A 72,089-nucleotide genomic window follows, 5' to 3' on the forward strand; every position below is an offset into this window, starting at 1 on the left:
AAATGAGTAGTTACATTACAATAGCTATGGCCAGATTCTCCCAAGTCCTTGACCTGCACCAGTTGGTCATTCTTTAGGGATGGGATCCTAAGTGGGCTAAAGACCAGAAGGGATGAGCAGATAAAGAAGGAGATAGGAAACTTTGGGGGTGAGAAGGTCTTCTATAAGATAATGATTCATAAAGTAAGTTTATTAAAAATGCAGTATCTTACATACATTTTGCAGGGGGGAAATGGAAATGTCAGCAGAAAGCTATCACACAGTGGGATGAAGTCTGTAGGAAAATAAGCTAGGAATGTTGCACAAAGGGGAAGTGGGGTATTTCAAAGAACTTCACAGACAGAGTGATAACCACGGCCCCTGAGGTTCTCAGCCTCCAATGTCACATCTTCCCTAAGGTCCTGGCTCCAGGTTAATGTAGAGTTCAACAAGGCCTGAAGCCATTCTGTTCCTAATTTTCATAGGGTTGCTATTAATTCAGTTTCGTCAGGTTCTTTTCATACCTGAAACACTGTGATGACAACAGGTAGCCTTTTGCCCTCTAGTCCCCATCCCCTCCTCCACGCTCATCATTTGCTGTTTGTCTGTTTACTCATGAGAGTCACACAGGATTTTTCTCTGAAACTGTCTTTATGCTCTTTCTTTCCGAGAGAACATAATATTCAATACTTCTGTCTCGAGAAGTGGTTCTCAACCTTCCTAATGCTCTGACCCTTTGATACAGTTCTTCTTGTTGTGATGACCCCACCCACAAAATCATTTCACTACTACTTCATAACTATAACATTGCCACTGTCACAAATCATTATGTAAATATCTGTTATGTGACCCCAAAGAAGTTGAGACCCACAGTTGAGAATCTTCTTGTCAGAATATTCTTTTCTGTTCTAACAGTTAGATGATAGACTCTCTTCTTGGCTGTCTATCACATCTTCCCCAAGTAATCCTTCCTGGGTCACCTGAATATATGCTATGTCTCTCATCTTCTATTGTCTGAGAAATTACTACAGTTATTAAAATGTTCACCTTCCCCCCAACCCCTGCCCCCGACACAAGGAAGGTCAGAGGTCTTTCATAGTACAGGTGTGTCTTATGCCAGTTATCTTATTGGCTCCTTATAAATTTCTGAGTACAAAACCAATGGGTGTGCAAGGCTACAAAACTTACCTTCAAGTGAAGACCGGAGTCCATGCTTGGGAATGATATACCTCACCCCCAGGAGAGACTGAAAAGGTGTGATGGGAAGTGACAAGAAGTGACCTCAGACCCATTTTTTAAATTAGATATTTTCTTTATTTACATTTCAAATGTTATCCCCTTTCCTGGTTTCCCCTTTGAAACCCCCTAAACCATTCCCCTCCACCTGCTCACCAACCCACCCACTTCTGCTTCACTGCCCTGGCATTCCCCTACACTGGGGCATTGAGCCTTTTCAGGACCAAGGGATTCTCCTCCCTTTGATGTCCTACCAGGCCATCCTCTGCTACATATGCAGCTGGAGCCATGGGTCCCTCTATGTGTACTCTTTGGTTGGTAGTTTAGTCCCTGGGAGCCATGGGGGTACTGGTTGGATTTAAAAAGATAAAGGTGAGGATTTCACCAGGGAGTTGAGGCAAGAAAAAATGAAATCAAGCAAAGAGCTACATGACTAAATTCAAAAGTATGCAATAGATGAACAACTCCTGCTGGGCTTTTGTCTCTCCCAGCAGACACTGCTTCCGTGGCGCTTTCCTGGAAATCCCCCTTAGAGAGAATAAGTGTTTCTTACATGTGTATTAAGAGCTCTTTACAGCCCTACACTTTATAAATGTATTTCTAAAATGAAATTTTAACAGGATACTAAAAGGAAATACCACCAAGAATGTCATATTTGAGTTGTATTTAATATAATAGCACCCTTTCCGTATTGATGGTGTTGAATTTAAACTAATTCTTACTATTTGTTATTTTTATTATGTGAAAAAGAGGACAATTTGGTGAGAGAATAGAGCTTTTAAAAAAACTATAAACATGCAAGACCAACAGCTTACCGTCCTGAAGATATGTAATCACTATTACACTGAATATCAAAACCTAATACAGATGTAATGGATTGGAGAGCTGCCCTTCCCCTCCAGGCACACAATAACAGTCCCTTCATATAGAGAAACTAGATCTCCAAGTTAAAAAGGTTTACTTGGCAGCCCTTTATATTGCATTTTTGTGCCAAACTCATAAGCACACAATGAAACACATCTGCATTTATGGAGGGTTTGGAGGCTGGAGCATGCCTCTGCTGGCTGGCAGGGATAATGCACTCAAGTGTAATTCATACATGTCAAACAGTGACAGCATCCCACTCAAAAGCATCATCTTCAGAGAGGAGAGACGCTTACATAAGCTCTCAAAGCTTCCTCGGGATGGACATTTTCCAGTATCAATTATGCAGGACTGTAGGAGCATTTGTCTTCACACATGTGAACTCAGGCTATTTCATATCACATCACTTTCAAATCCTAACTCAGCAGCAATAGCCTTATTGGAAAGCTTGAGGTTAATTATGATTTTATTCAGCTTCTAGCTTGAGGCAGAAGCAGCCACAATGACAAAGACCCCTGGGAATACTTATCCTGTCAATGAAAGCCCACTTCACTGCAAGCATAAGCATATTTTGTTTCTTGCTCTTTTCCAGGATCCCTATATCTTCCTTGTCCCTTATTTTTAATATAAAAGGAGTGATAAATGTGTTGGTTCTGCCCTTTATGTCTTTGCTAGTGTTTATCAAGAGTATTATGTCCATAAAGAACTGTAAATATGACGATACCAGCACTGCTTGCTAGTCTTTTCATCACATACTTCAAATGCAATTATTCTTTGAAGGAGCCCAGTATGGTAAGGACATTACATTCCCAATTTTCTTTGAGAGAGTAGAAGCTCAGGATATTTAATTGCTCAAGAATATACAATAAGGAAACTTAATTAATATCCAATTTTTATGATTTCAAATGGCAAGCTCTTGAATGCCTTTTACCATCCCATTTCATTAACCCCCAGATGTAACTTCTATCCTGTGTGTTTCGTGTGCTGGCAGCTAGATATGTATCCTACTATCGCCTTAACAAAGGATTACTATAGCTAAGGTTCAGAGTGACAGATGTGCATTTCAGTGTTAGCTCTGCCATTTCATAACTGAACAACATTTCCCAGGTTAACTAATCTCTTTTTTCCCCAGGTTAACTAACCTATTTTTCCTTAGTCTAAAACATAGTGAGTCAATGCCAGAAGGGTCTGACTGGGGTAGCTCAGTGAATCTGTGTGTAGTACAGTGCCAGGCACTTAGGCAAAGCAATATGATGTGGGGTTGGCTCACATACTAGCTGTCTTATAAAATGTTTCTCCCTTCCTAATTTGCTTGTACTTTCTCTGGTAGCTTTGATCATTCATACATCCACTGCTTCCTAGAAGGCTTCCTCAGGCTTCGGTTAACAAGAACTTCTAGGCATCAGCAATTGTGTTTGGGTTTGGTGTCTGCATATGGGATGGAGCCCCTGGTGGGGCAGTCTCCGGATGGCCTTTACCTCAGTCTCTGCTCTACTCTTTGTCCCTGTATTTTCTTTAGACAGGAGCAATTTTGGGTTAAATTTTTGGAGACAGGTAGCCCTATCCCTCAATCTGGGGCCATGCCTAACCTCTGGATATAGTCTCTACAGGTTCTTTCTCCCCTTTGGTGGGTATTTCAGTTAATGTCAAGCCCGTTGGATCCTGGGAGCCTCTTGCTTTCCTGGCATCTGAGACTTTCTGGTGGCTGCCCACAGTTCCCCATCCCCAACTGCTACACATCTCTGTTCAATTTCCTGACCCTTACCCTCTGTACCTATCCCCTGTCTCCTCCCCTACCTGCCCCAGCCCCCCTTTTCCTTTCTCCCTTCTCTCTTCCTCCCAACATCTACCTCCAGTGATTATTTTGTTCCTCCTTCTAAGTAAGAGTGAAGGATCCATACTTTGGTCTTCCTACTTCTTGAGCTTCATATGGTCTGCGAATTGTATCATGGGTATTTCAAGCTTTTTGCCTAATATCCACTTATTAGGGAGTATATACCCATACCGTGCATGTACTTTTGTGATTGACTTACCTCGCTCAGAATGATATTTTCTGGTTCCATCCATTTACCTGTGAATTTCATAAATTTATTGTTTTTAGTAACTGAGTAGTACTCCATTGTGTAAATGTACCACATTTTCTGTATCCATTCCTCTGTTGAGGGACATCTTTGTTGTTTCCAGCTTCTGGCTATTATAAATAAGGCTGCTGTGAACATAGTGGAGCATGTGTCCTTATTACATGTTGGAACATCTTCTGGGTATAGCTGGATATATGCCCAGGAATGGTATAACTGGATCCTCAGGTATTACTATGTCCAATTTTCTGAGGAATTGCCAGACTGATTTCCAGAGTTGTTGTACCAGCTTGCAATCCCTCTAGCAATGGAGAAGTGTTCATTTTCCTCCACATCCTCTCTAGCAATTGCTATTATTTTAGTTTATCTTAGCCATTCTGACTGGTATGAGGTGGAATCTCAGGGTTGTTTTGCTTTGCATTTCCCTGATGTCTAAGGATGTTGAGCATTTATATATATATTATTTTCTATATTCTTTGTTTACATTCCAAATGATTTCCCCTTTCCCGGATCCCCCCTCCCCATATGTCCCATAAGCCTTCTTCTCTCCATCCATTCTCCAATCACCTCCCTCCTTTTTTTTTTTCTGTACTTATATTCCCCTCCAATGCTAGGTCAATCCTTTCCAGGATCAGGACCTTCTCCATACTTCTTCATGGGAGTCATTTGTTATGCAATTTGTGCCTTGGGTATTCAGGGCTTCTGGGCTAATTAATATCCACTTATCAGAGATTGCATTCCATGTGTATTCTTTTGTGACTGGGTTACCTCACTTAGGATGATATTTTCCAGATCAAACTATTTGCCTAAAAATTTTGTGAATTCATTGTTTCTAATTGCTGAAGTATTCCATTGTGTAAATATACCACATTTTCTGTATCCATTCCTCCTTTGAGGGGCATCTGGGTTCTTTCCAGCTTCTGGCTATTATAAATAAGGCTGCTATGAATATAATGGAGCATGTGTCTTTATTGCATGCCGGGGAATCCTTTGGGTATATGCCCAGGAGAGTTATGGCTGGGTCCTCCAGAAGTGTCATGTCCAGTTTTCTGAGGAACCACCAGACTGATTTCCAAAGTGGTTGTACCATCTTACAGCTCCACCAGCAGTGGAGGAGTGTTCTTTAGGTGCTTCTCAGCCATTAGGAATTCCTCAGTTGAGAGTTCTTTGTTTAGTTCTGTACCCCATTTTAATAGGGTTATTTGGTTTTCTGGAGTATAACTTCTTGAGTTCCTGGTATATTTTGGATATAAGCCCTCTATTGCATGTAGGATTGGTAAAGATCTTTTCCCAATCTGTGGGTTGGCATTTTCACCTATTGACAATGACCTGTGCCTTACAGCAGCTTTTCAAGTTTATGAGGTACCATTTGTCGATGGTTATTCTTAGAGCACAAGCCATTGGTGTTTTGTTCAGGAAATTTTTCCCTGTGCCTATGTGTTCAAGGCTCTTCCCCACTTCCTCTTCTATTTATTGAGTCATTTTCTCAATTGAGGTCTCTCCTCTCAGTTGACTTTAGCTTGTATCAAGTTGACATAAAACAATCCAGCACAATGTCTGGTTATAGTGTGGTGTCCTGATATGGTACAGATGTTTCACTTAGGACTGAGCACTCCATAGTCTCCTATTCTGCACTCCCGAACTAGTCATGAGTCCCTATGTCAGTCACCATCCTCTGCAAAACAACCTTCCTAATGAGATCTGAGCAATGCTCTAACCTCTGTGTTTAACAGTAAGTCACTAGGAGTCAATTTAATACTTTGTTCATTTAGCAGAGCAATAGTCATTGATTGTCTCCTGAGACTTATAACCTGTGTAGCCTCAGGTTCTTGGCCCTAATAACAGTGACAGGGTGGGATGAGCTGTATCAATCCACGAATGTGTAGACCACTTCAATCTCTCTTGCCCCTGGCTCATGTTAGCCTCATGTCCCTGTCTCCTGGAGACTCTCCAAAGGACACAGTTCCGGTGTTTGCAGAGGGTGGCACCTAGCCCAGGATCCAAATCCTTGAAGCCAAATACAGTGTCTGTAAAGAGCAGCAGCTGCTGGAACATATGGATGATCACTGGAAGTTTCTTAGTTCTCATCGACAGCATCCCAGTGCACCAGCGCCCAATCTTTGGAAGCATACATGAGACGCTCTGGCCCCATGTTCTCCTTTTTGATGATAATGGCTGGATGTTGATAATTTTCTCTGCTTTCCTCTTTGTTCCAGTGCATCTTTTAAGAACTTACAGCAAAGATGTTCTTCCCTTCTCTCCTCTAGTCAGGATTCTGGTTAGGGCTCCATTACCTGGACTGATTCAGCAATTTCCTCTCTGATCACCATATCTCCATTCTCTTCCCACTCTGCCACCAGAATAACCTTAATTAAATACTTCCGTGCTAGTTACTTACCAGTGAGGGATTTCAACACCCGCTTCTACTGCTCACTGGAGGATGAGCGCTACACCCTGAGGTGGAAATTATTCTAAGTTCATGCTTACCAGGCAGAACTGGAGCTCTACTTAACTCTTTCTTATTCCTACCTAAAATAGTCTCTGTGCCTTTTCTCTGCCATGTCTTGCCCAGGATGCTTCACTTGTGTCTGCATTGTTGGCATCCTAACCACTCTTCATGTACCAGGGGTGCTATCTTCTAGGACACTTCCTTGTATGTAGGGTAGATACAAAGAAAGGTCCTTATCTCAACATGTATAAGCAATTTGTGAGCATGTGTGTTTTTAAAAACACTTACTTATCACAGCCTGGTGTGGTGGTACACACCTTTAATATTAGCAGTGACTTTTAGGAGAAAAGGCAGATCTCTGAGAGTTTATTTCTAGCCTATAAAGCAAGTTTCAGTTAGGCAGGGATATAGAAAAAAAGAAAAGTAGTCAAAACACCTATCAGAGAGATCAGATAGATAACAATGCTGATGATGAAGGGAGGTGGGTGTATTTCAGATAGATAAATAGTTAGAAGTTTGGGAGACAGTTGACAGATAGATAGTAGGAATCTACTGGGTGCGGTTGGCTGATTTTTCCTGTCATGGGACTTTAAAAAAATTATGCTAACAAAAGTATTTAAAAGTAACTATAACAGTATTAACTGAGTGACATAATTAACCCAGTAATTTACTTAGTTGTTGTCCACTGTTCACATTTTAACCATTGAATAATATCCAGCTACGTATATAGTATTTCTTATTTTGAGGTAAGAATATTAGGATGTCTCCATTGACCAGAGTTTCAATGAGTTCCATGGAGAAAAGAGAGAAGAATGAGTTTGTGTTCCCAAAAAGGGAATTCAGAAATGTGAGAGACATAAGTTTCAGGTAAAGATTTCTAAGCAGATGTCAATGGGATTGAAAATGTCACTGTGAGTTCCATACAAAATACAGGATAAGGGAGCTTCTAGAGCTGGCAGAGCCTCAGGAGAGGGCGCTTATAGGCCACTCTGGGTAGGAGTGGATGAACTGACACAAATTCATGTCATCATCAAACAGTCACCACCATTTCTGTCTCTTCCTAGGACTTCTGGGGCAGCGTTCGAGAAGACCTTAGCCAGGAACACCACGCAGTAGTGGCTGAAGCATCTCACTCCAGGAAATGAAACAGTAACATGGCAGTACCTGTGTGAGAGGATTAAAACCCAAAAGACTCTATTTAGAAAGGGACAATGTCCAAGAAAGGGCGAAATAAGGGCGAGAAGCCCGAGGCACTCATTGTCGCCCTTCAAGCTGCCAACGAAGACCTCAGGACCAAACTCACAGACATTCAGATAGAACTGCATCAAGAGAAATCCAAGGTGAGTAGGAGCTGCCTGGGGCCACGACTCCAGCCAGCCCAAGGTTGTCACCATGTTCAACAAACTCAACAATTCCCTTGAATTCTGGGCTTTGATCCCTGCAGCCCAGAGACAACCATGCTAATATCAAATTGCATCATTTAGATAACTGTTACTACAAAAATATTCTTGATCACAAACTAACAAATATTTCACTGTTTGGGTGTTCTCTTTGATCACTGTAAGAAATTTCATTTTACACCAAACCTATTTCACCCTGTTCAATGAAAGTAATAAATGAGTTTGGAATCTGTTTGAGGCCATTTCTACCTATTTCTGCTGAATTGGCCTTTGATTAATAAACTCCAATGTGAAGTTCATGAGGGAAAGATCTGTAGCCCCGATGAAGCAAAGACATTCACACATTTAAAAGGCATTAATTTGTGAATCAGAAGTTTGTGGCATTATATATTTTTCTCTCTCCTAGGAAGCAGATTTGCGTGTCTCAGGGCCTATATCTGTGATTCATCTCTCACGTATCACCCTGTAAGAGAATAACCTGGGAGAGCCCAGTACATATTGAGGTTCCTGAACATATAAGCTAACAATTTGGGTTAAGTAGGTGAGATAGGGAGTGCAGCATAGCTTCAGATGAGAGGGACTCAGTTTGGGGATTAGCTGGTCCTTCCCTGTAGGATCTTTCCAGGTCTTGCCTCCTACCAGCATCCAGTTTGTTCAGATTCACTTTGCCTTGGACAAAATAACATTTGAAGGGAAGCAGGCTCCATTTAGTAAAGATGGGGTGACGAATGATAGTCATAGGAATGCTTAAGGGAGAAAAATAGCCACAATATTCCAAAGGAGACCCCACCTCTGCAAGTATTCCACACATTTAATGTTTTTAAAACAGACAGCTCTAGAATGGCACCTAACCTGTCCTGGCACAGCCTCCATGTTGGCAGCAGGCAGGTGCCAACCCCTCTTCCTCTGGCAAGGCTCTAGCAGTAGGCTTCTTAAGAACTCGACTGTCTCATCCCTTCTCCCAGGTACCCCTGACCTTCACTCTTTCCTCACAGTTAGATACAACCTCCATACAGAAGTTAGAGCAAAGCTCTGCATGTCAGTAGCAAAAGGAAGCAGAGGGCGAATGCATCATAAAGCAATTTCATTATAGATAAATACGATTGTGTTTTCAAAGGAGCAGACTCTTGGGGAAAACATGATCAAAGCCAAGGTATGAATTTACACTCCCTGCTTAACCCTGAGGCTCTTATGATAAAATGACAATCCAACTACTGGGAAGGAAAGAATAAAGCCTGGAAACCTTTGGGATGATGGGCCATTATTCATTTTCTCAGCAAAACACATAATGCTGTTGGCATTTATAGAAAAGGCCCACTGTGCAGAGAACCGAGTCCACCGTAAATGCTTCATCTGATAATATAAATAACTAGCTACAGCAGACCCCGTGTACACCATCCATCACACACTCCGACATGCACAGTTCATCTCATCACAGAACCCGTTCTTCCGTTTAGCGCCTGATTGGCCCTGAGTAGGTCTTCAAGTCCCATTTTGCTCATCTGTCAAGTAGATGCTGCTCCATCTGTGCTAGGGAAAGAACATGCTAGTAGGTAGCTGATGTTAAACATGGGAAGTGCATTGTGTGGTGATCTCTTTTGACCCTCAGTTTCCAGTTTTCCCCCTCTCGGGCAGGCATTGTTGTATGTTTCTGTTTGAATGAAGAAAGTTGCTACCTAGTTTGCAGGCAGGGCTCAGAACTACTTACGGAATGAACCCTCATTAACCGTTTTTCAATGCTTTCCTGACATCTCTGTAGTAACATTCTTACTGTCATATTTTGATAGGAAAGCTCAGGCTTGAGTGAAGAAAGGCCTGTCTTTCTCTTTGAAGCAATACTCCAAGCCACTATGTGAATATATATATATATATATATATATATATATATATATATTGTATATATATTGCTGCCTGTGGGTACCATGAGGCTGCCATCCCCTGCTCAGTATAGATTGCTATGGGATGTACTCCCTCACTGGGTTCTCCAGGGAATGTACTTTCTCTAGGAGCAGGATACAGTTTCAGGGAGGAGTGGTGTGGGCAGGATAACAAAGAGGATGAAGACATGGGAACAGAGAAGAGGGTTCTGAGGTATAGGCTGCAGTTAGCCAACCTGGGCAGCACAGGCTGGGGAGCAAGGTCTCCAAACGGGAGCAGCCAGATGAAGCAGGCATTCAGGATGCAAAGCCCTTGACACCTGACCTCATGGTCTTCACAGCCAGTTTGGGAGGAAAGAAGCCTGTGGTTACTCTACTGATTTCACTGTGGGGAGAGAATGAGTTTCAATTTGCTTAACTCACTTGCTTTCCGGAGGCAGCAAGTGGAGTCCCCAAAATGGGGATTCTTTTCATGGATATAAGAGATCAAGTGGGGCCTGAGCACCTGAGCTCTGCCTCCATCATTACGATCCCCTTAGAAAACCAACCACCCTTCTCTATCCTCCGTTCCCAGAGCCTCTGGGAAAACTCAGACTTAGAGTGTGGTATTTTTCTTTCTTTCTGCACCTTTGCTTCTGTTTTCAAGAGGCCTAACTGAAAGAAGAAATCAGAGAAGGAAGAGAAGAGGGTGAGGGAGAGGAGGGTGGAGTGGGGGGACAGAGTGCTACCCCAGAGCTGAGAAGATTTTCCCATACATGCAGCCTCTCAGCCCTTTTGTCTGAAAGTTCTTAGGCTCCGGTGACAATCCCTGCTGGTTTACTGTGAAGTCACTCTGCAGGAACATGCAGAGCAGATTAACCCAAGCTTCATCTTCTGATAGCTTGACCCATCTTGATAACCTCACAGCCTGGTCCTTGCCTTTACCTCCAATGCTGCGATTGATTTTTAATCCTTAGCTTCTAAGAGTTCATTAAAACTCCAGTCACCTTCACGCTTATCTTGCCAGGATTTCCATGGATATTTCTGAGAGCCAGACTAGAGATACTGACAGGAAACACAGAACGAGGCCTGCATAAAGCAGTCATGGTGCCTCTTCCTCGTGTCCCACTGGAACGCTTATCACAGGACATATTTTTTATAGTGATCTTTTCCTCCTATTGAATCTCTAGGGCAGAAAGGATTTGAATTTTCATTTTCACAGCTTTGTTCAGTGTTACTTATCCTTGCCTCTCCACTGGCTTCCCTACTCTGTACGGCCATCTGTATTCTCAATGCCTTCTGAGTCAAGACCATTCATCACCAACACCAGGGAACTCAACACATCGCCAAGGGAGTCCAGATTTTGCTTTGGGCATTTCTTTCTGTTTGGAAATAGTTACTGCACTCTTAATGTAGGGTAGCCACGTTAGTCATACATTATGTGTATTTGCATTTTTGTTGGTGGTGGCTTGATGTAACACTGTATAATATATTACCATATGCAACAATATTTTCAAAATGAACATGATAGTATCTACTGATGCTTAGTCACTTGCTTTTGATACATTGAGTCATCTTCTCCATAACCAGATGAGAATGAGATCATCAGCCCATTATGCCAATAGGAAAAAGGCTGACAGAGGTAAAGGAGTTTACTGAAAGTTTGAGAGCCATCAGGCCTGGGCTCTGGACTTGGCTCTTGGCCCTTGGCCACAATGGTAGAGTTTGTGTTGTGCTTATAGAAGGATTGTTTCTTCTTTTCTCCCCTGAAATAGTGGGTACAAATACTATAGATAAAGCAGGACTGACCATCAGGTCAAATTTACTAATATGTACAATGCCTATTTACAAAGGCATCAACTTAGAGTAAGACACACGCAAGCACCAGCCAGCCTATGTGTGGCTGAGCTTAAGTTATCTCTGCAAAACACCCACACTGTTCAAAATGATCCTTATTTGCTAAATAATTTTCTCCATTTCAAAATATTATCATGTTCATATTTACATTTCTCTTCAGCAATAGCTCTTTTATCTCCTCATCTCGAGGTTTTATATTAGGATATTTAAACCTTCTGGCTTAATGCCTAAATTGTATAAAAGTTTTGAAAAAGACTTCACCACACAACTGCAGTGGTTTTCAACATGTAGGTTGTGATCTTGTAGGACCTTTCACAAGGGTTGCCTCCAACCATCAGAAATATCAGATATTTACATTATGATTTGAAAACTGTAGGGAAATTACAGTTATGAAGTAGCAAAAAAAAATAATTTTATGGTTGTGGGTCACCATGACACAAGGAAATGTTTAAAAGGGTCACAGCATAGGACATTTGAAAATCAGTTTGTTATGGTCTCTGGAGTCTCCCAAATTGCATCTCCCACAAAGTGAAACACTTTTCCAGGTAAGTGTAAAGGGAAAACAAGTCATATCAAGAGATCCTGCAAATAATTGCTGTTTCCATGGCAACTGAAACATATGTGAGCATTTCTTTGTTTTGTGAATTCTCCTGAGTGATTGACACCACGATCAGCATTTGTTTTTTTAGCTTTCTCTTTGGGCTGGAATATATTCTCCACCCGGCTTTATTTTTATCGTCTTTTTGTTCTTTTAATCCCCCCCTCTCTGCTGATACACATGAAAGATTGCTATTTATCATCTGACAGAAACAACACAGTTAAGACAAAATCACAAGAAGATGCTATGTTAGGTACTTCAAGAGACTTTGACATGAGTCGTTCAGAGTGGAATGTCTCCGGTCATATCAAAAACAATATTGCCTTATATACCATAGTGTATATAACAGTTCAAGTTATTTTTCCATGAGTTTTTAACATGGTTCTAGATATAACTATTACAGGCATTTTTCAAACACATTTTCTTAGACCAGTGTTTCTTAGACAAACCTATTGTTTGGGAACTATTTGGGGTGGAACTACTCTTTCACAGGGGTCACCTAAAACACAGATATTTGCATTATGATTCATAACAGCAGCAAAATTATAGTTATGAAGGAGCAATAAAAATAATTTTATGGTTAGGGTCATCACAACATGAGGAACTGAATTAAAGGGTTCCAGTATCAGGAAGGCTGAGAACCTCTGTCTTAGTTGGTGAACAGAAATGCAAACATAAAATTCCTTACATGGTGTCCACTCTCATTATAGCTGGTCACTGTCCTATGAAGTGATGTTTACCTTAGGACCTTGTGCCCAGTAGCCATGTTGTCATGATCCTCTTCCCAATGCTACTACCTTAAACACTGCTGAGACAGAGAAGGACCAAGTTCCCATCACTCAAGCTAAGGGTACATTCCTAATGGAAACTAAACTGAGTTTCTAAATTAAGGAGGGAAGCCCTTCTTCTAAAAAATAAATGCATTATCTAGAATAGGAATTAAGAAACCTCCTACAAAGTAGAAGATACTAAATGTCTTAGAGTTTGTGGGTCAGGCAGTCTCTGAAAGAAACCAATCACTGTAATGTGAAAACAGCCCCAAGCAATGGATAGGCATGGTTGTTTTCTAATGGATCTTTATTTAAAAATGCAGAGATATATACAAGCTGTAGTTTCCTCATCCCATACCAGGAGGTTACCATTTTCTGTTTACTCTGGAAAGATGAGAACATAGTCTACATTGTCAAGAGCAGAGAGGCATCCTTACATGTTAGAGATATTGTGTTTTGCTGTAGAGTCTTGCAAGGGTGTATGAGTGAACGCATAGTTACCTTGGTAACTCTCTGAGCTCTCTAAACTGTTTGGCAGGACATATTATCCATGCCTCTGCTTACAGGGCTAGCCAGAAAACAATGGCATATGGCCTGCAATTGAGCCTGTGTTCCTTGCTCCTTACTGTGCTGTGCCTGCAATAACTAAATATACAATGGTAGTCTCTTAGGAGTTTCCAATCAGGGACAGGATAAGAGGAGGTGGAGATGAGAGAAGCATGCAAAAGATATCTTACATAAAGACAAATGTACTAAGGACCAACAAAGTACACCGAGAAGACAAAGAACAGTAGACATTAGCTTAATCCTAGGCAATCAGGGTCACATGTCAGGAAAGGATGCTAAGGAGCAGGGCCAGAAAGAATGTGAGAATCCCAAAGAGAACCAAGGGGAGAGCCATCAGGGAAAAGAGACTGTAGGCAGACAGGTACAAATATAAGCCATATGCAGAAAATAGCATATTCTCTTGTGTCTGGAGCAGGAGTGGGGGAGGGGACGGAGGGACCGAGTCCTGCTCAACCTGCATAGGAGCCTGACTGGCAAGGCTGAGGTATGGGCATTCCATTCTCAGTGTGGAGGGGCTTCTGTGGCTTTGGAACAGCTCCAAAGGTAGTGCCAGGGCTGGGATTTATCAAGAGAGCATAGCTAGCCATGTGAAGAAAGTCATTCTCTTCAAATGAACCCCAGAGAACTCTAGAGCAACGCTGGCCAAAAGACATGAAATGTGATCTGCACATGAATGCCAGTTAAGTGACCTTAAATTAATTGTTTTGTGACCAACTTTTTTGGGATCAATTGCTTTCCCTGGTATAGTTTAACTTAACTCACACAAAATATTATCATTTCAACAAATGGCAAAGGGCTAACAAGAAACTCTGTCTTGTGATAAATCGACAAAATCCATAGTGTATTTTATACTGGGAGCTAATCTCATGCTTGCAATACTGCAAGTATTCAGTGTACCAAGTATCCACCACGTCAAGCTGAGATCAGAAGACAGTCATTGGGACACACGTGACTGCTGCTTCACCAAGTCTTCTTGGGTTCTGCACCCTTATAGGATGACCACTGTGAGATTAACTCCTGTGCCTTAAAAAAACATATGCTCACCAAACATTACTTCCCTTAGAAAATACTGTTGTAGCTGAAGATAGGTAAGTTACTGAGGTAAGTAAAATCCAACATATTCTCTTCTAGTTAGGTTGAAAAGCTATCAAATTATGGGAAAGGGAAAAAAAAACACAATCAGAATATACTTTAAGCAGGAGAGGTTAATTTCAACAAAAATTAAAAATATGTTTTATTATTAAAACTTTCCAATTGGAGAAAAGACTGTCACAGAATCAGATAATGCTCTCGGGGCTCTCAAATTGTCTTCATTTTTTTTCAGTCTCTCTGTCTGTCTGTCTGTCTGTGTCTCTCTCTCTGTGTGTGTGTGTGTGTGTGTGTGTGTGTGTGTGTGTGCCTGTGTGTGCCTGTGTGTGCCTGTGTGTGTTTCCCTATCTACCGAGACAAAGAGGCAGGGAGGTGACACAGGCAGGCTATAGGATGAACTGAGTGGAGGAGAAAATAGCACAGGATCACAGAGGGACCTTTTCAAGCTACCGAGATGGCCAGCTACCACTTCATAGCATTCTGTTAAATCAGGGATTTACTGGGTCACATTTAAGAAGCGCAGACTGAAAAGAATGAATACTGTCACTGGAAATGTAACTAAATGCGAAAGATTATTTTCAGCAGGATTCTTGAAAGGTGGAAAGATTAGAAGAAATTCTTATGAAATTACTTGGAGCATTTGGCTTAGGGGACAGCAAGGTCAAGGGATAAGAGACTAAAAAGAGACCTCCTGCAGCAGCATGCAGAAGCAACATGCCTAAACCCCTATAGTTAAAGGAGAACCCAACAGATTACCCAATTTAGGGTTGCTATCTGTTCGGCTAACTAGTGAGCATGTTTGTGTATGTATATATACATATACATACATACACACACACACACACACACACACACACACACACACATATATATATATATCAAGTTGAGGAATGGAACATGGTTGCCATACAAAGAACAATGAAGTAGGTCATGGCTATCATAACTATCTTTATTTATTACCTTCTCCATTATCAGCAGTCTGGGCTACACCCTCACTCCTCCCTCCCAAATGAGAAAGAGGAGCATCGAACAATAATATTTTAGGCACCTTATTGATGCATCAAACTTGGAGCCATGCAGAGATACCCATATTTATGGGTTTGGATGAAGCCAGGATTGTGCAATTGATAATTATAGGCATTTCTCTATCAATGGGAGAACCACCCCAGCCAAGCTTCGCAGTTTTGCTGGGTATACCAGTTGCCTGGGGAGTTGTTTAAAGCACATTCTTAATTACAGATTTGGTGGGGAACCAGGATTCTGCAATTCTAACAAGCTTCTGGATGTCACTGGAGCTGCCTATGTATGGACCACATACTGATTAAGAAGACCTCAGAAAATCAAACGTTTGTCTGAACACGCTAAGATAAACGTCTTAGATGTTTCCTCCGTTTACACACCAGTCTCTGCTTTAAGGCCCAGGCTTTCTTTTCCCCTGAGCACACAGTAGCTTGTACTCCCCGCCCCCCACCCAACCCTTTTTAATAAATAAGGTATTAAGAGATCATAACAGCCTAAGCTGCAAGATCCCGTCTGGGAGGAAGCGTTTTCTTTGAGGCTCAGGCTTTTTCATCCTTTTTTCCTCCCTGCCTTTAGGTATCAAAGCTTGAAAGAGAGAAGACTCAAGAAGCCAAGAGGATCCGTGAGCTGGAGCAGCGCAAACACACGGTCCTGGTGACAGAGCTTAAAGCCAAGCTCCACGAGGAGAAGATGAAGGAGCTGCAGGCCGTGAGGGAGAACCTCATCAAGCAGCATGAGCAGGAAATGTCAAGGACAGTGAAGGTGCGGGATGGAGAGATCCAGAGACTCAAGTCTGCCCTGTGTGCTCTCCGGGATGGCAGCAGTGACAAAGTAAGGACAGCACTCACCATTGAGGCCCGGGAGGAGGCCCGGAAACAGTTCGATGCAGAGCGCCTGAAGCTCTTGCAGGAAATTACAGACTTGAAAACTGCCAAGAAGCAGGTGGATGAGGCTCTGAGCAATATGATCCAAGCGGACAAAATCAAGGCCGGGGATCTTAGGAGTGAGCACCAGTCCCACCAGGAAGCCATCTCGAAGATCAAGTGGGAATCGGAACGGGATATACGGAGGCTGGTTAGTACTAATGGGAGCAGGGCGAGCAGGAGACTCTGTCAGAGCTCTGTTGGGTGTTTTCTTGTCAGTTGTGCTGTCTGAAGTGCAAGGTACATTGGCAGGTAGTTTAGTAGAAACTGGAGCTGTAAAATGTAAGAGATATTAGAATTTCCATCTTCATAGTATATTTTATAATAATTGCATTCACGTGGGTGCACAGGTATTCTTGTAGCAACCTGTGTGCTTGGGTGGTCCATGAGAGGACTGTAAATTACAAACCCTCCTAATCTTAGCTTGTTGCTGTGGGCTTCCTGGTTGTAAAATTTCATTAGTATTTTACAGGACAGAGGGACGTTTCTACAATTTGTCTGAAAATATTGAAAACATCCTGAGTGAACAGCGCAAACACTGGTGCTATAAAAATCCCTGGTCATTTTAAAAATGGTTCCTTCTCCCCAATTAAGCAAGAAGTATTTATTATGAGCTATCCTGTTTTTATTTTATTTTGTTTATTATTTATTTATTCACTTGGATGTCATTCAGAAGTGGCTTCTTGCTGTTTCCAATTTTCTTTAGTTCAACACACACAGATTTTTTTCTCTTAGCATGCAAAGCCAAAAGCTACAGAAAATTTCACAGTGCTAAAATAAATAAATTAAATTAATGCATGTCTTAAAAGCTGTAGGACCCTAGGTTAACCTTGTTTATTATCTCAGGATGGAAACTTATATTCATCTACATGTAAAAATTGACTTTGCTTAAATCTTTAGAACAGTGATTCTCAACCTGAGGGTCGAAACCCCTTTGGCAAACCTCTACCTCATAAGAGAAGCAAAATTACAGTTGTGAAATAGCAACAAAAAATAATTTTATGGTTGATAGTCACCATAGCATGTGGAACTGTTTTCAAGGATTGCAGCATTAGGAAGGTTGAGAACCACTGATTTTAAAATGTATTTAATAATATGTTTCTCTAAGCAGAGTGATATTCAGGAAAAACCATCCTTTCCCCCATGTCTGCCAATCCTCAGTAATTTCCTAGAAATTCTATGTCTCTAGGATTTCCACTTTAAGCTAAAAGTGGTTCCCATAGAACATTTTACAAGTTAAGCCTGTGTCATTTTCTCAGTAATGTGGTGCAGTGTGACTGTGACGTTCTGCCCCCGACACTGTTTGTGAGCAGTTCATTCTGCTGCACTGTTTGCCAATGGAAGCTAAATGCAGCGCAGAAAAATAATGGTCTCTGCCCTGCTCTTGGTTTCTGAAATGACCGTAGTTGACGAAGGACTCAAGACTGAATGATGGAACAGTCAGGTAGGTGAGTTACAAGAAAGCTTTAAATTAAATACTCTTGCTTGCCTTTCAGTGTGAAATCGACAAATTAGTCACAACCAACCCCTCCCCCAGTACTTCTTTCCAGGAACAGTACTGAAGGAGGCAGGAGATTTTCCTCAGCAACCATGAGATCTAAACAACCCGAATAGTGGCTCAAAAATTGGGTGCAAATAGAACAGTACAGGAAATGTTTTAATAATGTCTGTGTTCCTGTCCTCCCTTTGTCATTTTTATTTCCTAACCCTTCCCTCACCCTCATATGCACTTTTGAGCCTGGGGTGGGGCAGGGTAGGAAATGAGATCAAAAAAATTCTACAATTCTTCACACCAGAAGCAGGCATCAGATCCCATTACAGATGGCTGTGAGCCACCATGTGGTTGCTGGGAATTGAACTCAGAACCTTTTGAAGAACAGCCAGTGCTCTTAATCACTGAGCCATCTCTCCAGCCCCCTACAATTCTTCTTATCTATGGACTAGACCACTGGTTAATTTTACAGTATCACTAGACTCAAATTAAGTATTCATAACCACTGTGTAATAGAGTCCTCCTACATGGTTAGATATTCTCCTGGGGACCACATTGGGAAACTCTGGGGGTATGTGGATAATCATAGAGCCAGTACACCACAGAGTCTGACAGAAGGACTCTGGGCTCTGAAGATGAAGGTAAAGTATCAAGATTTCATCACTCACAATGCAGATGACAATGATGTAATGTTTAACCTTTCAGGCTCTGAGTCTCATCTGGTGCAGAGTGGCCATGGAACCTACTGAACAGGACATAAATAGAAAGTGAGATAACTTGTATAACCTAACCGTAGGCCTGCAAATACGGCCAAGGACCAGATTTTTACTGTAAAGGATCATTTATAATATGAGAGGTGGTAAGGCTAACTCCATGGGGTGTTAATGAGCATCTGCCATAATACAAAAACATCACAAGTAGCCAGGGACGTGCAGGTTATGGGCTGTATTAATCTGCAAATAACTCTGTATATGTCAACTCCTGTGTGTGCTCAGCTTAACCCTGGACTCAGACTTCATTAAGGAATAAGACAGTACAGCTTCCAAATTGACAGGACACTCTTTCGAGCTTTAGCGGCTATCAGGTGATGTTACAGGATGATACAGACTTTAGCAGTCACATAGCCCAGAGTCAACAGACAGGCATCGGAGTGCAGTTAAAGAAAGGCAGTGCAAACAGATGCTGTATTGCCCTCCCCATCTAAAGAGTATGGCAAAGAAACACACTAAGTGGGTGAGTCACTACATATGAGAAAGGAGAGAAAAGAATGACATTTATGCCAAATGTCTTTTCTTGTTTCCCCTTTAAGTATGCACATAGAATATAGTGAAATGGGACAAAAAGGTTTTACCCAGTGTCTATAATCTTCAAAAATGCTTACATTCATTTCATTTGTTGGATGTCCCTTATCCAGGCACAGCAGACAGATTCCAGCCAATTGGAACTCTGATCCACTGGTACAGGACACCTGTGTCTTACGTACAAAATGAATAGATGTTTTTTTTGCTACACCTAGGATTAGAATACATGAGTGTTGAAATCAATAATTATTTTCCACAGATATATGAGGAAATATTTTAGCTCTAATTATCAGGCATTTCTCTTTCCTATTCTGGCAGTAATGGTAAAATGATTGCCAAGGCTGGCTGCCTTAAGGTGTGGGTGGGAAAAGAAAGCTCACACAACAGGACCACCTGAGATGGAACCAAAATTGACACTTCCTAGAAAATAAGTAAACCACTACTGGGAAGCATGTTATTTCCTTCAGTTGCAAATGACTGGCTGATAGTATCAATCAATATTAGGATCAAGACCAAATGCTGTTTCCCTAAAAAGAGACAGTAATAATTTGTTTATCCTGAGAATGGTCATAGCAGGATATCCTGAATGTATCTTTATTGAAGCTAACAGTTCACTTTAAATTTATTCTTTGCTAATCAACCCACATCATTTCAGACACTGAATGTAAAAACATCACCCATTCAGGGTATACCTTTTATTAGTCAATGCTACTCCCTACAATGACTCCTACAAAGTCAACCCACGTTATTTGTGAGTTCAGTACACTGTATGTCAGATTCCAGAGAAATTTTTTTTTTGCATCACCAGAGGTGGACTTCCCATGGTGAAAATGGAATTCATTCATATCATAGTCAAATTAAATGTCCTGCCTCTCGTTTAACTCAGATGGATGAAATCAAAGCCAAGGACAGGATCATCTTTTCCCTGGAAAAGGAACTGGAGACACAGACAGGCTATGTACAGAAACTCCAGCTGCAGAAGGAGGCTTTGGATGAGCAGCTCTTCCTTGTCAAGGAGGCAGAGTGTAACATGAGCAGTCCGAAAAGAGAGATTCCAGGAAGAGCAGGCGATGGCTCTGAACACTGCAGCAGCCCGGTAAGTCCCTACGAGTTGAGGTTAACAACGCCGGAATCATCTATTATTTAGCCCCTGAGTTCTGCTTTTCACTTAACGTTATTTTCCTCTCTATAAGTACAAAGGAATCAATTCTACCTCCTACTATAAAACCAGCATGTATCTTGGGAACAGGCTTTTCTAGACTTGCAGACAACAGAGTGGGCTGTGCTTCATTAGCAGACTACGGAAGAGCTGCAAGTGTCTGGACTTTTCACGGAATTTTTCTAGCCCAGTGATATCTATTCCCACTTGAATCTATTGTAAAAATCATGAGTTAAGTGAAGATATTGGCCTGTTGGCAAAATTGATCATTTTCCCATGTGTGAACTGGATTAGAGATTGACAAAGACAGCTATCATCTTCAGAGATTGGGGTGCATGCTTGTAAAAAAAAAAGACCAAATCATCTATAGCCATAGAAGGAAAGCTTTTAGTTTAGTGAACTTGCCACTTACTGCAACAGATTGTCAAAATTTTACATGAGAGATTATTCTTAGGTGTTCACTGAGAGATATAAGCTTGAGTGTAGTGATATATCAAATGATTTTGTTGCAAAAAAAAAAAAAAAAAGAAAGAAAAGAAAAAGAAAAAGAAAATGTGTGACTTAGGAACAAAAATGAGTTCCAAAGTATTACATAGAACAAAGTAATGAGTAGTTCATGAGTTGATTTTTCAGGGGACATACACACTTCCACACTCAAGCATATACAGGAGGACACACACACACACACACACACACACACACACCCTAGTAGGCAGTGGTAAGTATATACTGATCTAAGGTATAGCACATGGGCAGTTTAATTCTTTTGTTAATACTTACATGTGATATATCATGATTATCCCACTTCAAAAATGGAGTTTGGATTTAAACCCTCTTGGTTCAAATTCATTACCTAAGTTTCCTTATACAAACCGCTTCCAGGTTTAATAAGATGGAAGCCATGGTGGTTTCTTCAAGATGGTCTATCTGTTATAAGACACCATTTAGAGAATACAGAACATTGTATTTGGTCCATACTTATTCCTAGTGGCTCTGATTACAGTCATCCTCTACAAGACCTGGGCTGATGTAGAACCACTGCAATTTGGCTGGTTGTGTTAAGCCCTCTAGGCTAGGATGACTCCAGGGGTGTGGAACTGCTCCACCAATACAACAGCGAGCCACTATCAAAATGAAAAGAATAATAGAATCCCCAGCATGTAATCAGAGTAGTCCTATAGCCCATGATTAAGTGGGAACTGCTATGTGTAAGGTAATTTATAATAATTGGTTATGCTGTGTAAAATATTTTATTCCAGTTTATTTGAAATAACCTGCCCTTTGCACATGAAGATAATATGTTCTTCACAATTACCTTTTTTTTTCCATGAATGTACAGAAATTCACAAAGCCTGATGTCTAGTTCCTAATCTGTCCCCTCTATGGCTAAGTATAAAAGCAGACAGGTGTCTGTGTCACAGGAAACAACATGAGCATATTCCCTGAACCTAGATAACATGACAAACAGCTCTGATAACCTGTTTCTACCTTCTGTCACCCTTTCTGCACCACAAGACTGGTGTCCAGGGTTTGTCTGCCACATGGAATTCATTTGTGGTTTTAACCAGGCATGGTCTTCACTCAGGAGTAAATGTTGACATTTAGAAAGGGCTAACTAGTCTTCTCTTAGTAAAAGACCATTCATCTTCATGGGCCAAATTGGAAGTAGTGCACTTGTTACTTTTACTAATGCTGGTTCAAAAATACTCATTCTAGTTCTCACATGTAGGATTTGCGAAGAAATCAAAAGAGAATAGCTGAATTGAACGCCACTATACGAAAGTTAGAAGATAGGAACACCTTGCTTGGAGATGAGCGAAACGAGTTGGTGAGTTGCACTGCTGTTCTGTTCTAAAGGATGCCTTGTGTTCTGTAGTTTATCACAATAAAAGTGCACAGGTAGTAAAAGTCCAACATGATAAAGACTCACAAAGTTGCTGCCCCAAGTAACTCCAGATGAGTAAATGCTTTTTCTTTCGTTCCTTTTCTTTTTCTTTTTCTTTTCTTTCTTTCTTTCTTCTCTTTCTTTCTCTCTCTTTCTTTCCTTTCTTTCTTTTCTTTCTTTCTTTTTCTTTTCTTTCTTTCCGTCCCTTCTTTCTTTCCTTTCTTTCTTTCTCTTTCTTTCTTTCTTTTCCTTCCTCTTTCTCTCTCTCTTTCTTTTCTTCTGAGATTTGTTTACTTATTTTATGTATGTGAATACACTGTCACTCGCTTCAGACACACCAAAAGAGGGCAAGCATTGGAACCCATTACAGATGGTTGTGAGCCCCCAAGTGGTTGCTGGGAATTGAACTCAAGACCTCTGGAAGGCAGTCTCTTACCCATTGAGCCACCAACCTGCTTTACTTTCTTATTAGCATGACTGCATTTTAAAAATACACATATGACTTACTAGCCTGTGGCTTATATTTTAATGGAATTGCTTATGTAAATATAATTTGATCCTTGCCTTTATTGGGGGCCATTGTTTCTCTGTATACCTGAGTTATAGTTACTCTCACAAGCTGTGAGTATTATAACATATTGCTCCTTCATTTTATTTTTTAAAACAATATCATGAAATTTCTCCTAGAAAGTGTATGGCTTAATTTGCAAACCACTGAAGGTCTTTTGATTTTTTTTTCATTTGTTTGTTCGCTTGTTACTTTTATAACTTCTGTCACTAATTACTCCCTAGCAGTCACCACACTTTGCAACAAGTCATCCCCTTATGCTGATTGAGATTTTCTTTACAGCCAGAATATAGGCTGACTGTCTTCCCTTGCTTTCTACTACTATGATTAAACAACATGACCAAAACAAATTTGAGGACAAAAGAGATTTATTTGACGTACATGTTCTGATCACAGTCCATCATGAAGGGAAATCAGGGCAGAAACTGAAGGAGGGACCACGGAAAAATGGTGCCGACTGGCCTGCTGACCCTAGCTTGCTCAGTTTGCTTTTGGATACACCCCACGACCATTCTCTAGGAGGTAGTCCCACCCACAGTGGGCTGGACGCTTTCACATAGATCATTAATCAAGAAGATGCCTCACAGACTTGCGTACAGGCCAATATCCAGGACACATTTTCTCAACTGAAGTTCCCTCTCAGGTGACCCTAGCTGTGTCACTTTGACAAAAAAACCTAACCAAGACAGTGGCTTTTAGAAATATCACATAATCCTCATGAAAGAAAGATGTGCTCCTCAATCTTTAGGTTATAGCTTCAATCAAATTTGCTGCCTTGTTTTAAATTTTCTATAGACCTCTAATATTTTGTCTACTTATTCTCCCAGCAAACTTTTCTATGTCTCTTAGCTCTGCCCATTTTTCATTATAGATGTTTGAAGTTATGTTACCTGATAGGTATAAATTAATATTTGCTAATGGTTTTGGCATATCGATTCTTTTATATTATAAAATATATAATCTCCTTGCCTTCAGATCTACCTGTTATTAGTTAAACTATAGCAGAATGTTATAGTGTTCACATGAATCTCTGTTTATTAATACATATACATACATATATGCATGGTTGATCATATATGTGTAATTTCAGTCTCTCATACATACTAAGGTCTGACTTTCTGAAGAAGCATTTTGTTGGACACTTTAGAACTGTCATGATTGCATGCTGTGCTAAAATTGGACATTTCTTTCTTCTCAGGCTCATTTGAATTTTCTATGAATAGTATGGACCAGGTAGAGTTGAATATTTAAAACACAGGACATTAATCTCTGTAAGAGGCAAAGGGTGGAATAATAAACCCAATGAATAATCTGTCTTTGTGTGTACTCAAAATTCAATATTAATGATTCAGATACCAAAGATCAAAAACTGTGAGTTGCCCCAGATTATGAAAAATAAAGCCAATGTTTTGTCTTCATTATAAAACTGGAATTTTCAAATTCAGATTAGGATGGATCTGGGGAAATGCCAAGAACCACGGGTGCAGTTTGTTTTGTTTTTTATTTAAGCATAGGTTAACTTTGTCCTCCATTAGTATCTCCCCAAATCATAGATTTCCATAAACGTCTCACTATTTTTAAGATCCTCTGATATTCTTATTCCTTGAGATAAGAAAGTGATAAACTAATCATTAGAAATTCAACATGGCAATTCAAGCTGTCTACATAGATGCTATAATACATCAACCAGACAGAAGAGTTCTGAAAATGAAAGGATTGTAAGGCAACATCCATACATTTAGTCTAGTGCTTCTAAACTAAAGGCACTTTGGGCAACATGTAGTTATCTCAGCTGACAGGGTATCAGCACGCAGGGGACATGGATGCTGCTAAACATCCTATAAAAAATAAAACGTCCTGTGACAACAACAGAAGAGCATAACCTGCCTTACTTACTGAAAGTGAAGAGATTTCAGCAAAACCTTTTAATGGATGTAATAGAGTTGAAGAGAATAAGGCTTGGAACCATGTTTTGGTGACCATGTCATTTAAATGGGCTTCATTCCTGAGCCAATGAGAGGCTTTTCCTGGACCAGGCAGTCAGTTTTGTGATGGGGCATGGGGAGTAAAAGGGAGCAACAGAACCTTGGTCTGGCCACTCCAGCCACCAGCATCTGTGGCACCTCTGTTAAGGTAACAGATAAGATCGATTGTGAGGACTCTGATGAGGGCCAAGCATTCTGGCTTATGGCCTCTAATCACAGCACTGGGAAGGCAGAAACAACAGGAATCCTGTGTGTTCCATCCTAGTTAGGTCTGCATAGTAAGTTCAGAGTCTACTAGCTCTATATAGCACAATCCCATTAAGAAGAAAGGAGGGAGGAAGGCAGAGAGGCATGTGGGCAGGCAAAAATAATGTCCATGAGACAAAACCAGAAAAGATTGACTCACTAATGGAGGAGAAGAATGTAGTGTTTAGTCCTGAGACACACAGGGTGGCTGCCAGGCTGTTTTCCTCTTTCATACTTGACCTCTCTCATCCTACTTCCCTCAAGATACGAGAAACAAATTTCATTTTATTTATGCCCAGTTAAAACGCGTGCGGGAAACAGAAAAACAATGCAAACCTCTCCTGGAAAGGAACAAGTGCCTGGCCAAGAGAAACGATGAACTGATGGTGTCTTTGCAACGCATGGAAGAGAAACTAAAAGCCGTAACCAAGGAAAATTCAGAGATGGTGAGTAGCGCAGACTCTGCAAAACCTGCTGCTGCTTTTTCTGGGTTACTCCTGGCCTAGTGATTTTTCCTGAGGTTGTTTGGCTTTTTATATACCGCTTGGATTTTCCCTTGAGTAAGCAAGGAAACGTTAAAGAAGAAAGCAAGAGAAGGTCCTGCCTCCAAATTTTATGGGGTTTCTAACCTTGCTGAGCTGAAGGAGCTCTTCCAAGAACGCACTTACTCTTCAGACACTTGGAAACCAAGAAGCAAAGCCTCCTTGTGGCTCCTAAGCCACAGAAATGTGGAGCAAGGTCATGCCTGCCTTCTAATTTGTTTAACAGTTGGAAAATCAATACCATAGCTTGTATAATGTGTGAATAACTGATATGACAGTACATTCCTCAAAGGGCTTCCAAGGTAGGTTTAGAAACCACAAGAACATTGCCAAGGACTTCAATGTATTTCAGCAGATAAAATGTACTTGGCAGTTTTAGTTCATGTATGTAAAAGTGTGTCATCACCTGGGAAAATATTCAAATTAACTGGACCTAAATTTCTACAAATGTATCAATGACTACATTTTGGGATTTTTTTTCAAGTTTCTACTTGTTAATTTTTTCTTCTCTCATTTAGAGAGAAAAAATAACATCTCACCCACCATTGAAGAAACTGAAGTCTCTGAATGACCTTGACCAAGCTAATGAAGAACAAGAGACAGAGTTTCTAAAACTGCAGGTCATCGAGCAGCAGAACATCATTGATGAGCTCACAAGGGTAGGTGAACCATTTGTAAATGCCTCGCTGTTCTCAAGCATTGGGTAGCCAACAGCCAACACATAAGGAAGCACTTTATAATTTTGAATTAATTCCAAATGCCCATTTTCATGTGCTCAGTATGTAACTATATACAACTTAATTATGTACAAGAAAGTCTATCCCAAAATGTTTTGCATTAAGCCGATTGATATTCCAATTAAAACATTTGCCAAATAGTGTGAAATCATAAGTCTAAGTTGTACTAAAGGAATCTTCACATGCACATTTATGGAAATATCCAGGGTAGGTAGGCGCATCTTGTAATTGTCTTTTGGGATTAGACTTCCGAAGCTCAGCAAATCGAAACTTTTTTTTTTTTTTTTGCCTACAAAAACTGAAACATGTATACCATGTTTCTGACACCTAATTAGTGCACAGCTCATAGATACAATCTGTTCCGAGTTTTGTGGGTAAAGAACATCATCATAGTCATGTAACAAAGCAGGAATACCTGTCTACACTTTATGATTGATAGATATTTCAGTGTCTGCTGACTACATGACTGCATGACTGCTGCTACACCATTTGAATCCGACTGAGGTTCCTGTCAGCAGCATGTTCCCATTAGCAGCATGGGGAGAGAGAACTCCTGAACCTTCAGGCTGTCTTCTTCCCCTCACTGTCTTTATTCTGAGAGTGGCATCTTCATTTCTTCTTCTTTCAAGAATAAACCAAAGCCTGTAGACTTGAACTAATCATGGGAGCAGGAGGGCTGTTAGACAACAGTCTCTGGAGTAGGTAAACAAGACAGTTCGCTGCCACTGGGAGCAAGAGATTATAGCTGTGTTTTTAATTAATTACTACTTCTCTCTTTTTAAAAAAGTCCATTGTTCATGTATGCTATAATTAATATTAAGAAGGTGACCTAAGTATACAATGTGTAAATTTTAAAAGTTTCGGCTATATTGAGGAGGCATAATCAAAATATTTTATGTACAAAGGCAAAAGATAAAGTGTAAATGCCCAAGTTTTGAGTCATATTCAGATGTGATGTGAACACTTGCTCCTACCTTGATATCTCCTCGTAGTCTAAGAATAGACCTAACTTTGAACAGCTTCAAATTAAGCTGTACAAGTTTCCCATTGATTGGAGAGTTCCATGTAATTGAAATTTTCAGTAAATATATGAAATATATAATGATTAAATCCCAAACTGTCCTAGTATCTATGCACACAGCATCTGAGTCATGAAGTTCATTGCTCTTGGTAGGTATTCAAGATTTTCAGAAAACCACAGTCATTTCTGCCTAAATAAAACAGAAACAGAACTAGATGACTCCTAGCAAATAAATGCTTTGCCTCCTGTCTCATCTTCACAAGCCGCAGCCTTGAAACAAGATTCGAAAAATAGTCAAGAGACACCTGACTATGCTAAGAAATGGCAAAATGTAAAAAACAAATGTTACACTTTAGTGAGAAATACTATTTTCTCAACACAAGTGCAAATTAATTTTTAGGCATTGGAAATCACAGTTACAGAGTTTGTAGGACTCTGTTTTCAACGTTATTTGTTTTCAAGTATAAAATGAAAGAACAAAGTATATTTCCTGATTAGATGGCAGGAAAAAACTGTAATATACACAGTCTGAAAATGTTGGCATGTCATATTGAAAAGTTACCAAATTTCATAAAATAAAATAATACTTCAGATAAAAATATATAATTCTTCAAGGAAGAACAAGTGTCTCTTTAAAAAACAAAACAAGGGGCAGCAGAGGTGGCTCAGCCCTTGAGCTCAGTTCCTGCACCCACCACAGGAGGCTCGCTAGGATCCAGTGCCCTCTTGTGGCCTCTGTGGGCAGAAGAAAGTGACAACAGAGTTCTTAGGGGGGTCACTGGACAACTTCCACCCTTAAAGACCTTATCTGTTTTCCAGGATCGAGAAAAACTCATCCGTAGGAGAAAGCACAGAAGAAGCTCGAAGCCAATCAAGGTAACAAGGGAATTGTTATCTGAATGCTACAAGCAACCGGGAAAGGGAGGCCTGCCAAGAGACTTTTCTGCAAAGATGCGATAAATCACGCCCTTGAACCACAGTATACCATGAGCACTACTTGTTTAAAGAAAAGGCGCTGGTCATTTCTCGTCTAGAAATGCTGTGTTCTTGTGTCATAACCTGCAAGACTATGACTTCCTCTAATCAGAAGCCACTGGGCTTATTGTTAAAAGGTTTCTCTGACAAGTGGCTGTGTTGTACACTGAGAGAAACTAAGCCATATGCATGATCAATATCTAACATTGAATGGTATTAGCTTCTGATGTCTGTCCTGTAATCGATTAAAATTATCACTCAGGAAATACTGATAATGACATTCTCAGTCCATCATTGTTTATAGGCTCTAATACACAAAAGCCTCACTGTTTTGATTTCTGTGCTGGCTTTTTCCTTGGTTTGGAGGTGGGATTTGATGAGCAGAGTAAAGACCCTATGACCTCCTTCGCATGAGTGCCTCCATTTTCAAAGCCTCTTTGGCAGGTTTTTAAACACTGAAAAGAGTAAGATGCAGTTAAGTCATCATGGCATAGAATGCTAAGTGAACACTTTGTGTTGGCTTTAGGAAGACAGTCAAATATCCAGACATTTCCCTTGAATAAATCAGAAGTGAAACAACCCGGGAAAGGGATGAATTGGGTATTGTGTCCCTGCCTAGAGTTTGTATTTCCCCAACGAAGCCTTAAAGGACCCATGATCTCAGTGTTCATCTATATCTGTCCTAGTGAATGGATTTTGAATACAGTATCTTTCATGAATTTTAATCATATTAGTAAGTATAATCTTTCTCTCCACTTAGAGGCCTGTTTTAGATCCATTCATTGGCTATGACGAGGACTCCATGGATTCAGAAACATCATCCATGACCTCCTTTAGAACAGACCGGACACCTGCTACACCCGATGATGACTTAGATGAAGTAAGCCTTCCCTTTTCTCTGATCCTGCATGATACTGTCCCCAAATCTTCCCTCCAAGGGGAAGGAAAATCACAAAGTGATCCTTTAACACCGGCCAAGCCTGAGAGCACGCTCCACTTAGATAATCTTGAACATAAACATCATCTATGTCATATAATCTCTCTAGGGACTTCTCAAACCTTCAGGTTGGCACTATAATTGGATTACGCAACTGAAAAGTGACTTTCCAAAAATTTTCATCTGCATGAAAAAGAGAGAAAGCCTAGGAGATTTCTGGATTCAGTCTGAGGCAGGGTTAAGTAGAGTTCATCAGAATGATCCTGTGAGTTCAGTTGCACTGAACACAACTACCAAGTTAGGGTTAGAGGCATGAATTGTCTCAGTCCACATTCACTGGCTTTTATAGGCAGGGTTCATTGTAATGCTAGTGGTCTCTAGGCTCCTTAAATCTCTAAAGTAGCCATAACTTCTGATTCTCCTGCCTCTACCTCCCAAGTTCTGAGATTACAGATGACTTCAACTCCTATATCTACACAACTGTGTCTATGTCTATATCTGTATCCATATCTATATCTATATATCTATATATCTATATATCTATATATCTGTATCTGTATCTGTATCTATATCTATATATCTATATATCTGTATCTGTATCTATATCTATATCTATTTATCTATCTACACATATATATATATATATGTAATGGTGCAAAATGGGCATTATACATGCTATGCAAGCACTTTACCTACTAAACTTCATCCCCATCCCTTCATGCTACGTTTTTGACCAAATTCTCAGGTGATGATTAAATTATGCTCCAAATCTAAGTTCTGAATTTGAGAGGGGCTTTATGATTTATAATCATACTTATTTATCTAAATGCATGGAAAGAAATGAGAGTAAAAGTTTAAGTATCCTTTCCTTAAATTTACATCCACACTTTGATTGGGTCTTCTTATTTGGATCTAAAATTGAGTATTATTCAAGGCCAAATGGAACGTAATCAATAATGTAAAAAATAAGTGTTTCTTTCATTAAAATAATGTCCTCCACATTTTTCCAAAATATATATTGAATATATTCTGAATCTATAGTCTAACTGATAATTCAGAATTACAAACAGAATCGAATAAATCATAACTTCTTTACAAACATGGGCAAATGTGGCTTTTCAGGCAGAACACAGGATGCAGACATAACATAATTAATTTTGGAATTTTTTTTCGAACCCCAAGAGTCTAGCTGCTGAAGAATCTGAGCTACGATTTCGACAATTAACAAAAGAATACCAAGCCCTCCAGAGAGCATACGCCCTCTTGCAGGAGCAGACTGGAGGCATTATCGATGCTGAACGAGAAGCTAAGGCAAGTGTGGGCCTGGACAGGGCTGGGACTAGTGTGCACAGGCGTCCTTGGGAAAGCACCGGCTGTGTTGCGAAAGCACTGCGGCCATCAAAATGTCAGCGGCCCAGATTTCTCTGTGCCGCTTCGTCCTCTGTGGATTTTGAACCATTTTCAATTCAATCTAACAAACTTCAGGTCTAAACACATAAGAACCAGCACAGATCAATGCTTTTTTTTCCTTTTTTAGACAGTTGAATATGTATTTCTTATTTTTACTATTTGAAAACTTACATTTTCTAAGTTAACCCATATTAGTGTTTGATGATCCATTTTTCTTTTTTTGTTTTTTTGGTTTTTTTTTTTTGTTGTTGTTGTTGTTGTTTTGTTTTCGAGACTGGGTTTCTCTGTGTAGCCCTGGCTGTCTTGGAACTCACTCTGTAGACCAGGCTGACCTCGAACTCAGATATCTGCCTGCCTCTGCCTCCTAAGTGCTGGGATTAAAGGCATGCGCCATCACTGCCTGACTTGATGATCCATTTTTCTAAGTTCCTTGCTTAAAAATAATTTTATTTTGAAAAATTATTCAAAATAATTTTTGAATAAATAAATGAAAAAATTACTTTTGAAAAATAAAATAATTTTGTTTCTCAAAAGTAATAATTAGGCACTTTCTTTTCTGAATTAACAAGTGCAAAACACCGCCTATACAACTCACTAAACATTTTACAGATGATATTTCAACAAATCTTTGTGTGAGCTCCCTAAAGCAGATGTTTTATAAAAGGATTTAAGAGTCAGAGATTAATGACCTTTCCATATGTTACACATCCAGGTTCTCTGTAGGATGTCATAACTGCTGCTTATAATCCTTTTTCTAAAAGAAGGAAGGACAGAGGATGCACAAATGGAAGGGAGGAAGGAAGGAAGGAAGGAAGAAAGGAAGGAAGAAAGGAAGGAAGGAAGGAAGGAAAGAAGGAAATATGTTTGTTTATGCATTCAGTCTGTCGCTCCTTACTGTGTTGCACATTTGGCACTGAGAGTACTCGAAAGATCTAGGACTATGATTTTTCTCCTACTTGCAGAAGAAGAAATAATAACATAGAAGTTAAATACACATAATGATGTAAAATTATTCACCCAGGGTTCTAATATGTTAGGACTTGAACCCAGAACTGCAGAGTCAGAGCTACCAAAAGACACTGCCTTATGACCTTTGGCAAGAGAGCAGAAGGAACATGTCTCTACACTGGCGTTGCCCTGCTTTTCCTTTTGAAGGAATTGCAATGTGCCAGGAGGTGCCACAGGAACTACTGTCAGTAGCTTAGAAGGTAGATAAGTATTGCAAGTCTTTGTTTTAAAGTAGAAGCATGCAGGCACACACTCACACACACACATGAAGATATATGTTTAAAACTATATTTTGATTTAGGACAGGCCATTCAACATCAAAAAGAAATGTTCTCCTATATCCATATGTTTGCTTCAATACCAAATAATACTTGAGATTTTCACTGGTGGTATTTGCTAACCGTTCATACTGTCCTAGGAATGACTAACAAAATAAAAAGTTTTCAATTTAAGTGTAGATACCAGAGCACAAAGTTGGCTCCGAGAGAATGAATAGAACTTGAAGAGGGAACTAAGACTTATTTTCCCTCGGATAATACACTTACATTACGGAGCAGCAGTGAGTTACCAGCAAGGACAAAGGGTGTAGGCAACAGGGATGCCGCTTTAGGTCAGAGGTGAAGTCTAGGTGTTGAGTTGGGGGTATGATGGAAGTCCTTTAATGCCTAATTAAAGAGTGTGAATATCAGCATGGTGACAAATGGGATCCCAGGGAAGTTTATTGAAGATTCTAGGTCTTAGTAGATCGGTGATCAAGGTACTTTAGCAGAGTACTTTTATTCTAGAAAACCCGTCCCTACACAAACTTGTTGAACACTAGGAAAGGACAACACATCGAGTGGCCATTTTACTCACTGAACTCTGGAATTTTGATCTCACCAGGCCCAAGAACAGCTCCAGGCAGAGGTGCAGAGGTACAGGGCCAAAATCGAAGATCTGGAGGCAACGCTGGCTCAGAAAGGGCAGGTAGGTGCTCGGTGCTAGCTTTTCCACAGTGGCAGCTGGTTCACTCCAACTCTCCTCTGGCTCACCCCATGCATGGGTCACACCCAGGACATGGCTTGGCTCCCCATAGTGACCTTTCTCAGACTGTGTCAGAATGTAAACTACCCCCGTCCCTGGTGTTATTCTCCCAGAGTGCAAACCCAGCCACAGCGGTGAAGGAAGTCGGGCGAAAGAGAGGCCAGTGGAAGAGGATCCCGGTCAACTAGGCCTCGAGCTGTCACAAACCGCGAAGGCAGTGTGCTGCCCTCCCCTAGCTGCATTCTTTGCCTCTGTGCTACATATATGGTTCTACATTTTAATGTTCTCCATTCATACGTATTGAGCCCGTGTGCATTCTGACCTGTTTCACTTTTTGCCTGTGTGGTCACTTCTGAGTCCCCAGAAGGCTGGTCCTGGATTATTCAGACTGGAAAAGGTAGCGGGTAGAAAGTGACAACGAAGAGAGGATGATTTTTTTTTCCTGGCAACAGAGTCTTTGAAAAAGCTGCTGGCAAGGGTGGGTGTCATTTGCTAGAACCAGTTACCCTCTGCAGGCAAACCGGGTGGCTCCGGCCAGCTGGTTTTGAGGACACATAGTACTCCTTTCGTGGCACTCTGAAATGCTGACTGCGCGATATTCTTTGTCAAACAGGATTCACACTGGGTAGAAGATAAACAACTTTTCATTAAGAGAAACCAGGAGCTTTTAGAAAAGGTATGTTGGGCGCACCACCCTAGTGGGGCAGAGGAGAAAACGATGATCCAGGAGCAGCACGGGGTGCTCTCAGGAGTGGCACAGGGGCCAGGGAAGGGGAGGCTCTCCCACTGCTGCTCTGTCCTCTGCTGCGTGCTCAACTGCATCCCGTTCCCATCATCACCATCAGTTCAGTGGTCCTCGTGCATGGCTGCAGACTCATGAGGACGTGATTGCTGTGCTCCACCAATCCGTTATCCATATATATGTACTGTATATATGCTGTGTGTCTATAGATGTGCGTACCCACACATGCACATGAGCATCTCCCGTGTGGTTGTTCACCCGTCCTACCCCTCACCCGCAAATCCTCACTGCACATGCTGTTTGTGTAAGAAAGTGACAGAATATATCTGTACTCCAACTTACATAGACTATATTCTCACTTTTAGACATATTTGCTAAGCTTGGCTATTTCTTTTCTTTTACACCTTAAAGGAAGGGATTGATTTTTTTTTTTCAGAAACATCAAAACAAAAACTATTACATCCAGGAAACTGGTCAGCACACTAAGATATGTTTCTACCCAGTATATATAATTAACCACAGCCTTTTGCTCTGAGGCAATTTAACACCATAGAACATCTCAAGGTCAAAGGCAAACTTTTCCTTTGGTACATTTTTTTTTCTGGAGTCTAATGAAAGATTAAGAACAAATCTTATACTTGGCACAGACAGACTTTAAAGCTTTCTGAACATAGGAAAGTATTGTGTTGATGAATTCAAAATTCTGTAGAAGTTATTTTAGCCTTATTTCCGCCAATCTTTTCTATAGTTGGTAGCCAGCAAAAATTGGCCACTCTGCCCTCGTCAGAGTGAGAATGATAAAGATGTTTTCATCTAGTCTGGAAGGTCCAGTGCAGCCTGCCTTTCTCCAGATGAGTCAGGACTGATGTATGGGGGTGGCAAGTGCCTCAAATTCAGACCATAAGGCTTCTATAAAAATGTGGTTAGGAGGGTCTGTTGGCACAAGGGCCTGGCTACTCAAGATACTGAGGCATGAAGATCAGAACTACTAAGGTCTACTAAGTCTACACAGTGAGTTCAAGGTTAGTGTACGTAATTCAGTGAGACTGTTTCAGAAGAAAAATGAAAAAGAAAATTCTGTGGTAGAGCACCTAGAGCTCTGAGTTCAGTCTCTATTACAAGAGAAATGAAAAAGGTAAATAGAAAGAAGGGAGAGAAAAAACCTCAGTCCCATTAATGAGTTGAAATTTGTGAATGACTTCTAATTCTATAAGTAGCTAACAGGTCCATTGATCTCCCCCAATATCCTATCACAGATCTAATATATTGATCCAAGATTTTAAGAACAATAATCATCTTTTAATCTGAGTCAATTAAAAAAAATTCTTCTGACAACAGATGTTTATGATGAGGGGGTCTGAGAGATGGCTTAGTACTTAAGAGCACTTGCTGTTTTTCCAGAAGACCTGAATTCTATTATAGCACCTATAGAAGCTGGCTAACAGCACTCATAAGTCCAACTCAAAGGGATATAAACCTGCTTCTGAACTCCTTTGGTACCCATAACCTTGTAGTCATACAAGATACACACACACACACACACACACACACACACAGGTGGGGATTGGGAGAACAAGTCAGAGACAGAGATTGACAGGGTGCATGGTGGATAACACCCTTATTTGTCATATTAATGAATGTCACATGTCCTCACCATTGCCTCTGCTATTGCCCTACTAAGCTCAGAGATGTCTAGTGATGCATTGTTACAAGCCTTTAGCATGCAATTGATTCTGTTCTCTTTCTGATTTCCTTTAGTTTCTTGATTTCTTTGGTACAAAGAGGGATTTTTGAGCTGTGTCTTCTCAATCAAAAACAGGAGTCTCTCACATGCACACACATACAAAAATCCTATATATCTTATTTTTAGTTATGTGTTTTGGAAAAGAAGATTTACTCTACCATGAAAGCCACTGTCTTTGTATTTTTACATGTAAGTTTTTCATCTGTCACTGTGCAGAATGATCCTTCCATAGTTAGTGACAAAGAAAGAAGTACATTAAAATTAATAGATTCCTTAAGATCTACAGGAGTCTCAGACACGAGCCCTTCCTAAGATAAAGGCACATTGACACATTGATGCGCATCTGACTTAATTCCATGCCTCATCCTTCATCAGGTTGTATAGGATGCCCTTGAGAAAGTCATACAATACCACATGTAGCAGTGTGTACCTATACTCCTAGAAGCCTGGAACACTAAGGCAAGAGGATCACTGGAGGCCATGAATATGGATCTAGCCTGATCCTCATAGAGAGATCCTGTGTTATAAAACCAACCAATCAGTAGCAAATGAGAAACAATAACCAACAGTTCTACAGATGATGAAGAAAGAGGTGCCATTTCTCAGTGCTTGGGCTACCAGGGGTTCATGTGGGGCTTAGGGCTTAGCATTCAGGGAAGAGAATGATTTCCTCTGTAGTAAAGAAAATAGAGGAGTGTTCTCCAAGTAGATGAGGACAGAGAAAGCTCCTGGAATCACATGGTGGATCCGAACTGTTTGTTCATATGTGCATGTATGCATGAGTGCGTACATGGGAGAATGAGTGTGCGTGCATGTGTGTTTGTGTACACGTGTATGTATGCGTGTGTGTGTGTGTGTGTGTGAGAGAGAGAGAGAGAGAGAGAGAGAGAGAGGGAGAGGGAGAGAGAGGGAGGGAGAGGGAGAGAGAGAGAGAGAGAGAGAGAGAGAGAGAGAGAGACTGTGCGTGCATGTCTGCATGTTCACACATGGCTGTGCAGTGATGGCACTGGTAACATTGAATACTGAATGATCAGGAAGTGAACACTTTTTCCAAGGTTCGGAATTCCATCTTATGGAGTCTCATGTCACTCTCTTCAACAATTCTCAGTTTTATAGGTAAGAACTATTTGAGGCAATTATGTATTTTAGAATTACTACAAAAATACCTGTCCAATCTTATCAACATACAAAACATTGTATGATAGGCATGAGTTGACTAGGCTGTAACTAGAAATGTATATAACTACAAGGTCTAAATTATCATTAACTTTTTCTTTAGAGGTGAGTGTGTCCATCTCCCTCATGAACACCCTTAAATCTATTCCGCACGCACTGTATCTGACCCACATGGGACATATGAGTGTCTCAGATTCACTGTCTAGAGGAGCTCTAGCCTTCATGTCAGAGAAAAGTTTTGGGTTTTTTTTTTCTCTCAGCATCTGTCTCTGTGCTTTCCCAAATCAGCTATAAAATGGCTACAAGGAGAGCCAACCCTACCTTAACCATATCTCCTTTGGGATTATTGGATGGTCTACAGCAAATCTTATTCACTGAGTGGATGATTTGCAAGCATATCCATGGTTGTTCAGGAACGGACTTCCTTGCTGTGCTCACCTAACTCCAGGGTTTACTTTATCAGATAGAGAAGCAGGAAGCAGAGAATCACCGGCTACAGCAGGAACTTCAGGATGCCAGAGACCAGAATGAGCTGCTAGAGTTTCGCAACCTGGAACTGGAAGTAAGGAATTGCTGGTGTTAATGATGGCATGGTCATGACTTGTGCAGCTGGCAAATTAAGCATGTCAGAGTTACACACTTATCTAGAACCCAGAGGTAGTTCACGATAATATAACTGTGACAAACAAGGCTAAATACCTTAGAAATGTTGCCTACACCATATATCTGTTTTGTAAGTTTTAAAGAAGCTTCAGACTGTCCTCACAGGGACTGTGCTTTCTCAACAGCTGGGTGATGGATTTTAGGAAATGTCTACATTATGACAGGCCAAACTTGATGTACTTGTCTTAAAATAAAGCATATCGCACCACATCTTTGTAATCTAGGACATCTGACAGCAGTTCTGGGTGATGACAAATTCCTGTTTGAATTTTCTATGATTTTGCCACTGTTAGTCTTCATAGATTGTTCCAGAGGGTAAAGTTAGTGGCCAGTGTGCTCCAGGGGAGAGGAATTTCTGCCCCTGCAGCCTGTGTGCCTTCTCTGTAAGAATGAGAGGATCACATGTGCAGAGGCTATTTGGCACCATAGGCCTTCATAGTAAGCTCACCCTGTGGTATCTGAAGGGTGTAAATATTCATACTGTTTAAATTGCATCTCTACTTTCACATTTCCCTGAACAAAAATCTTCAAGGTTGGATGGCACAGTCTATAAATTTTTCTCCCATATTTTTAGTTGACTGCTTAATTCTCTAACACTCAATTTAGTCATGTACATCTTGGGTTTTTTTTTTCAAAATGACACATTGATAAATGGCCAACTGGCTTAGCATTTAATCCATTGCTGATTCTGTTTCCTTATATCTTCCAAGGAGAGAGAGAGGAGATCCCCTCCGTTTAACCTACAAATTCACCCCTTCTCAGATGGTGTGAGTGCACTGCAGATCTACTGCATGAAAGAAGGTGTCAAGGTAGGCAGACATGGGATCTTCTGTGTGTTCAGACATCAGGAGAGCAGGGCTCTGGGAGTGGAAAGGATGCTTGTGGCCAGTCTCTGTGCCAATCCCTAGGTAGCAGGATGAAAAGAGTCATGTATCTATCAGAAAATCAATAGGACATAAAATGGATGTTTAACAGATTTATAAAAGGTAATAGCAAAGAACAGAGATGGGTCATTTAGATCCTAAGAACATAAAGAATGGTGTAGGATCAAAGCATGCATTAAAACAAATGGTATTAATTACCTGGGAGAAATATAAATAAACTATGTGCTTCAAGAAACATAATTCAAGTTGGCCTGACAGAACATGTCATGAGCGCCATTATCAAAGCTTTCCAGGTGCTGTGGAGTTTTTAGTGAGAAGAGACTTTTGAACTCCTCATTGCTGCTTTTGCTGGATTTAATTATAGGAGGATTTTTGCCCCTTATGGGAGGGTCTTAGGCTTCAGAACATAGAGTTTACTAGATCAAATATGGCTCTTTCGTTAGCTCTTAGTGGAATATATTTTAAATATTAAGATTGAAATGATGTGGTTCTGTTCCCCAGAAAATAGACTGTCACATAGTCCCCATGAAAGACATGAGGGCTTCCTCCCGAGGTAGAGCTGGGTTGCCCCTGTTACTTCTAGTTGGTCGCTTTACTGTCTGCATGGCTCTTCCTGCTTCCGCTGAGCTGCCCAGTGTACCTGCTTTTGGTGTTCATCTCTCTGCCATCTCTGTGTCTGCCCTGAATGCATTTCCTTGATTTTGCAGGATGTCAACATCCCTGATCTCATAAAGCAGCTTGATATCCTAGGTGACAACGGGGTAAGTCGTACCTTGATTAAATATGGTAGGGGTATGAATCAGCCTGAATAGAGTTATGAAATCCTTACCAGAATGCCAGGTATAAGATAATAGCAAGAAAGACAGTGTATATTCCTAAGCATGTACCTCTCCAGAGAGAATCCCATGAGCCCAAAGCAGACATAGCAATGACTTGAAGGAAACTAAGAAAGGAGATATGGTAAGGGGCTTTTCATAGAAAGGGTGCAGGTTGGAATGCAGACCACATCTGCAGTGATTAAAGCTAATTACCGCCTGACTGCCGCTTACAGGCATTCTGTGTAAAATTAATCAGGCAGGCGGTCGGAAAGACTGCTAAACACTAGGGTTGTTGGCAGCCCCGTAAAATGAAGCAGGAGGCTGTAAACCTTTTTTCTTCTTAACAGCTTGCTCCAAGCAGGGCCAAGGCCTGTTAATTCAGGGGTAGCACAACAAGCAGTAGCAAAAGGTGAATGGCTCTCCTAGTAAACTGAGGGAGGTGTGCCATTTTCCCATTGAAAATTAGGACTAGTGAAGCCTTGTCAGAATTACTGTGGGGAGAAAGCTCCTTCTTTTGTTCTGGGTTTTCTTAGCGTGACTTCTAACGAAGTGTGTGTATACTCACACAAAGCACTCGACTTTGCATGAACTCTTTGTGAGGAGTGGTTAGGAACAGGGATATGCAGAGGCTATTAACACGCCTGCTCTGTCCATGACACACATGTTTTCCACGGTGTAAACGTCATGAGCATTTTCACCTTTTCTTCTGTCTCTTGATTTTTTCACAGAACCTAAGGAATGAAGAACAGGTGGCCATAATTCAGGCCAGCACTGTGCTGTCCCTGGCAGAGAAGGTAATGAACAGAGGTTGCATTTCTAGTCATCCGGTGTTGTTATTGAACTTGGTGTCTGAGGGCAGGAGAGTATAGTACCTACCCCTATGCACCCAGCCTTACATTATTCAATATGTAGTAAATGTGATTCAACACAGGAGCATGAGAACAGACAGAAGTCTATCAATTATTTTGTGATGGATAGATACTCTTTTACTTTAAAGTCATCTGTAAAATATAACATTCATCAACATGGGAAACCTTCTCAGTTACATTATTCAAGCAATCTGAGCAAACTGGGGTGGCAGCATGAAGGGTTTTGCTAAGAGCTGGTGAAACTAGAGTTGCTCCAGTCACAAGCTGTTCCCTTAGTTTATGCATACGCTATAGAATCTGTCCTGGATGATGGCAGCTTCAGTCTGAAAGCCCGATGATATTGGTGCACTGCTGACCCCTTGTGTCTACACCTGGTAAAGGAGAGGTGGAGAGCACCAACACAGGGACGCCAGATTCCTGGTTGGTCCCAAATGTCTCAAGAATGAACCCAGAGCCAGATGTGATGGTACAAATCTGTATTCCTGAGAAGGAAATCTGAAACCTGAGAAGGAAAGAGGCAAGTTCAAGGCCCTGCCTGGTTTACATAACAAGAACCTTTCTCAAGAAAAAATAATTACAAAGAGAATCTGCACATAGCAGAGAGTCACATGCACATACTTGAATAAGATAAAAGGTTTTGGCATATATTCATCAAGCTGCTGCCTTAATTCTAAAGGGCATAACAGTCATGTTATAAGTAACATGAAACTCTGAGAGATACTCAGCTCTTTGAAATCTGAAATCAGATTCTACAGCTCAAATAGCATCGTTCTAATTCTCAAAATAATAACATAAAGATGAGGCAGGGGGTTAGTGCTATGGAATTAAAAATACAAAGTATTAACATGAGCCATTTATATGTTCTAAGGCATTTTGCTGCTCACTTGGGAGTTTTTAATATCATTGACTAGGTATCAAATGATAAAAGAAATGAATGTCAGATCTGCAAAATATGAAAATGGTTATTTTGTTTGTTTTCAGGTTTAGAAAGGCCTCACTTTTCTGTCTGAAATGTATGTTGAAGTATTTGCATTTGGACTGAAAAAAAAGTGAGAAGTTGCTATTTTAGGACTTGTTTCCCTCAGAATTTAATTAAAAACCTGAACACATTCTCTTTCCTCTTCCTAGCAGTTTAATAACATCGTATTTTTTTCTACAAAAGGTCCAGAATTAAAAATTTGCCAAGAGTTCTTTGGATTGAAATCCACCTACTGATTCCTTCAGCATCCCTCCCCTCCAACCTCCCTCTTTCTATATTGTCTCTCCCCTTCCTTTTTCCTATCTCTGTTCTTCTCTTTCATTCTCCCTCTCTCCTTCTTCTCTCTATTATTCCCCATCTTCCTCCTTTGTCTCCCTCCCTGCCTCTCTTCTCTTTTCTTGCTTTCCTCTCTACTTTGTCTCTTTCTGTCTCTCTCTCTCCCCACCTTCTCTTTCTTCTTCCTAGCAGTTGGACACTTGCAAGTGGGTGTACGTGTGGCATGTGCATTTGTGTGTGTGTTTAGACATGTGTGTGCATTACTCTGTGCATGTGCATGGGTATGCATTCCTGTTTGTGTGCTCAAGCGTGCATGGCATGCATGTGTGCACACATGAGTGTATGTTCTTGTGTGTGTGTGTGTGCGTGTGTGTGTGTGTGTGTGTGTGTGTGTGTGAAATGCATGTATTCCTGTGTGCTTATGAGTTCATGTGTGTGTGTGTGTGTGTGTGTGTGTGTGTGTGTATGCAGGTGTGCACACTCTCCTCTTCCACACTCTTCACTCAGTCCGTTGCCCTGAAGTCTTTACCTAGATGCTCACATTTTTCCTTTCCACCTCAGCATGGTTATCATAACTACTGTCCTTTCTCTTATGTAGGAAAGCCTTCCTAGTCCATTAGGGCCAGATAGACTTTTGATGTTTCTCAAGTGACCATGTTTCTGTTCCTTGGGTGTGGAAGATTGTCTTTAAATTGTCAAATTCTGATTTTCCAAGGGACCCACCTTTCTTAGGTACTGTTTTATTACTGTAATGAAACATCATGACCAAGACAACTTACAAAAGAAAACACTCAATTGGGAGCTTGCTTACTGTTTTGGAGGGTTAGTCCATGACCATCATGGTGAGGTGTCTGACCTCTAACAATGCCACCACTTCTATTCCTCCCCAAACAGTTCCAATAATGGAATCAAACATTCAGACATACGAACCTGTAAGGCTCACTCTCATTGAAACCACCATATGTCATTCACCCCGGAGTGGGTTACAGCCTTTGTTCCTCCTCCCTTTATTTCCCCTATTTCAACCCAAGCAGCCAGAGAAGAGATGATCAGTAAATGCTTACTGAAAAAGTGAATAAATTAACCCATTCACACCCTAAGAAACATCACAGTTTGTATCAGCAATTCTTGGATTTATTTAATATCAAGGGTCAGAGAGTCTTCTTCAGTTGAAGGCATGAGAGTTACAGTCCCTTAATGTGATGTAGAATTGCCCTGCTTTGAGACTTCAAAGAAAGTTTGAGCTTGTTCCCTGACCTATAAAGGAAGGAGAAGTATCCTGTGTGCCTCATTAGGTCCATGAGTATCACCCCAGTCCCTAAGTGAGTGTAGTGCAAAGTCTGCTAAAGCACAGTGAACACTTTTGTAGTGCTTCTTTTGAATTGGACTCTTCTAACTACTGAATCTACTACTAACTAATCTACTGGGAGTAAGATTTTAGCCAACGTGTATACCCAGACAAAATTCCAAGAGTGGAATCCTATGTGTCTTTATACAAAAAGCAGTAGCTTGAAGTGAGAAAGCATAGTGGGTCCAGATCTGTATCACAAACTGCACATACCATCATTGTTTCTCACATCCAGTTTATAGGTGCCTTATTTTCCATTTACCAATGGTAACTTGCCTTAGCCACACAAATAGGAGCAGGAGCCAACATGTAGATCTGCAGTTCACAATGGCATCATTGAGATTTACACCATCTGAAACAGAAGCTATTTCTCAAACATAAATGGGCAGCAAATAGAGAGGTCAGGAAAAGCAATACTGTGTACAAAACCATAGCTGTTGACTAAAATGTCCTTAAAGAAGTATATAGCCATGTGCATGGTCAGGGAGATGAGAGATTCACAGCTTTGCTCCCAAACTGTGTCTTTTGACCTTCTCCCTGATCTTAGTGGCTGAGGAGGGCTGGTCATGGTATCTCTCCAAAAGCTCTAGATTATAGAGTTACTTGAGCTTGATGTGCCATGCCATTTGCCCATACTGGAGAGAAATAAAATACGATATTTTAGCTCATTCAATATATTATCACCTTACATTCTTTTTTAAAAGTGCATTATTATTAATACAACTTGACATATAAAAATTTGTAACTCAAGGAACATTGGGTTTCAAAGCCACACAACAAAGAAAAGCTAAATTTGAACCAGAGACAAGGAGGCTTCCTCTGATATTCTCACATAGCTATGCCCAATCACAAATCCATAAGGTCTAACCAGACATTCACCTTGCTGGATATGCATTCTGATCATTGGTTCTGTTAAGCCATGTGTAGAGTATTCACATACGATAGGACCCAAAGACCATGTGCTTATTAACAGCACATCAAAGGGTACATTCTAAGTAGTAGGAAACAGATTCACTTTGTGTGGTTTGTTTAAAAGGCTTTTAATTACTACATTATAGGAATCGTTTTCATAGATCCAAATTTCACACTAGAAACACTCCCTCATACTCTCTAACCTTGAGCTATTGAGCATTGTGGTCCTTGGAATTCCCTTCCAATTTCCCCAAACATCCTTCATTCTTCTGCTAGTCTTCAGTTCTCAAGAAATCTTCCCATGGGTACCACAATTTTGCTAATTGTATTCATCACTGAAGCCCTAGGAGCTGACACATAGTAGAGACATCAGAGGTTATTTGCTGAATTAATGATGCACAGAAGATGGTAGCATTTTGTATAAACTCACGGAGATAAAAATGCATTAAGTTTTTACCTAAGGCTTCAGGCAACATCTAGGGATGTTGGGGAAACATAAAGGGAAAGACTAAGCATTCCAGGGAGCAGCACAGAAAATCCATGTCATATTGAACAATCACACCCAACATTTCTGTCTTCTTAACTGTTTAGTGGATCCAACAAATTGAAGGAGCTGAAGCAGCGCTGCACCAGAAAATGATGGAACTGGAAAGTGACATGGTAAGCCTAAAGAGAAAACATTGTACAATAATGGGAAATGAACACTACCTCTATGTTTTATGTAGAACTCGTGGGAGTTTGTAACTGCCCTATTGATTTGTGTACAGACTGTGGGACTTGTGTGTACTTGTATTTCTCATAAGTAGGTGATAACCTCCAGATCTAGTCTCCCCCAAGCATACCATATTTATAAAGCTAATGTTAAAAAGTTAAATTAGATATTTTCTCTCAGGTTGAATAATTTTTTCTGCTATGAATAATTACCAAGTAAAAAGTAGATTTGATGGGCATAACTCTGCTTTGAAGAATAAACCAGCTCTTTTGCATCCATTAGCATAGCTACTGTCAAAAAAGTATAACCTGACCGTTGTTAGTGAAGATGTGGAAAAACAAGAACCCAGGGCCTTGCTGTGTTACAGAATAGTGCAGATATGGGAAATGGCACGAAGGCTGCTTTAAAATACAAAAGAATTATATGACCCAGCATTACCAAGAAGAAAAGCTGAAATCAGAGTGTAGTGGGTCACTGTATTCACACTTACATTGTGATACTATTCACAATAGCTAAAAGGTGAATGTAGTCAGTGTATCTACTAATGATTGAATGGATGGACAATGTATGAAATGTGTATGTGTTAGTTTAGTCTAAGATAGCTGCTGCACACAGCATCCCTTCTGCATGGAGTTCCCTCTTTACTTTCTTCCCTAACACCTCCCACTCTAATATTATTGGCAAATAGGTATCCATAATGTCTAGTGAAAGGCACAGTACAGATGAACAGGTGACATTAGGTAAAGTGGGCTGTCACACACTGGCATGTGCCATTATTCCATGGATGTGATGGATAGAGTCATAAGACTTATAGGAAACAAAGGCATACTATGGTTGTTACAGGTTGAGAGGAAGAAAAAAAACATGGAGTTGTTAAAAGGGAGAAGTTTCTCTTTTTCAAAATTAAAAATGTCTGGGCATTGATTTCATAACAGTATGGATGTATTTAACAGTATAAATATGTACTTTAATGATTAATTTTATTTCATGTGCATTTTAACACAACTTAAAAAACATATTACCAAATGCCCACATTAGTAAGTTGTTAACCTGCAGCATCATGTATAATCTTACAACAAGACATCATTTAAATGATCTTTGCTAAAACAAATATAGTAGATCCATATCAAGTCATGAAATTCCATAACAATAATTTGTATTTTATAAAATTTAACAATTTTAAAGATCATAATATCATGTACAGAATTCATGTTTTACCAAGAAATTAAGATCTATACTGAAACATGAAAAAATTTGTTTGTGTTCACAATGGCCATCCAGATCTCCTTCCATACACAACTACTAATGCAACAGTCAGCCTTTGTGGGGATCTTACAGCACTGGGACCCAGTGCTGGTCAGGAAAGCCTATAGTCGCATTATTGCACACTCTCAGAAGTGAGCACAGCTGGGCTTTCAAACATCCAGTCATCTGCAAAGAGTTCTTTACTGTTCTCTTAAGCCCCCAGAGAAATGATTGACTTGTACATGGAAATATGTAGTATTCCCAAACAAAGCTTTAACTAGTAATAACAAAATGGCCATGCACTGAGGGATGTACAAGGATTGATGACATGTGAAGAAACTTCAGATTTATGTCTCCTGGCTCATACCAGCTCTGCAACAGAGACCAATGAATCCTCATCAAATGGCAGTGCAAGCTGTCACCCTGGTTCTTTGTAATGCCCTTCAACTTTAGATCAATTAATTTGAAACAGTTAAGTTTGCTTATCATATAATATCCCTGTGTTAAATTTCTTAAAATTCTTAGAAAAACATACTATTTCAATACACAGTTGACCACTGTGTCCTCAGAGATCTGATTCCAGTATCCTGTAGGAAACACCAAAGTCTACTGATGTGCAAGTTCTTTTTATAAAATGCCACAACTTTGCATATAATCTACACATACTCTCTTATGGATTTTTAAATTATCCCTCGATTGTTGTTATGTATTATTCTCATTTGTAATGTAAATTATCTATAAATTCCTATTATACTCCATGTTTATAAGGGATGATAAAAGCAAATTTCATAGTCAACAGACATTTTATTCAAATATCTTCATTCCAAAGATGGCTGAGTCTCTAGGTGTCAAAGCCAGAGAAATGGAAAGCCATGTTCACTCACACAGAATTATTAGTTAACAGCCACTGTGTCAAAGTCTGTCCTTAATGACCCACTCTCAGACTGGCTTAAAAGTCATTAAGAGCTTTCCACGTGGTTGTGCTTTTTTATCTTTCTTGCTATTGATTTTCACATTCCCTGTCTGAGACTGTGAAAGCTGAACTAATGTCTTAGCAGAAGGAAACTACAGTTCTAAAAATCCAGTAATTTGTCCTGTGCACTAGAGAAAGCATTCATCTGTGTACCTTTTATGTGTCACTTTCTAGTTAACTGAGCTTCCTGTCTTAGTGTGTCAATGCGTTCCTTTATTACAGGAACAATTCTGCAAAATCAAAGGCTACCTGGAGGAAGAACTAGACTACAGAAAACAGGCTCTCGACCAGGCGTACATGGTAAGTACCAGAAGGAGCCAACACACCCGTTGCTTATCACTCTGTACAACAGAGCTAAGATGTCCTGTTTAATTTGTTATTTCATGTAGTTGAATACTCACAGCATGAATACACACCGCAGTTATTAATTGCTACTTCAGTTTTGAAACAGAAATCCCAAGGTTGTTGCTAGTATAATATTCTTATGTTTTATACATAATTCTAATTCATTCTGAAATTAAATTAGGTATACCATTAGGTAATTAATATTTAAAAGTAGGACATACTGAATGCCAGTATAGATCCAACAGGGACTTGATTAAATCAAGTATTATCATTTGGGACATGAATGTAGTAATAGAATAATAATGGATTTAATGTGTGTTGTGCATATTTTAATTCATCTAATTTTAAAAACAACCACTGAAGTCACAAGTAATCTTATTATTCTTTTTACATATGAGGGAAACAGAATTATAGAGGAAAGCCTTTGCCCAACTTGGTAGGAGAGTAAGCTGTAATGCAGCTCTTATTCCAGGAACTGGACCTGATCTGGGCCCATAACTGCAGCCACAGCAAGTGAGGTTATGGTGCTGAGTGGACTGTGCATATTTTTCTCTAAAGATACTTGTACTTAAAGTAGCTCCTGGCTTGTTCCTCCTCTTCTACAAAATGCATACTGCAAAATTCCTGACATTGGACTCTAGCTCTTCGTCTCTACTTATGCCCCACCCCCTCATTGAGTCACCAGAATGAACCAGAAGACAAAGGACAAGCTAGTGGACTAGGTCCAAAATGGCTATCTGAGATTTTCATAATGCTCGTGTAGCTCTGGGGAAAGGGTGAACCCCCAAATCTTCTATCAAAGATGGTTTAGTCTACATTCTCCAAATGAAGAAGAGATTCTTGTATTGTTCAATGGTGAAACACGAGAATGAGAGTTGGTCACAGGCTAAAAAATAAAACACAAGTTTCTTTTACCCACTCCTTACCCTTTTAAGAACGTTTGTCTCTCCTGCCTATAGAAAACAAAATTAGGCTAAGCTCCAGAAAGAAACTGTTGAAACCTCATTCAGAAAGCTATATTTAATTTTTAAAAGATGGAATATATTTGGTCCAGGAACAGTAGAAAAGCATTCCATTAGGACTTTTCAACACACTTCTGCCAGAATTACAGGGAATATGACTATAGATTTAGGCAAGTATATTTGAGATGAGTAGTATATCCACCCATACCCACATACACACACACACCACCACATACACTCTCATACTCACACTCTCACACTCACACACACATTCACTCACATACACACACACTCTCACACTCACACACACATGCACTCTCATACACACACACTCTCACACTCACACACACATGCACTCTCACACACACACACCCTCACACTCACACACATGCACTCTCACACTCACACACATGCACTCTCACACACACTCTCACACTCACACACACATGCACTCTCACACTCACACACACATGCACTCTCACACACACACTCTCACACTCACACACACATGCGCTCTCACACACACACACACATACACTCCCACACTCACAGAGAGGAGCAAAGGGAGGGAAAAGGAGGGAGAGAGATTACATATAGTAGATAATTTATAAATGAAACAGATGACTAAAAAAGACATCTGACCACCCATAAACCTTAGTGTAGCTAGCAAAAAGAAAGAACTACCAGGCGCTTGGAAGATGGTTCAGATGCTCAAGTGCTTGTCATTTAAGCATAAGGACTTGATTCCTAGCTTTGATGTAAAAGTCAGATATAGTGATGTTCACTACAATCCCATTGCTACGGAAGCCAATATAGGGGTATCCCCTGGCACACACACACAGACACACACACCAGGGCAACTTCAAAATTTTAGGCTAGTTTTGAATCATAGTTTCCATTTTTTCAAGGACAAGGAATGGAAACTGTAAGACATTTTCAGATACAGAGAACTGTGTGAATGAGATGGAGTTTTATGTGTGAAATGTTTCTCCAACGTCAAGTACTGTTTTTCTACTAACGCTTATTTCTAATGCTACCACCACTGTGGCATATGGCTTTTAACCAGCAGCAGGGCTGTCAAGTAGGAAGGAAAATAAACCCATCCCCAAATACATTTGAAAAGCAAAGGAGGTATGGAAATGTAGTCATTATAAGAGAGGGCCTCCTAAAATAAACATGAACAGGATCTCAAGAAAGAAAATGAATTTACTTGCAGAACCGCCTGTGCATTGTGTGAATGGCATTTGTGGCATCTCATAAAGAGCAAATAAGGCAGGAGACACTCAGAAACTCTGAGATCCCCTGAGATCATGTCGCCAAGTCGCTGTCTCACCCGTCCACACACACTCTCCCCACACCACACCTGAATGCTCAGTCCCAAAGTTAGACTCTTCTGATTCTATTTGCCAGAGAATCCAGGAACTAGAAGCTACTTTGTACAATGCTCTGCAGCAAGAAACTGTGATCAAGTTCGGTGAACTGTTAAGTGACAAGCAACAAGAGGAGCTGAGGACGGCTGTAGAAAAATTACGGCGGCAGATGCTGAGGAAGAGCCGGGAGTACGACTGTCAGATCCTCCAGGAGAGGATGGAGCTCCTACAGCAAGCCCACCAGGTGAGGACCAAGCCCTGCATCTGCATAGGTCAGTCCTGAGCACGTGGGGCGGGGCAACATGTGTTCAATATAAGAATGGAACAGCGGAGCGGTGAAACAAAAAAACTTCCCCACCATCACTCCATATAGGACGGCAGGTTGGTAAATAAACTTGGTCTTGAGGAAAATGGCATTTCAGAGGTGCTGCGCGGGGTTATCATTTCCAATGACTTTGTCACAGGCTCCAAATCTAACGGAGCCTGTTTACTCACCTGTGTAAGGAAAAAGAGCACCGGCTCTGCCTCACTTGTCCCTGCCAATAACTGAGCTCCAGGAAAGAGTGAAAGGGAACAGAGCCGGTCTCTTCGTTCTCAGAACAAACAGCTATAACCGCAAAGCCCGAAGGCTGCTGCATGCTGACTGGCATTTTGTCAGTCCAGATCTGAAGCTGTACTTGCAGCTGGAGAGATGCTCAGTGGTTAATCGCACTGGCTGTTTCCCCATAGGACTCAGGTCCTATTTCCTGCACCTACGTGATGCCACATAACTGTCTGTAACTCCAGTTCCAAGGGATCTGATGCCCTGCCTGACTTTTGTGGACATCAGGCATGCACATGGCATATGGACATATATTCTGGAAAAGCACCTATAGACTAAGAATGTAAAGGCCTTAGATCATCTTCATCTCATCTTCCTAGGAGCCCTTAGACATAAGTATTCTTATTATTCCAGTTTTAGAGACAAAGTATTCAAATGACTTATTCAAAATAGTAAATGACAGAGAAAAATTACAGTCCAGGTATGCCAGCCCCTAGGTGCTAACCAAAGCACAATGCTGTCATATGCCGCTTAAGGCATTTGTGAGTTGTGGAATCCATCAAGACTGGCAAGCCAAAAAATAGGCACCTATTAGCAACTTGCTACCCAAATATTTCATCATTTGTGTTGGAACTTGACCAGCGGTGATCAGCAGTAGGGTCCTGTCCATGGAGCAAATTCAAAGGAATTCCAGAATCTATATTACCAGGTTGAACTATTTGGTATTCAGAGCTGGGACAATCTGATGATTCCAAGATTCATACAGGCGGTAAGAAGCATGCTTGTAAGTTCAAGAGGCAGACCAGGAATTGTGCTTCTTTTGTGATACTAGTAAGGGCGAAACACAGAAGACTCAGTCCAGATAGAGCCAGGGGCTTTGTGGTTTCCACAGCAGCAGAGCGCTCAAGTCATTTGTACTAACAATGATGAACATCTGCACACTCTCTCAGAGGGCCTCCAGAAATACAAAGATTTGCATTTTGACCAGTCAAAAAAGTTGTTGAAGCTTTTGACAAGAGGTTACTTCGTGAGTTTGTTCCTTTGTTTTTCATTTCTGTTGGGGGATAAAAACGTCTTCTGCACAAATCTCTTACACTGCAAAAATGCGTAACTGGTTTTCACAAGTTGAGAGCTTTGTCTTGTAAGTACAGATGAGCTTGTTTTAATGTGGACTAGTAGTTATCCAAATTTGCGTATGATAAAACCGCCGACACTCCAGTTTGAGTCTCTTTTTAACCCTTTAGCTATGGCACCTCTCCCTAGAAAGAAATCCATTTTTAAGAGACTCAGGCTGAGCTGAGAGGGTTCCCTGACATTTCCCTCTCTCTAACTAGTGTTCATTAAGTGTATCTTTTCCAATTATTTCTTACTCTCCTCTTCCCTTTTAATTTGTAGTTTTATAGCAGTTATTCTAGAAAGCATTGACTTGGCTATACCAAAGACAGCTATGATGTTATGATGTGTAAAATTTAGAGAATGTTGCTAAACATTTCATTAGATATTTGTTTTTGGATGTCCCAAAATGAAAACAATGTGAATTCTTAGCTAATCTTGCTCCTTCTGCTTGGGTTAGTAGAATGATCTTATCAAAACTGACTCAGGCTCCAACACGTAGGCCTTCTCAGTCCTCTCTCTCTCCATGAACTCAGATAGCACCTCATCCAATTGATATTGACCCCCAAGTGCTTTTCTGTTGGTCTGTTTTTCTGAAACCATTACAGGCATTTTCAGGATCTTCCATTGTTACAATGGCTTCACGGTGCTCCCTGTGCTAACCTAACTCTGTCCTCTACATGTGTATTAAATATTTCAGTGTATTTCCTAGTGGTAGATTCCATTTGCTAGGTATCTGCCTAGTTCACCATGGATACAGCCTTCCTGTGTAGATGAAGACAATGGTAGAGAAAAATATGCTAAAACATGTTAAATGTTAATTAACAAAAATTAGCAATGGCACTTGAGTCCCCAGAGGCCATGGAAATCACATCCTAAGTACTTCACACTCTCCTCCATAAGTCAGTCTTTGTTCTAATCACCTTTCCTCAAAGTAATTTCTTGCTGAAGGACATCCGTAGTCTCCCTTTCCAAATAGTCATTGTCTTTCATTAGCTGGTTATCCCTCCCTTAGATAAGACTTGAGGCCACCTCATGAATTAAATGCAAAGCCTACTGCCACTTGCCTTTGGTTTCCTATTTCCAAGCTTTGCTTAATTTTCCACCAAAAATAGCATTGGAACATTCTCATTTTTTCCAGACCCTATTAAAGATCCACCTTTTATAGACATATCTACCAGATAAGCAAATTGGACATAACACTCCAAAAAATACATTTAGACCCCTGTTTTATAATCATTAAAAGCCATGTATCAAGGGCCAGCTGTGTAGCAGATGTTTTGCATGCAGCAGTTGCTGAAGGCATCTGTTCTGTCATACAGCTGGAAAAGGACAAAGCCATAGGGCAAATGACTCATGGCATGGACCATCTCTAAGGGGCCTCGGAGTGCTGTGAAGAGGCTTAGGAGGTGCGTATTGATGTCCATGTGAATCAAAAAGAAAGTTTAACCATGTTAGGCCAGCTAGTCAGATGATAGCTCTGAGGATACATGAAAACCATAGTACCAGCCACGGGAAGGTCTCAGAAAAAAAAAATCTCAGAAAAAGGAGCAAGCACTAAGTGTCCAGTATACATTCAAGAGCTGCAGAAGATGTCAGCATGGCTGCCAGGCACAGAGTCAGGCTAAGAGGTGAGGCTGGAGAACAAGCAGAGTCAAGATCAACATGGGGCCTTGTATGAATCCGGGCCTTAGTTTTAATACGACTCAACTAACTTTTCCTTTCTTCATCGCTTAGACGCTGGCTGCTGTGTCTTTTCTAACCTTTTTTTTTTTCAGTCCCTATTCCACTAAGAATGGAACTGAGGATCTTGTGCATGCTAGGCAGGTGCTCTGTCACACATTTCAAGTTTCTATTAACTATATTGGTTGGTGTAGGAAGGACGGATGTGGGCATGATGTAGAAAGGACCAAATAAGAGGCAGGAAGAAATAATACTCTCTCACCAGCCCCAGTAAGGGATGATGGTGAGCTCATGTACCATGTTCATAGTGAGAAAAGGGGGCAAGGCAGGGAGACAGAGACAGAGAGAGAATATCTGAGACTCTGAGGTCTCAGATTCCTCTTGGTTGGATAGCAAGTGGCTGAGATAGAGAAAAAGAACTTATGTGATAAAAATATAATGTATTTATCTACCATGTGATGAATTGGTCTTATCTATAGACTCACAGCCCTAGGAACTGAAGGTGGGTGAAGACATTTTACATCTTTGACATTTTTCACCTTTTCTATTTATTTTGTTATTATTAGTTTTAAATTCCATCTGGTCAAACAACATCAGTTTTTTTGAGACCAGGAATTAATTGATGCCTTGGCTGTATTCTCCATGTAATACAGTCATAAACATGTCAGAAAGTAGCCAACAAGCACAGAGTTGATGGCTGAACAAACACTTCAGTGATCTCATGGGAGGCACAGTTTTCTGAATCAATTATTTATGTCTGTATACAGATATAGGCCAAAGAACTGTGTGCATATTTGTTGCTTTGTTGTATAGCATTAGACCCTTGCAGTACCACTGAAATACACACAAGTGTGCACATCACCTATGTAGGTGTACTATTGCTCTAGCTTCATCTGAATCTTTATCATCCATTGACATTGACATCTCAAGATGATAGCTAGAGCATGTCTCACCTCCTTTCTTTAACAGTAGGGTTTGTCAATCTGGTACCACTGAAACAGATCATCAGATTATTCGTAATTCTTTGGAATGGAAGAATGCTTCCTGCACTGTGGGATATTGAGAAGCTCTTCTGACTTAGACTCAGCAGATGCCATTGGCACACACCCTCAACTATTACATAATTATATTTACATATTACCTTATATTACATAGAAATATTTACATAATTAAGTTCTGGTGATAGGTACACAAATTTTCTACTATATTAAAATGTGAACTGATTATGCATTAGAAAATAAGCATACCAAGTAATTTGAAAAATTCTAAGGCATTACCAAATGACCTCCTCCAGCAGAGGGGGAAAATCACCTCAGGAGAGATCTACTTTTTAGAGAGGAGACTTGATTTCCAAGTTGAAATGTTTTGCTTCCATCTTTTTGTTGTTGTTGTTGTTCCCACATTGCCTTATAAAACCCTCTACATATGTTGTCATCTTAGTAGACTTCTAAGTGAAGGGCCAGTTCACTGTTTTAGTTCCTGCAAACAGTGGTCATTAAATGACAAGATTGCTATACATCCCAATGCTCATGGGTACCAAAAGCCTGAAGGTTACCGAGAGGAGTTGTGAAGACTTATCTTGCCCTTATCTAAGCTGTATCATTTCAGTGCATGGGATGTGGTTACACAGGCTTTTGTGCATTCCTGTTTGCTGTCCTATTTTATTATGAACAAAGGAACAAAGGCTTCATTCCCAGCTTCTCGGCTTACTTGAAATTGGGTAAAAGCATACTCTCTTCCTGCATTTGTGGATTGGTAAATCATGTTCTATGAAGAAATTCTAACTCCAAGGAGGTCTGAGGCAGGGGAGACAAGAAAGACCAAGAAAAACCATGTGGTTGTCTGCTATTGCACAGTCAGCATTAGCCATTTTTACTATACAAATGAGCAACCAGAATATTAATCCAAAGGGTTAGCTAGGGTAGTCACCTCATGCTCACTAGTTCTGGGACAATACTGCTCTCTTTGCAAGAATATGACATTTTATGACTCCGTTCACAGTCCCTTGAGACCAAAAGCAATCTGGCCAAGTCCAGTGGCATTGTGTTGGAATACACACCTCTCCACTGAGCTAGGCCTCTGCATTGGATACGAGATGGGCAGGCTGTTAGTAGCTGTTACTGTGACAAAATCCCCTAGAAAACCAATTAAATCAAAGATAAGCGCATTCATGCTGATGCTTGGAGAAGGCCTTGTCCATGGCCACAGCTGGCTCCTTGTTTGGGGACAGCAGGGAGCGAGGCAGTTCATCATACACTGGTGCTTCATCACATCATAGAAATAGAATATGTTGAAACAAAGTGGCTCACCCTGTAGCAGCTGAAGTAAAGAGGAGAAAGTGGTCAAAGTCCCAATACTCTCCTTAAGGGAATGGCCCATGACCTGACTGCCTTCCACAAAACCTTACCTTATAAAGGGTCTCCAGCTCCCATCAGCCACACAGGTTGATAACCAAGCCTGTAGCATGTGGTCCTTAGGAAGTCATGTAAGATCTAAACCAAAACAGTCAGAGAATACTCTGCTCAAAAGTATTATCCGTGACAATAATTCAACCCCCCTCAAACCACAAATCTGGATCAGTTTTGGAACATGCAGAGACCTTGTAGATAAGGTAAAGTATATCTGTGCTATTTCCACTCACTGGGACCTAATACAAATGTTTTCATAGAGAGTGGTATGTTTTGTTTGCTGAAGCATTTTCTCTACAGTTTAACATGTAGTTTTTTCTCCATTTTATTCAGAGAATCCGTGACCTAGAGGATAAAACAGACATCCAAAAGCGGCAGATAAAGGACTTAGAAGAAAAGGTATTCATTAAACTCAGTTATCTCCTTTGTTTAATCTTAACATGGTGTTGATCTTGCCTCTGAACTTTCCCTTTCTTCTTGGTTACTGTGTCTGTAACAGGCAACCATAGGGACACCAAGAGTAGTGCCCACATTTACTAGTCAACACCAGGATTTTCGACAAAGTTATCCCATCAGCAGCCTTGGTGTTTTTGCTATGTGTGATTTTGATTCCCTTTTCTGCCTTCCTCAACTTAATTTCCAATATTTTTAAAACTTACTCTATCTAATTTGCTTTTTCTTTCAAAGATATTTTAGTACCCTTAAAAAAACATTCCTGTAATTTTAAAAAAAATCTCTTTCATCCCTGGGCTTCAGCAATTAATTTCAGAAATTGAAATTGATACCAATAAGTGCCATTTTCCACTGTAGTTAGAGAAATTTCTTCCGAGTCTATGCTTGGGCAAAATAAATAATAGTGCTCTAAAGAGGGAACTTAGAAAGATTGTGTGTTGACGGAAGAGAAATGGCTCCATCTTGCACAAAGACCGGTCCTGCCTAACAGGCCAGGAGCATTCAGCTGGGAATGCAGAAAGAGTAGAAAGGGTCTCTCCCATGTACCTGTCTCCCTGACTGGAAGTAACCACCCAAAGCCCTGGAATTGAAACAGCTTGTTTGGCAGCAATGTCCATGGGATTCAAGAAGACTGCAGCAAACAGTTTGCCACTCCTGAGATTCTGATGAGAAGTGAATTTCTCTCAAAAATGCATGAGTTCACATATGTGAGTTCAGAGAGGTCAGTGGGGTCTAGAAGCTATATCACCTCCAAGGGGAGAATCACTCTAGAAGTGGAGTAATTCTATTAGGGTTGCCCCTTCATCTCCTATCAAAATAGATCCTGTGCAAATTTGAGAAGAGAAATTAAGACTATTATCAGCTGTCAGAATTTAATGAGTGTGGCACAGTCATTTTGCTTCCTAATATTTATAGAACTGACCTTCCTGAATGTTTATGAGAATGAAGTAATGAAGCAATTGGTGCTGAATAGCATCTTAAGGTAGTTAACTGAGCTACTTAAATGACAAGGCAGATGACACTTGAGAGAGGTGGAATGGGAGATGAGGTTCACACTTGGTGTTCTGCACCCTTGGCCTCACTCCCTCTTGCCCGGCAGCCTAAACCAGCTAAGAGTCCTTTGTGATGGCACACTCTTCCTTTTCCCCCTTGGAATAATGGAAAGCCTATGCAGGTTGCACATAGTGTCCCTGCTGGGTTGGTGTGGCTCATTCCCATGCACAAAGTTGGTGAGAATTAGAGGTTATCAACAAACTACACAAAACATTCTCTGTGCGCAACAGTTCAGGCACCCAGTGTACTTCCTCTGTTATTTCCATGGCTTCATAGAATTAGTCCATGAGATATACACAGCAGATATATGGACCCTTTTATTTATGTAATAAGCAATGCATCAAAGGAAGTAAACATCTTGCCCAAGATTATCTGAACAGTCTACGGAAAATCAAGATGAGAGGCCTGTATGACCAACTCTAGGTCTGCTGCACTTCAGGAACTAGGAATATGTAATGGACTGAGTCATCTCTTCACACTCAGCTCAACCTTCTCCATGAAGGATCAGTGGGAACCCTCCCATTCTCCCTCATTCTCTAGTCTTCTTGTTATGTGTGTATTTTCAAGGAATACTTTTTAAAAGCCAGGCTTGGGCCTTTAGTCTCAGTCCTCTCGAGGTAAAAGCAGAAAGATCTTTGTGAGTTCAAGGCCACCCAAATCTACAAAGTGAGTTCCAGGACAGCCAGGGTTTATTTATTATTGCATAAATAATCCCTGTCTCAAAAAAACCAAAATCAAAACAAAACAAAAACCATAAGGGAAATACTTTTTAAGAAGACAAAGTTTCATTTACTAGAACAAGTCATCAACTTGTAAATATAAAATATTAACATATATTTATAAATAGATAATAATATAAGTAAATAGAAAAATAAATAAAAACTCATCAACTTATAGCTTTCAGCATATTATTTTTACAACTTGGTTGCAATAATGTTGTGAAAAACATAAGAGGTGGCAATGACAGAATTATGCAAATAGCCATTCAGGACCCAATTCTAACATGCTGTATTCATAGGATATTCATGGCATAGTGGACATGCAGACCACCAAGGGAATCCACACTTGAAAACGTACTTGCTGTGTGATATAATTAATACACCGTTGATTTTATTCCAGAACTTCATAAACATGAGTCTATTCATCTGATTTTTCTGTTCTCTAATGAACGATTTTGGTAAAGAGATCAAATTAGACTTTTTATAAGTCACACATGAAGAGGTGTATTTCAAAATGAGGACAGCTGGTATATCACTCTTTTATTACATAAAACACCCGTTGATATAGAAGTACCTTCCATACCAGTAGAAGGAACATGCATTCAAAGTTGCACAGGATACCCTAACTTATAGTTTTATTTCTGTTTAATTCCTACGAGTGTCCCATCTTCTTGAGTGTCTTCCACTCACAGTGATCCATCACAAAACTCCATAATATTCTTCCTGCTGGGTCTTGGTCTTAAAATCTGTCACATTAACTAAGAGCTTAATAAACATAGATCTCTGGTTATATTTTTGAAATACCCTCCCATCCCTGAAAATGAAATAATGTACACAATAAAGGACAACTCAGAATATCTGGGCTCTGGCTCTCCATGTCCCTGAGAATGTATAAAGTTAGACTACTGACTTAACACTCTGTACTTGTTTTTTTATCATCCATAAAATTTGGAGCCAAATGCCAAGAGCAATTGCCTGTGAGACTCCCTTGCCATTAACTCTAAATTGTATGTATCCACATTAGAGGTACGGCTCTGGCAAGAGGTGAATGATTGCACGGTGTTTTGAAATGAGGTAATGTGGGAAAGCTGAGGTTTTGTGCTACGTGGATGGCTGAGGCAAGTTCAGATTCACATAATCTCCTTCTTTTTCTTCTGCAGTTTCTCTTTCTATTCTTGTTCTTCTCTCTTGCCTTCATTCTATGGCCTTGACGTCAAGGTGCCTCTTAAAGGTAAGATTCCATTTATCCCAGTGATACTGCTCTAGGACGTGGTTGATGAGGACTATGTTACACGTTGCTATTGCATCATGGTTGTTTTTCCCCCAAAACTAAATGGTTTAGCCAATCATAAAATGAAAAATGGGTCCAATCCAGGTTGGCTATTTTTAAAATATAAAGTCATATGGTGTAAAATGGATGTGTTTCCTTTAATGGTATTACCCTGAGAAGTGACAGTCTCTGTGAATCTTAGTGTTCTCCTTGTGGCTGTCCATCACATAGAAGGTGTTATGTCTCTGTCCACCAACTGAGAAAAATATCACTGTCTCTTTACTATTTCTCCAGCTTGAAAATGCTGATTCCCAGACTCAGATAAGCTAGCCATTATCACTACTGCAACCCTGTCCCCAAACTTTCTACATCAGATGTCAGGAAAACAGGATATTAAGTGCACTTGGATCTCAAGTTTTGGGAAATAAAGTCCTCTGGCGGCCACTACCAAAGCCCTCTCTGCTGAGCACATGCATCGGCAATTCTAGCTCATAGTTCTCACTGCTGAAAATAACACACAGAAGTCGTCTTATCACATGCTTCCTGAGTGAGACCACTTGAGCTGATAGAGTTGATGGGAGGTGGGAGTGAAAGAGAGCAGAGATTGGTCTGCATTTCACAGCAAGGCAGATGGTCCTGGTGCCCAGTCTACAATGGAAACTGCAAATCTCAAAACTGCTGTTTACAAAGGGGGTTCCCCTGCCTTTCTATATATACTCTCTATGGACCACTTTTGACCATGATTATGTCATGAAGTGACATTATCCAGAGTTTCCTTTCTAGGCTTCATATTAGCTGTTGGGTTTTTTTTTCCTAACAAGCAGAAAAAAAATAGAAAAGACACACTTTCCCTTCCCATGAGTACTAACTTCATTGCCTCCCTGCAAAACACACAACTAAGAAGGCTTTAAAATGACCTGACTTTAGGAGAGTCAAAGAAAAAGGCTCGCAAAGTTTACACACTTTGATTATCAACCGTCCGGCTTTATTTCTTCTTCCAAAAGATTTTCCTTATAGTGAGAAAACTATCCAATTTCTGGCAATACTTTTGCCGTCCACTGAGAAGACCAAGTCTCATAAAGAGAGGGAGAATATAGCGTGTAAAGGAAGAAGGCTGTAGTAAGGCAGTAATGGGGCCGCAGTGTCCGCAAACAGTTCCTCCTTAAAATAAGCAGATACAATAAATAAAGAGCCAATGCCACATAGTAACTTAGAAAAGACAAACGGATGAATACCAAGTGGAAAGGAAGGGACCTCCAGTATCACCAGCACTCACACTGTCTTGTCCTGAGAGTTAGTCTGAGCAATAAGTACTTTCAATCCTCATCAACCACTCTATGAGGTGAGTATCACTTTTATTCCTGTTTTATGACCAGAAAAGTGGCGGTGTCGGGTGCCTGTCTGCTAGCACACAGCTGTACTTGGCAGGGCAGGGTCTACACTACTTCACATGCTTCATTCCACAGGCAGTTTTAACCAGCAAAAGCAGGGCATCTCTGCCGCATCCTAAAGGACCTGTGCATTCATTCACGCATGCGCAGCATCTTCTGCCGTCTTGTGCGCCATGCAGCCACTGGCTTGTGAAATCACACTATGTCATCATTGTGGTTTTTGCTAAGTTTTTAGAAGTTTCTTAGGAGTGTTCAAGATTGGATGTGTGCTTCAAAAAGGCACACAACTGATACTTAATCGTTCTAAAATGAATAGCAAATGAATGGGATAATAAACCTGGTCAGTATAAAATGCATACAGAGAAAGTGAGAGTGGTTTTTAGCTACAGCTGAGAATCACGGGAGTCAGTTATAGTGTGGATTCTGTCACTGAATGTAAGTGTGAGAGCAGACAATGTATTTAATCTACATGAGCCTTTAAGTATTTTCCTTCAGTTTGGTATGTGTTGAGAATTAAGTAATGTCACGCATGAAAAGTACTTACCAAATTGCCAGCAAAATAATTAAATAATTTGCAATTCTTAGATATTACTACTTTTAAAGTTTTTACATTTGTTGAGTTTCTTATACAGATAGTGAAAGTAACTTTCTGTATTTCCAAGCAGATCGTAGCCTAAATCCAAAAGAATGTTACTTCTTTTCACAAAATAGTCCTATCTGAATTAATTTATGGAAATATAGCACTACTAAAAAACTGAATGATGTTGTCTGGGTCTGCAATGCATCTATATAAAGATCGAAAGAAGGGGAGAGAGTGATCAGATTGTTCATAGGTAGTAAAATCACACTAAAGATGATTTTGTATATATTAAGCCAAAATTTACTCAGTTCATAAACACAAACTTACATATGAAGATATGTTCTGTTTAAAACAAAGTGATTCATATTTGTGCATTTTTTGAGCAGTACTGTAAGTGATCCATGATAGTTTTTAAAATGTATCATTGTTGCATATATATATATATATATATATATATATATATATATATATATATATGTATCTGATTTCAGTCTCCAGCTCCAGAAAAAAAGGGAGGTGAGGGGAGTTCAAAGCCATATTCTAATACAAGTAACAGCCCTGTTAAGTAAATGCTATTTTCTTGTTACACCTTATTATTTTTTATCTACATCCCACTTAAAACAAACAAAGCAAAAACTTCCCAATACTGGATGATTAATGAATATTAGAGTTATTTTTCACAGCATAGAGGTTAAAAAGTCTTCATCCAGGCACTGGCATGGCCTGTATCTGGGGTGAAGTCATGGTTTCTCCTTCAAAGATCACAGACAGATTGTTGTATGTTCTATAAGAGACAGTATGTCCCCATACAATAGAGGAAATAGAAGGGCAAAAAGAATCTACTTTATTCCCTCTGGATTTTATGGGAAAATAATTCAGCCCATGAAGATATCACCTCCTTTGTCAGTAGAAAAGTCAAAGACACCTTACCCTGTGGCTTCAATCAGTTTTCATTCAGTATTTCCACATTACAACTCTCATGAATCAATTACTTAGCAACAATCCTCAATGCCATTTTTGTTTTCAGTAAAATAGATATAACAGTGCCTATCCTAAATTTATATATATAAATTTAGATCTTGGTCGACATTTCTAGGGCAATAGCATAATCTTCTAGGGCAATAGATAGAAACAATATCTTCATGCTTTCATTTAGATGAAAAAATTGCTACTTAGATGTCTTAGTCGGGGTTTCTATTCCTGAACAAACAACATTACCAAGAAGCAAGTTGGGGAGGAAAGAGTTTATTCAGCTTACACTTCCACATTGCTATTCATCCCCAAAGGATATCATGACTGGAGCTCAAGCAGGTCAGGACACAGGAGCAGATGCAGAGGCCATGGAGGGATGTTACTTATTGGCTTGCTTCCCCTGGCTTGCTCAGATTAGTCTCTTATAGAACCCAAAATTACCAGCCCAGGGATGGCACCACCCACAAGGGGCCCTCCCCTCTTGATCACTAATTGAGAAATTGCCTTGCAGTTGGATCTCAAGGAGGCATTTCCTCACCTGAAGCTTCTTTCTCTGTGATAACTCCAGCTTGTGTCAAGTTGACACAAAACCAGCCAGTACATTAGAGAAGCTGAAAAACTTGATACGACAACAAAGAGAGGTTTTTCTCCATCCTTGTCATTAAGCAAAGCACGGAAGCCGGTCTTCTTGTGATGTCTCTGGCTTTCACTAGGAGACAGAACATTATAAAAGAGAGTTATATTCAAGTGGAAATACAGACAGCAGTGCTTAATGAGGAACAGGGAAAGTCCCATGGTCACAGCTCAGTTTCAGGGACATTTCAGTCAACAAAGGAGTCTTCCTGCAAAACCCTAAGGCAGTTCTCCTAGGGTGAGGAAGCATGCCAGCGGTTATAACTGTAGAACAGAAAGAGTGACATAAAAGTGAGTCATAAAAAGTTGTAGGTGAAGTAGCTTTTAAAGTAATATCTGGCAATAGTGATAACAGCTAACATCTTAGGGCACTCTCTATGAAAGCTGTTGATGTCTTTATATGTATCTTGTTTCAATAGACCTTGGAGCAAATAATTATTCTTTCTTCAAATCTCAAAAATTGTTCAGCTCAAAAAACATAGAAAAGAATGCTCTTATCTTTCTTTTTAATTTATTTGGGGTTTTGGTTTGGTTCTGATGCCAGGCACTAAGTAAAACCTGCCTTGTTAAAGAGTTTGCCTTTTTTTCTGATTAGCTGTTAATACAGATGAAGGCTGATAAATTATTTTCCTCTATCTTATAGAAAAATCAAGAACTCGGATCATACCCCCAGAAGGCAAATGCTTTTAAACCTTCAAAGATGGCAAAATTGTTTACACCGATGTAAGGGAAATCAAAAGCTAAGAATTACCCTGTAGCCAAGACTATGTGCTTTAAAGCCATTATTCAAGGTTTCTTACTTGACAGTTTATAATGACCCTGTTGAAAAAAATCTACATTATATGCTGCATTTAATGAAATGTGTGTATGTCAAACCAGAAGAAGAGAACTATAAACATATCTTGCGTGACAAAAAATTTCAGCAGTGGAACCAGTTTCGGCAATCAAGAGAAGATGTGTCTTGGACATGGAACCAAAGTTACAATGAAACATTCAACTCCTGCTGTGCAGGGGGGGTCATTTTAATGTAACACCACACCCCATGGAAACACTATTCCTGACAATAAACATCATTTTAAAAAAACAAAACAAACAAAATTGAGAAAAAAAAAAAAACAGCAACCCAAGGGTGGGCGGGTCATAAAGCACGAGGAATAATACCTTTCAAGAACTATTTACAATAAAATGTTTCGTTTGAAAAGTCTGGTTTCTTACTACAGGGATTTGCTTTTCTGTCTTTATGATTGCTTTAAACTCAGGAACAGAGACATCTATGATGAGGAGGGAAGAAAAATACTCTCCATTTTGTTTCTCCAAAAGGTGGAGTGGGGGATAAGAAGTGGATCCCAGTTACCCTACAAGCAACCAAGCCAAGGGACTCTGGGGAGTGTGACATGGAATGGAGTTAGAAATCTTTGCTTCCTTGCCTCATACCACACAACTGCATTTCTCCACCGTGGATGGACTGGTCTCATCCGTATTGAAAGTGGTGAAGAGTACACTCAGAAGTCGCAAACTCCCCAACTTAGCTCTCTCTAAAATATCAAGATCTATAGGGAACTAGGGCCAGAGGGCAATTCTACATCCTCCAGATTCAAGTTAAAATTGCCTGCAGATGAATATGCTATCCAACTCATGTGAAAACCTCACAGAAGTGATGAGAAACTGACTACCAACAGTGGAGTTTTGCCAGAGAGCTGTGGATATTGAATATCCTCTTATACCCAGAGCAACCTGAACTCTTGTCACTTAGAACAATAGCATTATTTTCTGAGATAGCTGTCTTCAACGAGATGGCTCTACTTTTTTATAGACAATACTGACAAGGTGGTTCTCTATCACAGGCAGATAGGCAACTGATCCTTTTCCTAAGTCATGCATTACTGAGTCTTGGTTTCAGCAATGACAGTAAATAGATCCTCCTGAAAAGCTGATTTTACACCTCCTTGACTGTAGATAACAAGGCAACCTCAATTTTTCAAATATTCAATGTTTTCTTTCTGTGGTTAGAATTCCCACATAGAGAATGTGTGTAGGGAGCCAGAAACTCTTTCTATGAAATACTACACAAATAGTTCCGTATGTGAATTGAGTATATTCTCCTTCAGTTTTAACACTGGTATTTTCAAAGCCAGAGCAACTGAAGAATCTTCAAGACAAAACGGAATCCTGGGGTCCCACATTTTTTCCTTGTATTTAATGCTGACCCAACTTTTTGGCCCAGTCACTGAACCTCTCTGTGCCTCAGTTTCCTCATCTGAAAAATGGGGGTTAAATGTTTTTTTTTCATAAAGTTTGTTTGCAATTCTGGAACAAGAGGTGCTTAAGGCAGCACAAAGTGCTTTGTAACTGTTATAAATGCTGTGTTATTTGGCTTCCCTGTACAATGAAATAGTTCCTGAGTTTGATTCAAACAGCATAGCATTACTGAAGCTTCCCCATCAAGCTACCTAGGACATTATTAGCAATAAATTGTAAGATTCAAAAACCACAATGTTAAGTCGTCTATAGGAAATAGATTGACTCATACTGTTGAGAACGACAGAGAGCATGTCATTTCGATGCTAAGCACCCCCTGTGCTCTCCTGATTGCATAACATGTCATTAATCAAAACGCCACCATCACCACAGGAGAGTCAGCCATGCAACCATGGGTTAGCAAGAACAGAAAGCAACAAAGAAAGCCGATTATTTTTTTTCTCAAGGAATGTCAGATGATGTGTCCTAATGCAAACCTTTAAAAAGTCAGAACTATCCTAATGGATTCTTTGTCCAACTAAGGTAAGTCCCAGATCCCAGAGATTAGCAGGTTCATTGTGCAGTTGATGTGAAACAGGGTACATCTACTACGCCAGCCACCCAGCTAACTCAGTCCTGTATGGAACTACACAAATGACTTGTTAACCTCTTCATTATACTTCATCTACTATGATGGGGCTAACTTGAGAAAATATATACTTCATCTGCTCCATATATTCCTTCTCCTTTTGCTTTCCTTATCAAAAGCCTGGTGGGTAAATTTTCATATCAGAGAAATAAGTGTCTAAATTATTATGAATGTTAGTAATAGGCCATGTTTTTCCCTGCTGTAAGTTGAATTGCATAAAACCCATACTGAACTTCTGAGAGGCTCAGCTGCTTGAGTGATCATCTCTGAAACTTTGATTGGGGAAGGGGGAGGCTTTCTTTCTGTTTAATATTGAGATCAAGGAAATTGCTCTAGATCATAAGCTCAATGGTAACATCTTTATCAGGTTTTCGCCATAGTCCTCAGAATGAATGTTCTAATATTTAGACTATGGAAGTTTAAATACTTTCATAGATTCCAAAACTACAATGATAGCAGTGTTGAGGAAAATTGGAGGTATGTGCTTTGCTTATCCATGGATCTGTGAGAATGGATTCTATCTAAATGAGTGCTTCCATGCATATGATGTTCAGCATAGCCAAAATGTACCACTAGTAATGGAGAGTCCAACTGTGACATTTTTTTCTCATCCCCCCCCACACACACACACAAAAAGATACTCACTACTCAATTCTTTTAATTTCGGTATCTGTACTTTCCAGATACACTTGGCTACAGATTTGGAGGCAATTAGCATAATAAAAGTACATTTAACTACTTTCTTTTTAACCAAGTATTCATCTTTTTGAATCTGACTGAAGTAGTTTGAGAGAAGAGAAAGCTCCTGTTTAGCTTTGGAGAGTGAGATTTCCATAAAAGAAATGCACATACTCTATATGATAGCTGTTCTACAGAACAAGGTCAGCAATGTCACCATCTTGTTTTCAGTGCCATCTAACTTTTATTTCAGTTAGATCAGCACTGTCAGATCCTGCTTGGCTTACATGTCAGCTAAATTGCTGTGAAAAGTAAGGTTTTAACAATGGAAGGATATACTTTGTTTTGCTTTTTTTCTTTAATTCAGAAGTAAGTTCTCACAAAAGTATATAATTCTTCCCAGCTTATGAGGTACCGGTCATCACTGGAGTCAGAAAGGGTCTTTACTTGCCATAGGACAAATAAAATTTGCCAAATCATTTGTGTTGTGGTATTTTATTTCAAATTCTTTTTGTTTTGTTTTGTTTTGTTTTTCACTTGAAATAAATCTTGCCTATTTATTGTTAACTTTTTTCTATGAACACACTATAAAATCTCTGTTCAGAACTTAAATGGAATTGATAAACACCTTTTATAATGATGCTTATTATTTTCAGTTGCCTGGTTTTTCATGGAAACGGTAAAAAAAGAGCACTTGTTGGTTATGTGTTGATATTTAAATAACTAGACCATCTCTGTGATGTTACATCAAAACGGATGACCACTGTACTCAAATTAAAACATATAACTGTGTTCTTTTTATTTGTCTAAGAGTGGAATGGAATATGCAGACATACATACATACACACACACACACACACACACTAACCCTCTCTTACACACAAACACAGACTCACACACACACATGCACACACACAAACACACACACACAACACACACACACCAGTGTGTGTACCAGGATAAGAACTGTAGGGTTCAGCTTTGTTGATTGGCAGCTACACTGCTTTTTTGACTTTTTTTATTGCCCTCTCTCCGTCCACCCTTCCCTCCCACCTTTTATTTTCTTTTTCATTCTGGTGCTACAGGTTGAAGCCAAGTACCTGTGCATTCCAAACAGCACAGGTGCCTGAGCATTCTAGACAGCACACAGCTGTATCTCCCCATACCCCTGCCCTGGTAATTTAATAAATTCTAGGGATTAAATTTGGTCTACTATATGGAAAACACATAAATATAACTTTTGATGTATCAGTAATGCAAGTAGATCTTAAATGACTGTTTATGCCGTGAACTAATGCTTCCAGGATGGATGCAAGCCCCTTTTCTCTTTAGATGGGGGAAAGTACACGAGACAAAGATTTACTTATTCCAAACTGCTTTCTACTTTTCATATAGAATATGTCTAAGGACTAAATTTCAGACATATCTACAGGAGGACTTTCCATGATGGAAGAATGGGATTGGTTCTCAGGATGCCACTTCAGAAATGAGCAGGACGACTTCTCATTGCATCCCTGATTTTATCAGTTGAGTTCACCCTAAGTAAATCATTTATTGCTGGCAGAACCTGAGCTGAACTCTTAATTTGAATTTTAAAAGACATATGTAAAGGGGCAGTAGAGGAAAATGGATTGTAATTTACTACATTCACTCTAGTGTGGCAAACCCATAATTGACTCAGTAAAGCTTTCTGGTTTTATTTTGCTATTTGTTTTTGTACTGTAATCTTCATTATATATACTCCTACAGAGTGGCAGTGGTGCAGACAAGCGATGTTGAGTCCTCTTTGCCTACACGAAGACTCCACAAACTCACTAGAGAGTGAATGATCCAATTTTCCAATCAGAAACAGATCTGGAACCTGATAGAAAACCACAATCACTTAAGTTTGACAGACACCTCACAAAATGTGCCTATTTCCACTCTTATCTAAACCATCTCTCCTGAGGAAGGCAGATCAAAATCTAAACACTTATAGATATAAGATGTACATAGTCATGCATATGTATCCTGTACATAGTATGGTGGCGCAGACATTAACAGCTTTGCACTTCAGACCTCGACAGAAGACCTGAGAAGGTGCTTTTCTCGTGTTGCTAGGCAACTCGATTTTGGTTAGCATATAGTGTCTACATTACACCTCCTTGGCTGTGTCTCTGCTCAGCTAACTCACCTTCCACTATTACCGCTATTTCCTGTTGCCTGTGAATTTTCCATGACCCCGTCCCCTAAGCCAGAAAATTTTATTCCTAGCATATCAAGCAAACACCCACCACAATTTGCAGTATTAATATGATTCAAAGTTCCTATGTTTTTTATCAACTCAAATTGCATTTCCAGAATCTTTTGTGCATGATCTAACCTATAGTATCTAATTCTGTGGGGATTTAAGTTTAGAGGGAAGAAGTTTGAATCCACAATTCCTTGTGTGTCTGCTGAGTTTGTGTAGCCAGGGGCTGGTTTCCAAAGCATTCCCGCAATTGCCTGCATTAGCTCGGGTCCGTCCTCTCTCAGCATGACTTGTAGGCTACTTCAATGCTTATTAATGAGAGGCAGAACTTGAATGGTTGCAACAGAGTGACTGTCCGAAGCCCACAGGACAAGTACACGTACTGTATGTATCACCATAGAGACTGGAATCCATTTATTGTATGTAAAGTTTTATGAATGGTTATTTTATAATTTATGTATTTAATATAGGAATCAATGAACTCTGGTGTTTTAGTTACTATGAAAAATAAAACAAAATGCATTTTTTTTTAAAAAAGGAAACCTTTTACCTTGTGTTATTCATAAGATATTTTTTTCTTAGAAATATAACTCAGCTCACAAACTTTTCATAAAAGCAGCGTGAGGCAAATTAAGATTGACAGTATAACTTTGTGAAAGAAATTCAACATGAAGACTATGAAGCACATATCTTCTCTAGTCATGACTCTGAAAACTCCAACTTATGCTGTGTCTACCACAGGCACACTTACAATGAGACCGAGGCAGGGTTTACAATCATGGGCAAAGAGCTGTGGTTGTTAGGATCTCACTTCTGAGGGAGGTTAGGGATGATTGTGCCAGCTGCTTGCCAGCTGCATCCTAGACCCTATGGCTGCGCTATGTCTTGTAGAGACATCAGACATGGGGATTGGGCAAGATACTCTACATGGTCAGCACCATATGTTCTAGAATCTCTGGGTAAAACTTGACAGAACTTGCAGACTGGTGTGGAAATCGATGGCAGGTTTGAAGGGCTGGTTCCTGCTCAAGCTTTGGGTTAAACTTGTGCCCTAGATTTTACTTGTGTTCTTCCTAGCCAGGGATTCTCTCATTTTCCCTCACCTGCACAAGACTTGCAGTCAAATATGTACCTTAGCCATCAACTTCTTTAAGAATTGAGTAGACCTCTGGAAATAAGTCTGGAGGTTCCTCAGAAAATTGGACATAGTACTATCTGAGGACCCAGCTATACCACCCCTGGGCATATACGCAGAAGATGCTCCAACATGTAATAAGGACACATGTCCCATTGTGTTCATAGCAGCCATATTCATAATAGCCAGAAGCTGGAAATATCCCAGATGTCCCTCAAAAGATGAATGGATACAGAAAATGTAATACCTTTACACAAAGGAGTACTACTTAGCTATTAAAAACAATGACTTCATGAAATTTGCAGGCAAATGGATGGAACTTGAAAATATCATCGTGAGTGAGGTAAAACAGTCACAAAAGAACACACATGGGTATACACTCACTGATAGGTGGATATTAGCCCAAGATACAACTCACAGACCATATGAAGCTCAAGAAGAAGGAAGACCAAAGTGTGGATGCTTCAGTGCATCTTAGAAGAGGAAACAAAATACTCACAGGAGGAAATATGGAGACAAACTGTGGAGCAGAAACTGAAGGAAAGGCCATCCAGAGACTGTCTCACCTGGGGATCCATCCCATATAGTCACCAAACCCTAAGGCTATTGTGGATGCCAGGAAGTAATGATATGGCTGTCTCCTGAGAGGGTCTGCCACAGCCTTACAAATACTGACGGATACAATACTGACAATGCGGATGCTCACAGCCAACCATTGGGCTGAGTGCAGGGTTCCCAATGGAGTAGTTGGTGAGGGGACTGAAGGAGCAGAGGGGGTTTGCAACCCTATGGGGGTTTTGGGGGAACAACAGTGTCAACCAGCCAGATCCCCCAGAGTTCCCAGGGACTGGATCACCAACCAAATAGTACACGTGGAGGGACCCATGGCTCCAGCTGCACATGTGACAGAGGATGGCCTTGTTGGACATCAGTGGGAGAAGCGGCCCTTGAGCCTAAGGGGGTGTAGGGGAATGCCAGGGATGGAAGGTGGGAGTGAGTGGATGGGTGGGGAACACCCTCATAGAGGTAGGAGAGGGGGGATGGGATAGGGGGATTCTAGGGAGAAACCGGGAAAGAGGATAACATTTGAAATGTAAATAAAGAAAATATCCAATTAAAAATGGAGAGAATAAACAGTTAAAAAAGAAAGAAAAAGAAAAAAAGAAAAGAAAAGAAAGAAAAGAATTGGTTAGACATATTTTCTAACATTTGTTGAGCCCAGATTCCTCATGGATATGTGTGTGTGTGTGTGTGTGTGTGTGTGTGTGTGTATGTGTGTGCATTATATACACATATTCTATTCATATATAATATACAGCAGTAGAAGGGAGACTAGGGAAGGAAAGGGGTGGCAGGGCAGGTTGGAATGAAGAGAAAGAGGATGGTAAAAGACAAGATGAGGATATGGTCAAATTGTCCTTATGAAACTCAGCATTATGCACAATGACTATGTATCAGCAAGAGCATTTTGAGAACACATAATTGGATAGAACAGCCTGTACATGTTCCCCATGCAGCCTGTACATGTTCCCCATGCAGCCTGTACATGTTCCCCATGCACGCGTACAATTTACCACTACTGGCTTTGTACTTTTCCCCTCGGTCCCCTACCTGAATCTGAGAGTTGCTTTGTTTTTCAACACCTAGTACAGGTCCTTGTTCTGAACACAGTCTTCCTAACTTACTCTCGGTTTAAATATTGGACTGTTTAGGGAGGATTCACATACCATTTGAGTGCTCAGAGATGGCTTGAGACAGAGAGAGAGAGAGAGAGAGAGAGAGAGAGAGAGAGAGAGAGAGAGAGAGAGAGAGAGAGAGAAACCAGGATGCTTTAGTGGAAATAAATGGGCTTTTTGCTTGCTTTGTTATTCTCTCTTTTAAACTCTTTCTTCCTGTTTTCCTTCCTTCCTTCTTTGTTCCTTTCTTTTCCTTCCTTTCCTTTCTCTCCCCCTTCCTTCTTTCCTTCTACCTTTCTTGCTTTATCCTCTTGTGTTTAAGAAGTTTTTTTTCCATGAACAAGAAGGTATTCCCAAATAAACACCATACTGTAATGTATTTTATTATACTATATGTCTGTTATGCCTGTTCTTTCCTGGGTTGTTTTCCCAGTAATTTCTATTCCTTTGTATTCTACTATGTGGCCACAGGAGGGAGCATTTGCCCAGGAAAGACATGTATGCCAAGCCCTTGGAAAGCTGACTTAATGTAGTATCTTGTGGGTTTTGTTTTGCCTTTTATTTTCTTTTTTTTTTCAAACATCCATCTCAAGTGACAGCCTAAATCAAGTGTTGAAATGACCACTCTTCTGCAAAGGGTATCCACCATCTGAATTTGCAGCCTCCCTTTTCCAGGGATGGAGGGGTTCAGTTGCTGGCTTTACTTGGCCAGCAAATTCATCTGTAAACACAAAGACCTGGGAAACTTGATGACCTCCACATACCCCAGATTTGCTCCAGACCCAGACAAAAGGGTCAAGGAAGTTCAGCAGTCATTCCCTAAATTCCCACCTCTGAAGCAAGCTCCCCAGGGAGCAGACAGGGGTGGCATGTTATTGTGTCTAGGATTCGCTTACAGTGTAGGAACCTTTGACTGTTTTTCCTTTGTAAAATTACAGTATTATGTTTTAACTGTCACTGCCAAAACATACTCTCTTTCCCTAAAAGAATTTTCAAAGGACAGAATTAGGGATGAGAACTTACAGCACAAAAATAGATAGCAGCAATAATTGACTTGTCTTACAAATGCTGGCTTCATACATCAGCCCAACATTCCTCACACTCAATGGCACTGTAACAAACAAAGCATCTGGGCTTCTCAGCACTCCCTGGTTCTCAGTTACACAGACACTGCTACGGGAAGCACAACTTCAAGTATGCTGGTAGCTTCGATTTCAGTTTCAGTTCAAACAGAAGAAAACCAATGATCTACCAGTGTCAACCTCCTCTGAACTTTTCTCCCTATTCTGTTTGAAGATGACGTAATTGTGTGCGTAGCAGTTAGCCAAATGTGGTCCAGTTTCTATCTACGCCATTAAGTGTGTGTAACTCAGTGAGTAACTTAGCCATTCGAAAATGTCTTTTCTTATATGTAAGGTGAGGGGATAAAAATCACTTCCTGCAATGAGAATTAAATAAACTACTACGAGATCAGAACGAAAGAACAGCGTGTGGCTGGAACACAGTAAGGACACAATAAGTCACACTTCTGTTAGTATGTTTTTTAGTTAGTGTAGAAGGGTACTGTGCAGAAGGGCATTGTGGGAGTTCGAGGCATTAAAGGGCAGGAGTATAAAAGAGAAGGATGCTTTGCTGTGACACCTGTGCCTTCATGATCCCTGCACAGATATTGGT

General features: G+C 40.2%; 1 protein-coding gene across 2 annotated transcripts; it reads left to right on the forward strand.

The window, feature by feature from the left end:
- Positions 1-7,817: 7,817 nt before the first annotated feature.
- On the forward strand, positions 7,818-58,174 carry Jakmip2 (janus kinase and microtubule interacting protein 2). 2 transcript variants are annotated; one of them, XM_052155412.1, is made up of 20 exons: positions 7,818-7,946; positions 16,340-16,837; positions 20,366-20,575; positions 22,368-22,466; positions 25,622-25,768; positions 26,383-26,523; positions 28,442-28,498; positions 29,358-29,477; positions 30,717-30,845; positions 32,835-32,918; positions 33,589-33,651; positions 37,101-37,199; positions 38,011-38,109; positions 38,892-38,945; positions 39,731-39,796; positions 43,978-44,046; positions 46,539-46,616; positions 49,034-49,237; positions 55,072-55,137; positions 58,124-58,174. In XM_052155412.1, the coding sequence occupies exons 1-20, from the start codon at positions 7,818-7,820 to the stop codon at positions 58,172-58,174; spliced, it is 2,463 nt and encodes an 820-aa protein (XP_052011372.1). The 2 variants fall into 2 exon arrangements, with proteins under 2 accessions (XP_052011372.1, XP_052011373.1); XM_052155413.1 differs by lacking the exon at positions 33,589-33,651.
- The last annotated feature ends 13,915 nt before the right edge of the window (positions 58,175-72,089 follow it).

Source organism: Apodemus sylvaticus, chromosome 13 (assembly GCF_947179515.1).
Source record: "Apodemus sylvaticus chromosome 13, mApoSyl1.1, whole genome shotgun sequence".
Classification (NCBI taxonomy): domain Eukaryota; kingdom Metazoa; phylum Chordata; class Mammalia; order Rodentia; family Muridae; genus Apodemus; species Apodemus sylvaticus.

Coding starts and splice junctions, on each gene's coding strand:
- Jakmip2 (XM_052155412.1), top strand. CDS start 7,818: ATGTCCAAGAAAGGGCGAAATAAGGGCGAGAAGCCCGAGGCACTCATT. Junction 33,652..37,100: donor ACCAGGAGCTTTTAGAAAAG/GTATGTTGGGCG, acceptor TTACTTTATCAG/ATAGAGAAGCAGGAAGCAGA. Junction 55,138..58,123: donor TAAAGGACTTAGAAGAAAAG/GTATTCATTAAA, acceptor TTTCTTCTGCAG/TTTCTCTTTCTATTCTTGTT.